The following is a 72,089-nucleotide window of genomic DNA, read 5'->3' on the forward strand; positions in this document are numbered from 1 at the left end:
GAGACGCGATGGACTTCTTATAAAGTCGGAGGAGTGAGAAGGGCGCGTGTGGCGCCATCTATCGCAGAAAAAAGTTCATTTTTGAGTTGAGGCTTATGTGATATGTCCTCTTAACGAAAAATATATACATAAAGATTTTGATTCGAATAATCTGTGTGTTGTGAATGCCTCAACTAGATATTATGTATACAGGGAGAGATATGTGAAAATGCATATCTGGAATCGGGGGAACCGGTTCTAGCATGTATGCATTTCTGAGGTGTGTGTGTGACGATTGTTTGGTTCCTCTATACAAAACAAAGTGAACTATTACATCAATTTGCATTTCCGAACACTAGTTTAGATATGAATACTTGTGTCACGTTGTTCCTTCGTAGTCGATATATCTCAGGCCGCTGCATGTAGAAATTTCTGTTGCAAAGATATCATGTTTATCGCTAAACAAATTTGGTTATCTGTTATTTTATTAAATAAAATTTCTAATGTTGACTATTGGTTGTTCTAACTATTTCTCGTTTTGATAGATTGGTTGAGTATCATTTCTCTGTGAATCTAACCCCCTACTATTTCTTTCACGTTAGCATAATATTTCTATTGTTGAATAATGACAATTGTTGATTCTACTACTCCGTGCTTTCTCCAACTAACTATATATTCTTCTGTTCTGCTCTTCAACTGATAGAGGCGAATAACGCGATCAGAGAATAATTATTTCCTTACACCTATTTGTGGTAATTTTTCAATTAGGATAATAATAAGTGTCACTTCCATGTACCGTATTTTCACGCGTATTAGCCGCGGCTTATGCGCGATTTATTTTTTTCGCGGACGCTCTGCGGCTTATCCGTGGGTGCGGCTTATCTGGTGACTATTTTTCCCTGGTACTTTCCCCATACCCCGGGTTAAACGAAAGGGCCGACAGTGCCTCATGTTTTTCGGAACAGGACCGCCCTGCCAGTGCACGAACAATACCGAACAGGGGCGGGTCCACTCCACATTCGAGTGGACTAACCCGTCAATCCACGAAAAACACGCAACAAGGGCACAATTCGATCTTAGTAGAACACTAGAACTGACCTCCTTTGTTATACATCATGCCGACACCGGAATGTGGACAGGGTTTATGGCCTTCCCTACGGTCTCCTTTGTCGGCAGACCCACGGGAAGGGTTCAATACACCTGACATCGGGATAAAACGTGGTCAGCTAAGCGCCAGTTCTCATTTGACGAGAGCAGCAGCATTCGTGGACACGGGCACGGCAGTTAGAGGTGAGGCATGGCTCCAACGCTGAGGCACAGCCACGACAGCGGCTTCAAACTAAAAGTCGTCGACTTCGCGGACAAGTACGGGAACAGGGCAGCTGGCAGGGAGTACGGCGCTGACGAGCGTTGAGCGTCTCTGTTGATTTTGTATGTGCATCACTGGTTTAACGCACAAAGCAGTCGCGTCGTATTACCCGCGGCTTATCTGCGAGTGCGGCTTATCTGCAAAAACATTTTCAAAATGCATCTAAAAACGAGTCCTGCGGCTTATCTGCGGTGCGGCTAATACGCGTGAAAATACGGTAACAGCAAGGTTGACAATGTTACTTCGTTCCTTCATTCAGGCATTGGCATTCCGCCTTGTCAAAAGCGTCGGTTTGGGTGTAGAGAGAGAGAGAGAGAGTCCCCTCCCCCCCCCGTTTCGAGGAAAGAAGGAAAAGGAAAGAGCGGGAAATGAGGTTTGTTCGGAGCTTGCCGTGGTGGGTTTGCCATTCTAACGTGTATAATATATGTGTGTTACTGTGGATTTCTGTGCCTTCCCCTCCAACGGATAAAACAACGAAAGCTTTGTAGCCTCTATTCGTGATAATCAAAATTATTCTACTATTGTATTTCATAGTGTTCGCCTAGTTTGGGCTGCGAGGATGCTATGTCTCTTTTAATCGATGTTATGATGTGCGTTGCCCCCCTATTCTTCCGACAGGTGTCAACACTTATATCACTCATATGCTTCAGTTGATAGATTCGAGTACTATGATTATTTCCTTACATGTATCTGTTGTTTGCGTGTTGGTTGAAATATGATAATATAGAGTGTCTAATGGAGAAAGCGCCAGCTTGGGTCCCGCTTTGAACTTTGTGAGAGATGGAGAAACTGGTTCCACTCTTGCTCGCTCTGATATCGTTGGCTGTTCTTAGTTTTGCTATGATTCTATCCATCGAATGGTTCTTTGATACTGCTCTCTATTAGTGCTGGCTATTGATCGTTTTGATAGAATGCTTGTTGTGGTTTGTCCACATGTTCTTCTGTTCTGTTCTTCACAATCGAATAATGCAAGCAGAGAATAATTTTGTCCTTACGTCTGCGACACGACGATGTGCTGTTCACATACAGGAAGCTAAGAGATTGCCACTTCATATTAAACTTTTTTTTTTTAAATTGAAAGTTGTGTTCTCGAGGATCTCAACAGAGTATGTGTAGAATAATAATAATTGGTGGTTTAGACAGTCCTCCTCAGGTACCCGCGGATGCGGCTGCAGAGTATGTACCACTGCTCCCATGCACCATGTTGCAAGCCCATTGGTCGAGACTGCGCGCGCGCTCCGATTGGTCGACAACGTTTTGAAATCGCATTTTGTACGCTCGCATGTGCGTGCAGCGTCTCGGCCGTTTCAGCATAGTTTCGAAATAGCACGGCCGGCGCACGGCGTCCTCCTGTGTTCCGTGGTGTCAATCGACACAACAGTTTGCAGAAATATGTTCGCTGGTTTATTCGTGCGTCATTGTGAGCCTACGCATGTTGTGCTGTTTTTGGACACAACAATTATCCCACGAACAGTCTATCAACTGCGGAACCGGAATGCTTCATGAGTTGAAACGTGAAGAACAAGTTCGGGCGCCGTTGGATTTCGAGGACTGACAACAAGGACAGGGTTACGTGCCACTCAAGCGCTTTCCGCTACGCTGTAATGTATGATGCAAGGTATATCTAAACAGGTAGCGAAACTCCCATAGGCCCCTGTGTCTTCAGAATGACGCCATGATAGAGGCGGTCAGCGTCAGCGACGGTCATCCATCCGTTGCGCTGACTACTACGATTGTAAATAAATGACGTCAGAGATGACGTCAGCAGTATGAATAATAAGTAGTGCATAATTAGCCATGGCACGTTTACGTCCGCGCACTGTCTTTGTGTTGTATTCCCTTTCCTTCACCAAGCCAACAACACCAGACGAGAACACAGAAAAATAAAGCATATAGTTATCACAGATTCTGACAACTCCAAACTAAAGAGCATCGTGATGACTGCACAGAAATTAGGAAGGTTCACTTAAAGGGTCTCTGACCAGAAGCTGGAGAGACTTTTCCGCAGTGGCTACCGATAGAATACACAAAAACAACTATACATACGAAAATGCATGCCTTAACACCTCGTAGTTTTCGTAAACTCGAATTTTCAACATCGCGGTTCACGCTGACGCTGGCGCACCTAGTGTCAAACCAAGAAAACGTACGCATATATAGAAAACTCATCTGGTCATCACACTGGGATGACGTCAATCGCCCATGCAATCAGCGCGCAGAATCCCGTCACGTGATCAAGCACTACAACAACTTTCTGCAAGAACCAACATTTTTACGCCAATGTATACTGTCGTCACAATGTCTGGAAATAAAAAGTATGTACATACTTCGACATCTGCGTCCTGTTTTATAACTGCGATAATCCAATTAGCGACTTCCGTGGATAGAGGAACTAGCTACGAGCTACGACGACTTTCGGGCATGACCTACTACTATACTAGAAACCTGGACATCCGCAGTGCTCCCAGCACCGGGGTAGTAGTTCTGACAATCGCCACTTGGCTATGGGATTTGGCGCTAGCTCGCACTATTCGTTACCACGTGACTTGTCGAAACCGCGGCGATGTATGGTAGGCTGTGTCGACAACGACGAAGCAGGAGAGATAATAGCGCGTGCTTAGCAACAGCCTGTGTCACTGATCTCTATGTATAATGCGTGGTTCACACTACAACTTCTCTCCGTTGCGGTTACGGTGCGGATCCAGTGCGGAGGCGGCTGTCGTACGACACGCTGTTCAGACATATGCGTTCTTGATACGTCAAACGCTTGTGGTTGACCAATCACGTCTCCACTCCACCACGTCTCCATTCCACAGGCAGCCATGAACGGGCAACGTGATGTGGTCGGCGAAACTTTGAATCTCTGAATGAATCTCTGTACTCGGCTCGGCGTGGGTCGTAGAGCCACGGGTATTTCTCGATCTCTGAAATTAGAGCTTCTTCTTTTGCTAACGTGCTTTCACCGGAGGCAGCCATGTTGGAAAAGCACGCGACAGCACAGCAGTGATGCGCTTGCGCGTAGCGCGTTCGCTCATTGGTCAGCTGCATCTCCGCAGGTAGCCCGTACCGCATGGACTTCGGTCGAGCTCAACTCTTGCGGTGCGTGTGCTTTTCGGAGTGTCGTGCTTCGTTGTCATGACAACCGTGTCGCGCCGCATCCGTAACGCATGAAAATGCAACAGTGTGAACCAAGCATAAAGGCTGGATCGCGCATGGGAGAGGGGCTCGTGGGGGAGAGGCGTGCCTTCGGGCCGCCATGTTGGTGGGCCCTAAAGTGCTGTGTGTGCCCATAGAAAACAATGGGAGGCAACAGAGGTGGTGAGTATTTATTGCGCTGCAAGCATTGGTCGTTGTTTGTCATCACACAATTTTGTAAGGTGCCAGTATACTGATGTATCCTAACAGTGTTTCACAGGTGTCCTGCCGTTCGATTCTTAATTACGTTATGTTTTTCATTCCGAAACTAGACCGTCACTGCAGTGCAGCGCTGGGGATTGTACTACAGCACGTTTCCCAGCCAATATTTCAATAAGAAACGACTTGAGGTTAACAACAACCATGTATATAATATCCCGTACTGCGTTCTGGACAAAAATTGTTCCATAAAGAATGGTCCGGGAAAAGATATACTCGCATGGCAGAAAGAGATCGTTCTGTAGAATCACAGCCGCAATGTTTTAGCCGTGTATGCGTTTAGTATGATTTATATCAAGCATCGCCTTAGAAAGAGTCTCTTAGTAAACGACAGCGGTGCTTTGCCTCGCAAATATGGACACACCGAAGCAGCCCAAATAATTACTTAACGCAATTAGATCACACTCGTTAGGACAGTTAATCAGGTAGTGATGTAAGCTTAATCAATTAAGTTACTTAGAAAGTGGTAACACCTGCTTGAGACACAGGACTCATCTCTTTTTGAAGTACAGCCCTTTATGTTTGTTTGCTTCTTCCTTTATTTGTTCTGATTATTTGCAGGCGCGATTGTGCCAAACTGAATGTCCTTCTCCAGCACTCACGTGCTTTTGTTGAATACAACTGCAGCGTGAGAAAAGCTGCTTATGGGGACGGGGTCCTGCTATCCAGTGCCGACTTTGTCATGCTTGTTATGTGGAGCATGTTCCAAAAAATGCAGCTCCACGTATGGTCTTCAAATTGCAACAGGACTATTTGGAGCTTGAAACAGTTGTGATTTTGTGATTTTGGCCCTCGTGTACTCAGTCTGTGAAACGCAAACAAAAAAGTCTAACACGATATGCTTTTGTAATGAAGATCACTGATGATGAGTAAAGAGAATATACGAGTTCAAGTTTATTCAATATTTTATATCATTCATTATATTATTCAACATTTTATGTCAAGTTTATACAACATCAAGTTTATTCAAGTTGAAGATTTATTTCTTGCACTTATGCGTTTCAGGATACAATGAACGTGCAGGGAGGTCGCAAAAGGCTACATTTATTGTTTTGTGACCTTGCTACAATGGCAATATATATCTCAGGAATGACAATGTACACGTACATTATGCAAATTTGTTGCACCCAATTTTCATACATGCTGAATTTTAAATTTTTGTTTTGCTGCCTATGTGTTCAGTGTATTACAAATTGCTTAATGCAAACAACACTTTGTTAATTTCAAGCTTTTTGCTCCCATCTAAGATATTCCTATCCTGGAGGAACTGCCACTTCGACACCATAAAATATTCAGCAGGTTTCACTCTGGCAGGCCCTGCCACTGCAAATTTCCTGAATTGAAACCCTTCAAACTGTGTCATAATCTTAAATACGTCAATATTTCTGCAAGTAGTTGACATGCTGGATGACACTCCCCCTGCAGCTAAGGCAACTACAAAGAGTTCCAAGAGGCCGAAGGTAAACCTACAGCTGCATGAGTGTGATCAACAGTAGGGCATTCTCAATAAATAATTTTCTTCTTATAGTGTACATGTGCATGCCTATTAACTGGAATAATTATCACTGTTCCCTGACAAGTTTTAATTTCTGAGAGTGTACTGTAGAGGCTGCATAGATCTACAACAGTTCATACAAGGTATTATATACTGTGCATGCCTTTAAAAATTCCATGTGACACATATGCCTTTACTTTCTGGAGGTGCTGTGGAGTTTGTGGGCATTACGCAGGTTCTGCACCCATTTCTTGAGTATGTCGAGGCAGCTGTGAAGTAACCTGCATTGATGATGATTATTCCAATTTTTATGGTGCATCGACAACAAAGGAAATAATACATCAGAACATTGGTTTGGGTGCAACCAGTTAAAAATGAATATGTTGTTTAATAAATGCATTGGACAAATGTGAAAACATCAGTTTAAAACATGGTTTACAATCCCAGTATCTTCTAAAAATTAAAAAGATTAAAAACTATTCTACAAAGAACATGGGACACTCTTCTAAAAAGAATTATAATCTTTAATTATTATATTGCTGGGTTAAGGAGCCTAAAGTGTAAGGTGTGTTTCTGATGTGAACATGTAAGAAAATACGCAAAACTGAGAGAGGCTAACCACAGTGCGTGCACTGTGGTTGTTCCTTCCTGTAAAGTAGAAACCAGTGGATGAGGAACGTGATACTTACCTGTACACCCAGCCGTATCACACTGCACAGATTATTCACTAGGTAGCCCCCATGACGAAACCTGTATTGAGAGACCACTTTTGCCTTAAAAACTGCTACAAATAGCACGACACGCTACAAATTATTACTATCGTAACAAGCTGACGATACAGCTCAGACACAAAGGCGTTATTCAAGTCGCGCCACACCACCGTGTAGGATTCTTTGTCACAAATCAAACCAAGGCACAAAACAATACCAATAGATGAAAAATTGTGACAATCGTGGTCTCATTATGACGTAATACCGAACTTGTGCGCGAAGGTAATTCAAAGAAATGAATGTGGCACTTGCCTCCGCAAAGAACACCGTGTACCATGCTAGCAATGCATGCAAAAAAGCGCTCGAGTGCTCGCACATATATTGATGACAACACTACCTGTGTAGTGTAACATGTTCTTTCAAGCATATTATGCACTGAAACTGTATTTGCCGCCGGGTAAAATGCAAGTGTGCTCGATTGAACGTCGGAAGAGCGATCAAGCAACCTGCATCCAGTGTTCGTTTTGGGCAAAAAAACACTTCATAATGGTCAAGTAAATATACAGAATGGACGCCTATTTATTCCTTGATGAAGAGTGACTCACCTGTATAAATTTAGGCCCTGTAACCCTGCCAGTACGGTTGGTACGACTGTAATTGCAAGAAGTTGCCATGATCGCTGCGGCGACTGTTGTGGGTACAGTAAGATGGCGGCCGGTTTCTTCACGCTCGCGCTCCCTATCCGCCATCCAGCCTTTTACAATCGAGATCAGTGGCCTGTGTATCCCTGCGTAGCAGACTAAAGGCGGTGGCAAGGGTGATTCCCTCTCCCCAATAATGCTATGTGGCGCTTGCAGCGGTCACTAACGTAACTAACCCGTGACCCGTCTCTCCCATAGGAGATCGCCAGCTGTCCAGGTCTCTAGTATAGAGTAGGTCGTGCTTTCGGGATCTTGCGCGCTGTTTTACAGCGTTACCATAGGCGCCGACTGCGGGGGGGCGCGGGGGCCCTTGCCCCCCCGGAACATGAACTAGGGGGGGGGCAAGGGCAAGGGCAACTTCCCGGGGGCTCCTCCCCCGGGAAGTCCCGCTAAGAGACTGACACCAACCTTTGGGGCTCGGCGCGCCAGGGTCAAAAGAGCGAAGAGGCACCAACCCCAAAAATGCATCTTGCAATTTGTAAAATATGTATCCGCCCACCATACTCATTATCACAGTAGAAGGTGAGGCGAAGAAACACAGAGGATGACACAACACATAGACTGAATTTCGCCCAAAGCAATCAGGTCAATGAAACGAAGCAGTCGAAAAGGTACCAGCAGCTGCGAGGTGTAACGGTAGGATCTTCGGAACGCATATCCGTTGGGAGCGGGTTCAACTCTCGCTGTTCCATTTCGTTGACCATATTCATCATATTGCGCGCATTTCGGGTTAGACACCGAGGACTCAGTGCATTTTGTTCCTTTTGCACTCAGTTTTCAAAGGCGTAATGCCTTCAGTTGTGCACATATTCACTGTTTACGTTCTCTCTGTTTTTCTTTTTGTTTTTTTTGTTTTTTTTCTGTTCTTCCTTCCTCTTATTTCTATACCAGTTCTGCATACATCATAGGATCCCGCCGGAGTGTGTGATTCTTCAACTTTAGTTTTGTGTTCATCATATTTCTTTTCCTTTTCTTTCCTTCTTTTTGTTTTCTTTTGCTTTCTTCTTTTCTTTGCCTTTTTCTTCCCCCTTTCACTTTTTTGTTGCAATAACAAGCCGACATCCATCTGGCTTTCTTTTGCTTTCTTTTTTTTCTTAATAAACATATCCCCCCCCGCCAGAGTACTTACTTCGCGGTCCGCCCTTGCCCCCCCTGGGAAAATGAAAACTCTCCGCCTCTGAGCGTTACTGTAGTGTGTGTATTTCCAAGTTTTCTTTTTTTATATCTTTAGGAACAACGACCAATTTATCGAGGTACACCGTTAGACTTCATTTGACATGTCTCTCGGTTGTGTCGTCAAAGCGAGATTTCTCGGCGAGCATTCAGTTCCATACGATACTGCGCGTTCAACCGCAGCGGCAGGTATGGTTGGCAGCGGATTTTGCCAATCGTATTTGAAGAATGCAGACTATTAGATGGACCCCTCAGTTTGAGTACAAAGAACCTCCGCCTACAGCAGTCCGCAGTGCTTTCCTTGAATCTATCTTCCAAGACTGTTGCATCTAGACGTGACGAGGTTAGTATCTTCTGTGTCATTTATACAGTGATTACTCTCCTTGTGAGAATTACGTTGTGGCGTGCAGATGTTAGGAGATCATTTACGCAACAAAGAAAAATAGAAATTAAAGAAAATTGAAGTTTACGCACTAAATCAAAAGATATACTGTACAATTCCGTGTGTTGTTCAGAATGCAGCCATGCCAATGCAGTAAGCAACATCCATAGTACGTAAAATGAAGCTGTGTATTCCGCATCTAGGTGTAACATTTTAATTGTCACAGCAGTGTGCACCAATGTAGTTCATGACTTCCTTGGACAAGATCTGGAACCAAATGTTGGAAATACAAGGCAGGGGTTAGGTACAAGTTTTATTCTATTTGTTTTCCTTGTAATATGCAGCATACTGCTCATAGTAAAGAAGGGCTCTGGATTTTAAACCAGCCCAGTTGAAATCCTTAGTTTACACTAAGCTGTACTATATTGTTGTCTAATCTGGGGAAACACCACAGAGGGCAACTACGATAAAACTGCAGTGCACAAAAATGAAAAAGAAAGCCTGATGTACGTTGTGGTGAATCCGGCCACCACACATAGATGGCACCAGGCAAAACCTGTGTCTAGGTCAGATGTTAGCCTCACGCACTGTGGGAGGGGCCTTGGCTTGGACAGATCAAAAACCGTGAGCGCGTGTGAGCGAGATCAGAGCCTGGAGCGGCTGGCCTCGGATACGGTGCTTGGAACGACTGGCTTAGGAGAACATTCTCGGTGTAAAGATTATGTGAGTTATTAAATATCACGTTTCTTCCTGTATTTTGACTTTGTCTCTGTGCCTCGCTTTCCACGGGAGTCGAATGGACGGGCTTTGCCCCCGAGAGTGGGAATAGGCTCCCACAAATGGCGCCCAGACGTGGGGCCCGAGCTCGTTCGTTCGATGACGTGGAGGACGTGGCACGTTCTATTTTTTTCGTTCCATTTTAGTGTGTCAAGTTTTGTTTCAGTGTGATACCGCCGGATTGTGGTACTTCAATTACTTCGTGTTCTTTCATTTTTTTCTTTGTATCTCGCTTTGTTGGGGCAGCATTTTTGCTGCTCGTTTTGTCTGAGTATTCTAGTTGTGTCCGGTGCCTGACCCGTACAGCGGATGGACAGTACGCCTCCACGCGGGTACAACCTCCGGAGCGGAGTAGCTCCGGTACCCCAACGGTCCCACTCGGAGGAGCGGCCGGTACACGTCGCCCCGGCGCCTACGGAGCCGAGAGGACCGGCCGACGATGTGAAGGCACCTGCCGTGCCTCCATCCCAAGGTACGTCGACTACGGTATCTGCAGTGCCGCAGTCAGACACCACAGCAACGGCAGAGCTTCTGTCACGTATGGCAGAGCTGTGCTCGTTGATGACGCGACGCCTTGATGCCGGGTTGGTTTCGCCGCCGCAGGCACAAGCGCCCGTCCGACTGACAATCCCTGTTCCTACGTTCTCAGGGTATACCGATAGAAAGTCAGTCGCAGACTTCTTAGATGACCTTACGGCCTATCAGACCGGAATGGGAGTCTCAGAGGAAGTCCTGATCCTACGCATCCTGCAGGTTGCTTTGGTAGGAGACGCCGCCCGCTGGCTTCGACTGCAGTCGAGGTTCACGTCCTTGCAGGACTTCAAGCAGCGGTTTAAAAACGAATTCCTTCCCCCGTATTACGAATATCGTATCCTGGAGGAGCTGCACAAACGTACTCAGCATCCAGATGAGACGTTGGCAGAATTCGTACGGGCCCTGCAAGAGCTGTACAGCAGAGCAGAACCAACTGCAACAGAGCAGCAGCGAGTAGCACGGGCTATCCGTCAGTGCCACCCCCGCTTCCGGCCCTACCTTCGAGCCCATCGCTTTGATAGTCTTGAAGCGTTGGCGCAGGAGGCTCGTACCATACAGGGCGACCTCCTAGCCGAACTCGAATATCGGCCCCCCGCCGCCGCCTGAATGGGCGTTAGAACCACGCTGTGCGTGGTCAGCGGGAGCAGCCTCGGTCGAACGCCTACCTGCAGTGGGACAGGATGAGCACCACCGCAATCCTTATGCGGAGCCATCCCGCCGAGCAATTGATCCCTTCCGTCATGGACAGAGGGCGATCCCCGCAGGAACGAGCCATGACAGACCCGTCCTGCCTAATTATCGTGGTCAACCCGGCAACACAGCTGGCGAAACTACGGACAGGCAGCGGGAACGGCAGCGTCTACCGCGCCCGCAGCCGCAAAGGTCCGCCGGTTGTTGGAATTGCGGCAGCCCCGAACATTTCCGTCGGGACTGTCCGCACCGAGGGCCGAATACCCGTAATGTGCCAACGGGAAACGGCCGCAGCCGACGTCCATGAACGCTCGCTTAACGACGTCGGCTATCTGCCGAAAGAGCGAACGAGCGGTCGCTAGCAGCGGCCTCGATCATGCAAAAGCTGGCTCTGCAAGCAGCAAGACAACCAAAGGAGACGCATTAGCTCCGTTTGCTCTCTCTGTTCGGAATGGCATTCAGGACAGAGAACCAAATATCGCAGTTCGCATTTTGGGCAGAAACTACATCGCCCTTATAGACACGGGAGCTACACTCTCTCTCATCGGCGACTGTGTTTACGAGCACTGCCTGCAAAGACAAGTAGTTCTGCAGACTACTGAGGTCACCCTTCGTCTTGCTTCCAATGACGTCATTCCAGCACAATCTGCAGTTGTGCTGTGGCTCCGTTTCGATGGGAGACGGCGAAAGCAGCGCTTCGTTCACCTTCCTGGCCTGGCAGTGCCCGTTATCCTGGGCAGGGATTTCATCATCCGGCACAAGTTGGCGCTGGACCTGCCCAATGGAGGATACGTATACCATGGCTCGGCAGGGTTCTTCCCCTTCGCCACGGCAGCGGACGATTGCACAGCACAGCAAGCTGCAGCAGTCTCCACCGAACCGTCTGCACTCCCGACTGTCTTGGGGTCATTCCATGGTCCTGAGGAGGAGCGCCGTCAGCTTCAACAAGTATTGCGGCAGTACGACAGTATCTTTACGGAAAACCCCGGTAAGACGTCTCTGTTACAGCATAGCATAGACACGGGTAACGCTAGGCCCTGGCGTTGTAATCCAAGACCTTTGAGCGTACATAAGCGTGCTTTGTTAGACGCTGCTCTAGAAGAAATGCTCCAAACCGGTGCAGTTCAGAGATCCCAGAGCCCTTGGGCGTTTCCTGTCGTCCTGGCTCCGAAACGTGATGGTACGGCAAGGTTATGCGTCGACTATCGTCGACTTAACGCAGTAACTGTAAGGGACTCTTATCCCTTCCCGTCCATCGAATCAATCATGTATTCCCTGGGCAACGCTGCGGTGTTTTCAACGCTTGATTGTAGCAGAGGGTTCTTGCAGATCCAAGTTGCCCCGGAGGATGTCCCGAAGACAGCCTTTACCTGTCATAGGGGTTTGTTCGAGTTCGTACGGATGCCTTTCGGTCTGTCTAACTCACCAGCCAGTTTCCAGCGGTTGATGGACACCGTATTAGGAGACGCGAAGTACAATTTCGCGATGGCGTACATGGATGATGTCGTAGTGTTTTCCAGAAATTTTCAGGAACACTTGGAACACCTGTCAATCGTCCTTGCAAGGATGAAGCAGGCGGGGCTAACCATTAACCCCCGCAAGGTACAGCTGGCATCGCCTAGGGTCAGCCTTCTCGGCTTCGTGGTGGACGGAGGCACCATCAGTCCTAGCGATGACAAGCTAAAGGCGATCATGGAGTTTCCGGTTCCCGGTAACGTAAAAGCCTTGCAGCGTTTTCTAGGTATGGTTGGCTTTTACCGGCAATTCATTCCTAATTGTGCTCAGTTAGCGCAGCCGCTTAACCAGTTGTTGCGCAAAGACACACGCTGGCATTGGGGAGAACAGCAGGAACAATCCTTCCGAGCTCTATCTCATGCAATCGCTAATACGGCCAGGCTATATTTGCCCGACCTAAATAAACCGTTTCTTGTGCAAACAGATGCTAGCGATTATGGTGTTGGCGCAGTTCTCTTGCAGGAGCATGACGCTATTCTCTGTCCAGTGGCTTTTGCAAGTCGCACGCTGAATCCGGCAGAACGGAACTATTCCGTCACGGAAAAGGAGTGCCTGGCGATCATCTTCGCTCTCAGGAAGTTTGATCTCTACCTGGATGGCAGCGCTTTCACCGTCCAGACTGACCACCAGGCACTCTCGTGGCTGCAGCGGCTCCACAACCCAGCTGGACGTCTCGCCAGGTGGGCCCTGAAGCTACAAGGCTATCCTTCAACGTGGAGTACAGGCGGGGCTCCACGAACGTGGTACCGGACGCACTATCCCGTGCGCCTCTACCGGAGGGGGAAGAGGTAGGCACCGAGGCGCCTTCTCAACTCCTGGCAGCAGCACAAGTGGCACGGGAAGGATCCTCGTCCTGGGGCACGGTCGTGAGCAGAGAGCAGCTCCTACACGCTCAGAGAGCGGACGGCCTTTGTCAGCGGGTGTCTCAATGGTTAGCTGAGCAGGTCTCGGCAGACACCGGAACGTCTGACAGACGGCACGACTCCTATCTGCTGGGCGAGGATGGCATCCTGTTCAGGTACATACCCCAGGCGGATGACGATGACGGTACATCCCCATTCAGAGTCGTAGTGCCACGGAAGCTGCGTAAGTCTTTCATACGTTACTTTCATGACTCGGCCTTGGCAGGTCACAGCAGTGGCAGGAAAACTTATGAAAAGTTATGTCGTGTTGCGACATGGCCAGGAATGAGGCAGGACGTAACTAAGTATGTTCGTACTTGTCCGATATGCCAGAGAGCAAAACCTCGTGGTGGTTTACCCCCCGGGCGCTTACAGCCGGTTCAGAGCAATAGGCCCTGGCAGATAGTTGCTTGTGATGTGATGGGACCTTTTCCTCGTAGTCCTAGAGGTAACCAGTACCTGTTTGTGGTTACTGATCATTTCACAAAGTGGGTTGAGCTGTTTCCTCTCAGGACGCTGACTTCCCAAAGAGTATGGGAACGACTACTCGACACCTTTTGCCGGTTCGGGTTTCCCGCTCAGCTGATCACTGACAACGCAACCTACTTTACAAGTAAGGTGTTCTCAGATTCTTGCGCTGTCTTAGGCATTCAGCACAAGAAGACTTCCCCGTATCACCCTCAGGCTAATATTACCGAACGTGTTAATCGGAACCTGAAGATGATGTTGGTTGCTTTTACTAGTCAGCACCACCGTGATTGGGATCTTCGCCTGACTGAGCTGGCGTTCGCTACACGGACGACGGTCAACAGATCTACAGGCTTCACCCCGGCGTTCCTGAACTTGGGACGAGAGGCTCCTTTTCCAGTAGAGAATGCTCTGGGCCTCCGGGATGGCAGTACCCAGCCTCCTTATTCAAGGTACGCTGAGGACCTCCAGAGCCGACTGGACGTCGCAGCTCGGACGGCTCGGGAGAACTTGGACGTCGCAAGGTTGGGCCAGGCTCGCCAGTACAACCGTGGACGACGGAATCTCACCTACAGCGTCGGTGACCTTGTCCTTCGACGGACTCACCCGCTTAGTGATGCGTCACGCGGCTTTGCAGCTTCGCTCGCAGATAGGTGGGACGGCCCCTTCGAGGTAAGTGCGTGCTCCTCCGGCCTCACTTACAGGCTTCGTCGCTGTGACACGGGCGAAGAAACTGGGCCAGTACACATCTCGGATCTGAAAGCTTACCACCTTCGAGACCCCGACGGAGAGGAGACCGATCATCAGCCGTCTCCTCCCCAGGACCTGGACCAGGATTCCGCTTCCGGACCAGCTCCCAGTCGCTACAGTTTGCGTCCCCGCAGGCGGCGCACGTAGCTGCCACTATCCTAGTCGCTAAATCCTAGTGCTCTTGTATAGTTGGTCTTTCTTAGTGTGATTTCTGTTTCGCAGTCTTCAGCTATAATCTGCTGGGGGAGAGCCTTTTCAGGTTCTCACGGTTTGAAATTGCTTTCTCACCGGATTCCCCTTTTCTTCCCTGGCAGACTACGATGCCTCCCCGTGGGAAGTACTACAGCAGGAGGGCTCCCCCTCCGACACGATCCTCGCCCGAAGGAGGTGGACCCCCACGCCGGTCCCGTTCCCCGCTCGGAGCCACTTCGGGGACGTCCACGAGGCTGTCGGTAGCCACTTGGACTGTGGTCTCGCAAGGAAGACCGGTTGGCTGGGTGTCACGATCGAAATGGAGCTCCCAGCCCCGCCCTGTCTGTGGAGAAAGCCCGTCAAGGGTACAGCCCCCCTTCCGTGGACTGACCTTGGAGGAGAGACACCCCTGCGATCCCCCAATTCCGCTGTCCGAAGATGAAGCTCGACAACTCTGTCCCCTGTGCGGTGTACCAGAGCTACATGGGCGTGCACACCGCCAAGGCCAGCTCCATCAGTCTAAACTTGAAGCCTCCCGATCAACCGCCCGTGCAACCACTGACGTCTCAGCTGCCCTCGCCACTCTACGACGTCACCGTCCTGACCTTCTGAGGGAAACGGGAACCTCTCCCCTCATGCGCCCGCAGGTGCCTATCACTTTCCCAACACCCGGCTCCTCCGTACCTCGAGGCCCGGCTGACGATCACATAGACGATACGGCTCTCGACATGCCTGATGAAACTGTAAGGGTGTGAGCTGCTGGGGATGTGTGACATTTTTCCTCGTTTTAAAATATCAGAGTTGCATTTGCATGCAATTACTTGTTAACGTATTGACTTTGTATTTTCTTCATGTATTTTTTCAACATATTGTGACTTCTATTAGAGGGGGGGTAGTTGTGGTGAATCCGGCCACCACACATAGATGGCACCAGGCAAAACCTGTGTCTAGGTCAGATGTTAGCCTCACGCGCTGTGGGAGGGGCCTTGGCTTGGACAGATCAAAAACCGTGAGCGCGTGTGAGCGAGATCAGAGCCTGGAGCGGCTGGTCTCGGATACGGTGCTTGGAACGACTGGCTTAGGAGAACATTCTCGGTGTAAAGATTATGTGAGTTATTAAATATCACGTTTCTTCCTGTATTTTGACTTTGTCTCTGTGCCTCGCTTTCCACGGGAGTCGAATGGACGGGCTTTGCCCCCGAGAGTGGGAATAGGCTCCCACAACGTCAACCATGTCTACAGGTGCAATGTGCTGGACCCTCGTTGCACAGAGGCCCACCAGGGGTGCCACTACAATCAATCCATCTAGAGTACTAGAAAAACAAGTTTCAGAGTACCGCCAGCCTTTTCCCTTTGCCGCCGCGATGGCTATTGGGCGAATCCACACACGTGACCGTGATCCACCATATCCCTTCCATTTATTTATTCATTTGGTTAGCTCTTGTACATGTAATGGTCCCATAGATCACTGGCCCTGTTGATTAAAATACTACATGTCTATGCCTACATGCCTATGTTTTTAAATCAAATTATTGTATAAGTGATATTATATTTTCCCTACCTAGGAGGTCCTTTTTCGCTTTGAAATTGGCTATGCCCGTATATCTGTACGGACAGTATAGTTTATGTATCGTCTGGGATCGTCTAGCACAGGTAATCTCACGCGAGATTACATAAAATTGCATTTGTCGCAGAGCGTCAACACAGCTGGCCCAATTTGCGTGGAAGGGAAATGGCGACGTTGCCTGGTTACGTGAGGCGAAGCCAAGTCAAGCCAAGCGGTTGGCGGTACTCTGAAACTTGTTTTTCTAGTGCTCTAAATCCATCCATCCATCCATCCAGCCCCTCAGCTCCTTCAAGACATGCAAAATACAGTAGACAAAGTGTTCACATGAAAATCAGACATTTACACAAAATTGCCTTGCAAATTCAAGATCTTTTAGTGCCGTCTTAAACAATTGCCATTACGGTATGAAATCCATCACTGTGCCACCTTACAAGGTTCCACTGCTACGGGGCGACTACGGAAATCAGCAGACACCGTTCCTTTTTTGAACAAATTTGGTCAGATGATTGGAAATGGCCTTCCTGTGTCCAGTTTCAAAACAGAGTTACACAAACTTGTTGAAGTCTTATTAGAGACAGGCCACTCTGTTATGTATTTTTTTGTGTGCTTGTGTGTGTGTGAATATGTGCACAGCTCGGTGCAATTGTGTATTTTATTTATGTGGTTGTGATTTGCTGTATGCTCGTAGTGGTAATATCTCAGTTATCACACAGTGTATTGGTGCTAGGCACCTCATCATGCTGATGCCTTTCGTGCCTGGTAGCCTCATTTAATTTTATATGAAATTAGATCATCATAAATTTATGTGGCTTTTTTTTAACAATGTTAGGGTGATGACTTCATGGAAGTGAGAGGAACAGGAGAGGAAGACATCTGCAATGGTCATGACAGTTGTCTGTCAGGTACGGACAGGCCCTGCCCTACTGTGCGGCCTGGGGGACCCCTCCTAGCCATGGAAGTCGTCCGAAGCGGCGACAGCGCCTCGTCTACCGAAGGGGCCGGGACCGGTGACACCGACTCCTCTTGTAGCAGCAGAGCGATTATCCTGCGAAAGAGGCAGATTGACAGAGACATCCCCAGGTAGCACAGTTATGTCGGGTAAGCATCGGTCCAAAGTCGGGAAATATCGCATGAAATATTGGGTGAATATCCGTTGCCGATATCGGACCAGCACAGTTTTTGCAACATCGGCACAATCTTGGCAACCAATATTGCTCTAATATCGGCATGGCGTCTGCAGGGTATCGCACCAATATCGTTTTTCGATACTGGCCCAGCTACGGCCCGATCACTTTTTTCGTCCCACATGACGATTACCTTTCACCTTTCACGTCAAAATTTTTGTGGACACAGTTAAAATGCAGGTGTAGCATAACATTTCTTTTATTTCTCAAGGTACAGGAATGCTTCAATTATCTGACCAGGTTATGACAAACTTTGCCACACATTAAAATATGTAATGTATTGCACATGTATTATAAATATGCAGTGGAAATTCAACAAATATGTATTTCTTGACAACGTTTCCTCCTCACGGTGTCAGGGGAAGGTCGTCTGGAAAGTTCCCTTGCCCTTCAAGAGGTTTTTGTCGTTTGGCTCGTCCTCCATCACGATCACTTGCACCAGCAAGGTGTTTTCCCAACTTGCTGTTAAATGTTGGCTTCAGTTTCATGTTTAAATCTGTCTTTGATGCCTTCTGGAAATTGTCAATATGAATAATGCAAATGCAACAATTCACTTGATTGCTGGACACTTCTTCCTTCCCTTAATATACTTTATGTTTATGTTATTATATTACAGATGTTATATATGTATGTATAGGTATATTCATTTACTATATTATTTGTCTTATAATAATTGTTGTCGTTTCATTCTCAAATATATTTTTACTTATTTATCTACATTACTGTTATACTGAGTCATTCATATATCTAAAATTGTCCAACAGATTTATCACTACTATCCTACTTTGTGCTGAAAATTTATACTCATCTGGAAAATGCAAACTTTAACAGGACACATTTTTCGTTTAGCGCTCTATACCCACACTAAACTCTTACGGCATCTTGTTTCAGGCAGCAACAGCACAGAGGTATACAAAGGAAAACACAGCGACTGTAGATTAACAAACCATTGAATCACCTATTATACAGCCGCAGATGTGAAGCTCGTCAAATGCTTTTCCTTTTAAGCTGGTCATGATGTGGTTTGCTAGAAGACGTCGCAACGTTAGCTTTACAGTATCCCTGACAGTCTCCCCACCTACACTCTTAGCCCAGTTACTTCTAGTAAAGGTAAAAAAATTGAAATATTGTTACCTGTACACTGGACGGGTACAGCGTTACCTCTGCCGAGGTTACCTCTCTAATAGTAACCAGATGCATCGTGTATTTAGAAGTAACACCGTTCCCGGGGCTCCGGGGCTGCACCCGCCCGTTCCTCGCGTCCGCGCATGCATGCAGCAACTTGCATGCAGGCACACACGAAACACGACACGGGTGAAGTAGAAATGGTATGATGATGACTTTATGAAGTTCGCCAGCCGGAGTCCCCGACGATGATAAACCTGGAGGAGTCGTTGACGATCTCTTCCCAATCGTCGTTCCCGGGTCCGGTTGATACTGGACCTGTTACCTGTCTTCACTGCACTGGAGCCGAGACTGAAGTTCCCGTGATGTACGAGGGATTTATTTACAACTTGTATTTACAAGAGTCAAATATAACACATGACGGAGGAATGTCGAGTCCCCTGACTTTCCGACTCCGTTGTCCAGCTCAGATCCCCCTTCTCACCCTCTGACTCCCCTTAAAAGGGTGACAACTTGGGCCACAACCTTAACTGGGATGGCCAATCGGGCAGCCCTGGTTCAAACTACATCAGCCCTTGGTTGGACTGGTTTAAATTTTGACAGCAGCAGTTCCTCGGAATTCTCCGCCCCTCATTCTCAATTTACGAGTAACGGTCTCGGCTGTCAAGTCGTGCACATCGTAGTTTTGAGCAGTGCAAGACGCGGGAGCCTCTTCCCTGATTTAGTGTCGGGGAAAACAATTGTCCCCTGTCGCCCCCGCTGCAGCTGCGTAGCCTCCGTGGTAGCCAGCGAGTGGCGTCCACCCTGAGCTTTCTAACGACCTCTACACCTCCTTCCCAAAGTCCATTGTTCGACTCTGTGGTCGACAATGGTCACACGAAGAATTTGGTCGTTAGTGAAGAGTTCTTCATCACAACATTTGACAGGCCCATCGCGGCCACAAAAATGGTCCCTCAACGTTTGAACACGTAGCCGTCAACCGACGATGCAACGTCCAATGGTGATCACTGCTTCACTGACTGTGACACACACGTTCCGTGCAAAAGTTTCCATGCGGTCCCCACGGTTAAAACAATTCAAAAGAGCACTTTTAGAGTCACACATAGTCAGGCGATACCTTCCCCCGTTCGCCTCAAGGACACCGCCACATGTTCTGTACCGCGCTTAACTGGGTCCTTCGCTATGACTCCCCTGCTCCCAACCCGCGTTTTCCAGACGCGACAATGCGTCCGCGTTGCCGTGGGCCCTGCCCTTGCGGTATTTGACCGTTAAGCGGTATCTCTGCAGCGCCAACGCCCACCTCATAAGCTTCGCGCTATGAGGCGTGCTTTCCGTGAGGTACGAGAGTGGATTGTGGTCCGATACCACGAATACCTCCGCCCCGTACAACCAGTTGTCATACCGCCCGAGGCCCCATATGATCGCAAATGCTTCCTTTTCTATTGTCGCCCAGCGTTGTTGGGTTGGCGAGAGCTTGTGACTGGCAAACGAGATCGGGACCTCCCTGCCCTCCGAGATTTGTGATAAGCATGCCCCGACGGCATAATCGGAGGCATCCGTGTACAGCCAGTACGGCTTAGACGGGTCTGGTGTTGCGAGAGCTGCGGCCGATGACAATGCGTCTTTTAGATTTTCGAACGCCTTTTCGGCCTCGTTTGCCCACGGAACCACATTTGAGACCCTTTTTCCGGTCAGCGCTGTCAGCGGTAAGGCCAATTCCGCGTAATTGGGTATGTATTCTCGGTAATACCCGAACAGCCCCAAGGCGCTACGCACGTCCCTTTTGGTCTTAGGCCTCTTTAGACCGCTGATGGCTGCCAGCTTCTCCGGATCTGGCGCATGGCGTCCGGATCCAATTATATGTCCAAGGTAGGGAATCGATCCCCGTGCTACGTGGCACTTCTCGGCGGCTATCGTTAGTCCCGCCTTCCGCAGTGCACCGAACACTGCTCGTAGATGTTTGAGGTGGTCGCCCCACGTTTGCGAGAATATCGCTATATCGTCGAGATAGGCGGCGGCATATCCTCCGTGGTCGCGCAGTAGTGCGTTTACAATGCGTTGGAAAGTCGCGGCGGCATTCTTTAAACCGAATGGCATAACCCGCCACGTGAACTGTCCCTCATGCGTCACGAAGGCAGACAATGATTGCGATTCCTTGGCCAGTGGTACTTGCCAATACCCACGGCGCAAGTCTACGGTGGTAATGTAGCTCGCCCGTCCCACACGCATGATTAGTTCTTGCGGCAGAGCCATCGGGAACGCGTCCTCCCGCGTGACTGCGTTTAATGCTCGGTAGCCAACGCACATTCGAACGCTACCGTCCTTCTTGGACACGCATACAACCGGGTGAGCGTGATCGCTCTCCACGGGGTAGACTAGACCCTGCGCGACCAGCTCTTGTACCTGGCGGCTTACCTCACTTTTCAAGGTTTCGGGAATGCGGTACCTGTGTGGTTTCCTGGGTGTTACACCTTCCCTCAAGCTTATGCGGTGTTCTCCCACCTTAGCGATTCCCATATAGTTTTGGAATAGGTCGCTGAACTCCGAGAACATGGCTCCAATAGCTGCTTGTTGTTCTCCCGCCAAGTGATCAACCTTTATGGTCCCTAGGGTATCGCCTGCGGTATTCGAACGCGTTGATACGCGAGGTGCGTAACTGATCTCTCCGAACTCGTCGTCCGCCTCGAACACCACCCCGACCTGATTCACTCTAGCGTTGTATCCCCTTAACCGATTCGCATGCACCGTCCTGCGTTTCCCTTCCGCGTCTTCTATGACGTATGTGTGCTGTCTTTCCTTTGCCACCACCGTGTGCGGACCACTCCACCTTGGGTGTAACTTACTGGGTGGGTCAGAATCGTGCAGCAAGACCTGCGTCCCGACCGCGAACTCCTTCGCTTTCGCCTGTCTGTTGTAATAGCCTGCGTAAATGTCCTGTTGATTTTCACCCGTCACGCGCGCAATTTCAGCGGCTCGGTGAAGCTCTTCCCTGAGCTTCCGCAAGTATTCACTTGGGGATTCGCGCAAAGTGTCAGGCAGATCGACCTCCCCGGTCCAGGTATTCTTCAGGATAGCCAAGGGACCCGTCGGTGTGCGACCGTATAGCATCTCGAAGGGCGATATGCCAATAGTGTCATGCGGGACTTCCCTGTATGCCCACAGTAAATAGGGTATGAATCTGTCCCAACCCCTCTGCTCCCTCTGGATGATGTGATGCAGCATATTTTTGAACACCCGGTTCCATCTCTCAACAGAACCGTTGCTTTCCGGGTGATCAGGGGTCGAAAACCTCGGTGTGCACCCAACTCGTTTAAGGAGTTCCTGTGTGAGAGCGGCTGTAAAGTTAGTCCCCTGGTCGCTGCATATTTCTTCCGGGACCCCTGTTCGACTGAACACTTCCAGAAGCGCCTCACACGTTGCTTTCGCAGTGAGCGATCTTAAACAAATTACTTCTGGCCACCTAGTGTGTAGGTCTACTACACAAATCGCGTAGCGGTGCCCACGAGATGACGGCGGCTCGATCGGACCGATGACGTCAACGTTCACACGCTGAAACGGCCGCTCGGGTCGCGTCAATGGAGTTATAGGTACGCGATCGTTTCTCCGCCTGACGGATCTCAGCTGGCAACCGTGGCACGACGTACAATGTCTTTTGACATCTGCCTCTATGCCGGGCCAGTGAAAGCTATACTTGATGCGTGCCATTGTTTTCTTGACCCCAAGGTGCCCACCCCAGGGCGATTCATGCGCAAGCAACAACACTTCAGTCCTTCGCGACTGTGGGAGAACCAGTTGGGTGACCACCCTTCCCCTGATCCTGTCTCGGTGGTATAAAATACCATCTTGTGTGTACATACCACCTTTGCCGTTTCCCGCGTCCCTAAATGCCTTGGCGAGTGTCGCGTCAACGCCCTGCGCGCTCCTCAGCTGTTCTGCCCTTTCCGACCTACTTAGCGTAGCTGCAGCAGAGTCGCCTGAGTCCACACCTGTGACGACCGCGCAAACCTGAGCCACCGCATCCGCTTCCCTCTCTATGCTTTCCTCCCCATCGGTACTCGGCGGTTCTTCCCAAGCCCGAGGCGACGGATGCTCTCCCGTTTTGCTGCGGTCTCTCGCCTCGCATTTATGTGACCCTTCCTCATTATCCTGCGCGGCTTCTGTTACGTCCTCGCGACGCACACTGTTACCCGCTACGTGGTAATCCATTGAACACACGCCCTGCGACCTGCTAGACTGTTCGTTAACCCCATGCTGCGTCCCCCCTTGGCCATTATCTGGGCCTCGGCACTCGTGAAGCGTCTGCCAGTCCTCCAACGACAGTAAACAATCTACTCCCGGGGATAGCTCGTCCGTCAACGCGCACAGGACGGAAGTATGGTGGTCTATCTCGCGTGAGACGTGACTCTGCTCGCGCGACAACGACAAGGGTAACGTTACCAACTTTACCGGGGTCTTGTGGTTAAACGCCGAAACTAGCTGAATCGACCCACTGGGCTCTTGTAACTCCTGCGGAACCAACGACTCCCATAGCACTGTGACCTCGGCTCCCGAATCGAGAATTGCGTTTACGGGGCGACCAGCGCACGCAAGATCCACGCGCTGCAGTGTCGACAAACGTATCGCACTCGTTTCTCCGATATCCGCACGTGCCAGGAGCACTCCTGCTGTTGGGGTCGACGATGCGTTTTGAGACGCGGTCCCGACGCCACCTGCACCAGAGTTCCCGCGCAAAAGAGGGCAGTCTGCTTTCCTGTGCCCTGTGTCGCCGCACCTGAAGCATCGATTCCCCGAGTTACCTGGACGGCTTCGTCCCTGCACCCTTTTTGCCTGACCGACGTTCGCGACTGGCGCTGTTTGATTACGTCCTGAACCTTGGCCCAACGACGCCGACGGAATGTCGCCCGGACGCTTCGTCTCCGTCGAGACATTAGCGCCAGCGCGACGCTTCCCGTCTGCCTCATCGTACACGGCGAGTAACTCCGCGATTTCGAATGCATCAAACCAATCGTCTCCCTCTCTCAGTGTCACGTACTTGAGAGCGTCGGGCCCTATGGTCGCCTTTAGTTGATCCGCGACGAACAGATTTTTGAGCGACTCCAAGTCCTTGATTTCTCTCGCCTCAATGTAATACGCGAGGTAACTACTCAGTCGTCGCACGAACTGTTTCCAGCTCTCGCCTTTTGTTTTCGTCAACGATAGGAAACGCCTCCTATATTCGCTTGGACACAGCCGTAGTTCTTTCAGCACTGCCGATTTAATGGTCTCAAACGCGAATTCGTCGTCTTTGCTCATCTGAGAACATAAGTAACCCATCCGGCTGGCCACCGCCGGATAAATCAAATGCGCGCGGATGTCCTCTGGCACATCGTACCTCTCAAACACACACTCGACCGTATCAAACCACACGGGTGCCTCCGCGTCTGCCGGGAATTTTGGAATTGCGCCCTGCAACATCTTTGAAAAATGTTTTAATGGGTCGGAATTCTGACTTTGACCTCCCGACAGTGATATTCGGTCACCGTCCCGTGTGCCAGCCGCTTGCCCAAGCTCCGCGAGTCGAACCTGTAGCAACAGTTGTTGCGTCCTTTCTTTTTCGATCGCCAATTTAGTTTGCAAGTCCGTTTCGGCGATATCCGTGACATCCGAACCGTTGTCCACCCTCGCACCATCACCTTCGTCTCCCCGCTCCCCGTTCTTGCTACTCCTTGTTGAGGGACCCATCACTAATCGTACACTGATGTGGCGATGCCCCCAAAACAAACAAGAAACGGTGCTCACCGACTTCTCAAAGGCCCTTGGCTACACGGTCCGCCGCAATCTTCCTTTATAGCTTCTCCCGGGCCGCTTTGTTCCCGAAGCTCCCCAGCGATGAACTGTCGCTGTCCTTGAAGATGCGCCTGCGGTCGTCTCGTAGACAAGCACACTTCCTAGCACTCCCTCGTCGCTGTCTTCATCACCAGACAGGCGAATTTTCCCTCGGGGTGCAAACTTGAAGAACGGAGTTTGAGCACATCCACCAGTGAAGACCTCCTGACAGGATCCCGTCGACTGCGCCAGTAGAAATGGTATGATGATGACTTTATGAAGTTCGCCAGCCGGAGTCCCCGACGATGATAAACCTGGAGGAGTCGTTGACGTTCTCTTCCCAATCGTCGTTCCCGGGTCCGGTTGATACTGGACCTGTTACCTGTCTTCACTGCACTGGAGCCGAGACTGAAGTTCCCGTGATGTACGAGGGATTTATTTACAACTTGTATTTACAAGAGTCAAATATAACACATGACGGAGGAAAGTCGAGTCCCCTGACTTTCCGACTCCGTTGTCCAGCTCAGATCCCCCTTCTCACCCTCTGACTCCCCTTAAAAGGGTGACAACTTCGGCCACAACCTTAACTGGGATGGCCAATCGGGCAGCCCTGGTTCAAACTTCATCAGCCCCTGGTTGGACTGGTTTAAATTTTGACAGCAGCAGTTCCTCGGAATTCTCCGCCCCTCATTCTCAATTTACGAGTAACGGTCTCGGCTGTCAAGTCGTGCACATCGTAGTTTTGAGCAGTGCAAGACGCGGGAGCCTCTTCCCTGATTTAGTGTCGGGGAAAACAATTGTCCCCTGTCGCCCCCGCTGCAGCTGCGTAGCCTCCGTGGTAGCCAGCGAGTGGCGTCCACCCTGAGCTTTCTAACGACCTCTACAGGTGACATACCAAAATACAATGACCATGGGCTTTCCTGGGCATGTAATTTTATTGTGAATATAAGAAAAACACAACCCAGCATTGGCAACGTAAGATAACGAAGATATCGTTTCTTCGTGTGGTGGCATATGTGAGACTATGTATAATGAACACAGCTCTAAAGGGGCTTTGATGTGTTCACAGAATCGCGTGAAATATTGTGTTGTAAAATTCCAGGGGCGGCATGCATGCATATGGACCTTGTCCTCATTCTTGCTTGTCGCTGTGGGGACGGTGCCGCTTTCCCCACCATAAATATCTAAAATGGAATGGGCACTCATTATTTATCATTCTCACGTTGTTTGGGTACATCATTAATAGCAAAAGCAGACCTTAATTACACTTGTGCAAGCACGAGTAATGAATGCAAAAAATGTAGATGCCTGATATGTAGGAACACTCGGTGTTTGGTATCGTAGCGTCGTTTGCCGAAAACGGGGGATTTTCCAATTCACGAGCTTCCATATTTGTACATGTAGCGGCAGTGATGAAACCAGCCACAGTATAGAGTTCACATTGAACTTCCTCAAGGCAAGGTGTAATGCAGCATAATTGTGAGGCCAGCAATACATGCACATAAAAAGAAGAGAGTACTGAAATGTTAACTTCCAACAAACACAGATGGGAAAATATTTTATGGATGGCAGGTCGTTATGTAAGAAAATAAATACCATGGAACACGTTACAGCTATGTCCTGTTTCCTCCTGTGGCTGCAAGTTCACGTCCTGAACATGTTCTTCACCACCTGAGGGAAATCAGTCGACATAAGTTTGCGGGCCCTTGACCTATTAATTACCACCAGCCCACCCGCTCCTCCACTGCCTAACTCATCGGGATGGCGATTTCGGTTGCCTGGTACATAAATTCATCTGAATGTAATTCAGTAGCAGATGTGATCGATTTCTTATCTTTTAACAGTTTACTGACTAGTCGGTGTTATTGATTGATTGATTGTCTTGACTTTCTTCATTGGTATAATTCGCGAGATGCTATCTGGTGGTCAGTTGTACTAGCAAACCACTGATAACAACCAAACAAGGCATCAATGTGGGCAACCATTCCAGTCAATTAACCATATCGACCAATCACAGTGGCTCAAGTCATACAGTGCAATCAGTCGACCTATTCACCACGAAGTCAGTGAAATTTACGAAGGCAATCAGACTGAAAATGACTGAGTCAATTCATCAACCAGCCAGTAAAACGACGAAATAACCTGTCATTGACAACACGACCCTGAACAAGTCAAAATCAAGCCGTATCAAGAAGAAAAGAAAATAGCCATCGCCCAAACACACACACCTGGGCATAAAGAAACGCAATCATAAAATTACTGTAGTGGTAAATCAGTTGCCCATTCATGAGGAACTCCATATCGCGCATCGTTTCATTAGTGAGTCGACTAGGCTTTAGTTTTTTAGCAATTAGCCCATACACCAAAATCGATTAAGTCCGCCAGAAAAAAACGAAAAGAAAAGTATAACCCCACGATAAGAGAACTAAATACTTCTCAGAACAATGTACTACGAAAGATCCAGTTTTTTTTTCGTTGTCACTGCTACGACACACAGACTATAGCGCTTCTCACTCTTCTTCAACGCTGAATGGAAACAATTTGCTCGTAGTTAAATTTCATTACACAAAACCCAATGTCAACCCAATGTCAAAATGGCTCTATAGGTATCGTATACCTTTCAGCGTATGAAAGATGCTGGGACAAGAAGGCGACACGGAGAGACACAAAGTAAAGTTGATGTAGAGAGCAAAGCTGGCGAGTGAAAGCAGAATGCGCTAAGTCCGAGCGTTGACACTGCGACCAACAGCTTACACGTGCGCAGACAGCACGATCCTGGTGAAATACACACTGCCGGACTCCGCCATGTATTCCCTGCAGTCCTCGCACACTCTTTGCATCTGCCTCTCGGCGCTCCCCAGAAGCCCTTAGTTTGTAAACGCCATTTGGAAGCAGTTCACAACACATCTACAACCACGAGCGTGATTTAACTTGTCAGCCACAGAAGCGTCACATTTCAAAAGATGCAACCGACAAAACACGAGGACGCGATGTAGCGCCCCCTCTCGTGTGATACTGTAAACTGTTGCCAGGTGAGCGATCAAAAGCGGCTGTGATTGTTTGCGAACGCATTACCACATAGAAGTAACGGACTCCCACTCCAAGTACCACGTACAAGTAACCAGGAGAAGACAGGGGTTTTCCCCACAGGTTTCCTCTACCCGAGCTCTTCGAGCCCCAATTTACTTCTAAAATTGGCAATTTCCTGTGTTACCTCTGCCTTTGAGCTGATGTTACTTCCACATACACGTAACAACGGTCTAAAAGTAACAATAGAAGTAACTCAGGTAAGAATATATTCTTGCGATGAAGGAGACCTTCGAGTTAACAGCATGTTTATGCATTGCTCAGTGTAAGGAGGAGAGACATGCTTACAAACTGTTGTCGGTAGTGTGAGTCCAGCAGACAAGCTTGTGCAGAGAAGTTGTGAGCAGAGAGCAGAGAAGAGTGAGAGAGCAGAGAAGTTGTGCTAAATCATCCTGAGACTGAAGCGGCAGAGATGGAAGGACAAAGGACTGGCTCTCAATAGCTGATGTTGCTTTCACTGATGCCTCAATGTTTAGTATGATGTCCCTGAGATTTCTGAAGTCTTCTTTGAGCTCCACAAGAGCTTTGTATACTTTCCGTATGTGTCCTGAAGGCGGAAGCACAAATGGTAATTAAAAAATGCAAGAGGTCACAGGTAACAACGTGTTCTAATTAGGAACCACTTAGCTCTGGTTATATGTATTTCTATAATATTTATATTTAATTCCTTAAGGCATCAAGAAATCGCAATTGCATTATGAACTTGGTTCCCAATGAGAACAAAGAGAAAAAAATATGGATGTACCATGTCTGTCGTCACGTGCACGCTCAGCTGTCTTCTGGACAGCTCTTGGCGATGTTGTTGGGGGCAACGGTAATGAAAGCAGGGGCCCAGAGGTGCGAGTATGATCGCGTTGGCTTTGGAAGCCAAGTGCTGAAAGACATTGACTTTCCACAGCTGGCTGAGACCTAGAAGCATATAGTAAACTGTACAAGTAACCTACCAAAACATGAAATGCACTTACAATGACACAGTCGCCTGACCTCTACTAGTAGAAGGTGGTGAGCCTTGGGCGGGGGTTGCTGAATTTGAGTCTGACAGCTCAGATTCTAAGGCAGATGTTTCGAGCGATTTGTCTACTTTGTTTTGTGCTTCAGTGTAGGAATCTATAAATTGTTTAAACGAAAGATTATGATTGAATACAATGCCGTGAAGATTTGAATTGCCTGCGTAGCCTAGCACTCTGACCGCAAAAAGCCTCCATGGCCCTGGTGGAACGTTTCTTTGTACCATCTCCTCTCGCCTCTTGTCGGTAACTTTGATTGGCCACCTGCACCGTCTGTGACCTTCTTCAAGTCACGAGCATGGAACTGCGCTCGTAGTCTTTTCACCTAACAATTCAACGACAGCTAGCCAGGGTGTCCTGGCAGGGGTAACATTTCCTGCAGAATGAGGACAGGCATGTTACTGGCTGTTAGATATTAAGACTTCCATTTTGAACTACTAGTTGAGTACGTAGATGGGTAGAAATCCAGCGAGCCGGTAGAATGTAGGAAGGGAGTTGCCTCAGGACAGAAGCCGCCGATATTTCGAACAGAGACTGTTCTTCTCTGTCTCTGTTCTTCTCAGTCTCTGTTCGAAATATCGGCGGCTTCTGTCCTGAGGCAACTCCCTTCCTACTAGTTGAGTACGTACCCTATGAAATGCCCTGGGTTCTTATATTCTGCTTTTCAGAATGCAGGAGAGGGAAAATTACACAACTTCTGCTGTAGTGTAATGCCACACATTTTTTTCTGGACGGCGTGCTTGGGCCATTTATCGCATGTGCTTTTTGAGCCATCTGTCTTGAATATGTGTGTCAAGTTGTGAAGATGGAAGTGGATAGCAGTAGAAATTGCGTTTGTGCATGTGGTTCCATCCGACTACTTCATTGTCCGTTAAGAAGTCCACCTGTACAATGCTGCCGTCTGCCATCATGTAACACACGCCTTGTCGTGTACTTCTGGTTACTATAACCTTATTTGGACTTCCCTCTGTGCCTTCGTCAATTTCACTCAGCAAAGCGTCCGTCTGCCTCCGAACTTCCCTATATCTTTTCCAAATTGACATACTGTCGGCAAAAATCAATTTACGCGAAATTAAGCCTCTAACACTGCCCTGAACCCAATTGACAGTTCATTAAACATGCTGAATCAGCCAAACTCCCAGTACGCAGAAATAATCGGAAAAATTTTCACTTGGTCAAAATGGAATTAGACAGTACGCGAGCCATAAGAAAGAGGGTAAATACCTGGTAGTAAGTGATTCACCGTGTTTCAGTTTTTCAATGTACGATCCTACAATAATCAAGGCGAAATCTCCATCAGGTAAAAACATTTCAACAAACAACCCTCGCCTTCAATGACGGACACCATGTACAATTCCGCTTTGCGTCACCGTACATCATTTCGGAAAAAGGATGTATTCTATCCTTCACTGAATATACACTTGACGAGCACTTTCAAATGTAAATGAACGGCAATAAATGGTAAAACGAGTCGTGGGCTGCATTAGACGCTACGCTACTTCGCCGTTATGCACAACCATACGGACGACCGTCTTATCCCGCTCAACTGCGTGATATGAGGCACTTACTAAAGATGAACGGTGAAAAGAAAATAGGAACTTCGTGACCCACCTGGTAATTTCGCTGCGTAAAACACAATCGTCACACTTAGCGTTTTCCCGCTCTTCCTTTTGAAATGTCAACGACGCAGCCATCCGCCGGAAGCACTGATCTCTATGTATAAAGGCTGGATCGCGCATGGGAGAGGGGCTCGTGGGGGAGAGGCGTGCCTTCGGGCCGCCATGTTGGTGGGCCCTCAAGTGCTGTGTGTGCCCATAGAAAACAATGGGAGGCAACAGAGATTGTGAGTATTTATTGCGCTGCAAGCATTGATCGTTGTTTGTCATCACACAATTTTGTAAGGTGCCAGTATACTGATGTATCCTAACAGTGTTTCACAGGTGTCCTGCCGTTCGATTCTCAATTACGTTATGTTTTGCATTCCGAAACTAGACCGTCACTGCAGTGCAGCGCTGGGGATTGTACTACAGCACGTTTCCCAGCCAATATTTCAATAAGAAACGACTTGAGGCTAACAACAACCATGTATATAATATCCCGTACTGCGTTCTGGACAAAAATTGTTCCATAAAGAGCGGTCCGGGAAAAGATATACTCGCATGGCAGAAAGAGATCGTTCTGTAGAATCACAGCCGTTGTTTTAGCCGTGTATGCGTTTAGTACGATTTATATCAAGCATCGCCTTAGAAAGAGTCTTTTAGTAAACGACAGCAGTGCTTTGCCTCGCAAATATGGACACACCGAAGCAGCCCAAATAATTACTTCACGCAATTAGATCACACTCGTTAGGACAGTTAACCAGGTAGTGATGTTAATCAATTAAGTTACTTAGAAAGTGGTAACACCTCCTTGAGACACAGCACTTATCCCTTTTTGAAGTACAGCCCTTCTATGTTTGTTTGCTTCTTCCTTTGTTCTGATTATTTGCAGGCGCGGTTGTGCCAAACTCAATGTCCTTCTCTAGCACTCACATGCTAGCTTTTGTTGAATACAACTGCAGTGTGAGAAAAGCTGCTTGGGGACGGGGTCCTGGTATCCAGTGCTGACTTTGTCATGCTTGTTATGTGGAGCATGTTCCAAAAAATGCAGCTCCACGTATGGTCTTCAAATTGCAACAGGACTATTTGGAGCTTGAAACAGTTGTGATTTTGTCATTTTGGCTCTCGTGTACCCTGTCTGTGAAACGCAAACAAAAAAGTCTAACACGATATGCTTTTGTAATGAAGATCACTGATGATGAGTAAAGAGAATATACGACAATGAAAAAATGGCTAGGAAGCAAGCGAGCTGGTGAAGATGATGCATAATGTAAAAACCCCGAGACTAGGGAACACGAAGTGACAGACACAGCACGAAGTCTCAAACACAGCTGAAAATTTTACGTCACAAAACAAGAAATATATACAAACAGAAGGGAAGGGAACACTATTTGAGAACAAAATAGGAGGTCATTTCGGGGGAACGAGCAGTTTGTTCGAGGTCGGACCGGGATTACTGAAGGTTTGCTGACACAGTTTCCACAAGAAGTTATGAAAAGGGTCTCTCTCAAAAGTCTTCTGTGAGGGTCCACTTCGGATGCCTTTACAATTGTTTCATCCCATAGAGGGAAGCAATCTGAGCATTCTTCAAAATGTTTTGCAATTTCAGAGTTTGAGAGTCCCCTCTGTGGAAAGTCAGCTTCTCCGTTTGAATGATGCTAGTTACCCCCATCACATGTTACTTGGTGCTTTAGATGTTTTGTTAAACACCTTGCTTCCTGGTTCACCTGAAACTAAGCCCTCTGTCTCCAAACGGGTGGTTTTACCCTTCTTTCACAAAGTGTCTCACAACTTGTTAGCCGTTGCGAAGAAGTTTTAAATCAACATCGTTTTCAGGAACAACTTCCGTCTTGACCGCCTCACGCCTTTCGCCAAACCTGAAGTTTTTTGCAGGAATCACTGGAATAAATTTGTCCCCTGTTCTTCAAACGTTGTTTACCAGATCCCCTTAGCTTGTGGTTTCTGTTATATTGGCCAGACAAAACGTTGCTTAAATGATCGTTTGAGAGAGCATTCTTTAAAAGCAAAAAAATAAAGCTTCAAACTCTGAAATTGCAAAACATTTGGAAGAATGCTCAGATTGCTTCCCTCTATGGGATGAAACAATTGTAAAGGCATCCGAAGTGGACCCCCACAGAAGACTTTTGAGAGAGACCCTTTTCATAACTTCTTGTGGAAACTGTGTCAGCAAACCTTCCGTAATCCTCGGTCCGGCCTTGAACAAACTGCTGGTTCCCCCGAAATGACCTCCTATTTTGTTCTCAAATAGTGTTCCCTTCCCTTCTGTTTGTATATATTTCTTGTTTTGTGAAGTAAAATTTTCAGCTGTGTTTGAGACTTCGTGCTGTGTCTGTCCCTTCGTGTTCCCTACTCTTGGGGTTTTTACATTATGCAGAATATATGAGTTCAAGTTTATTCAATATTTTATATCATTCATTATATTATTCAACATTTTATGTCAAGTTTGTACAACATCAAGTTTATTCAAGTTCAAGATTTATTTCTTGCACTTATGCGTTTCAGAATACAATGAACGTGCAGGGAGGTCGCAAAAGACTACATTTATTGTTTTGTGACCTTGCTACAATGGCAATGTATATTTTAGGAATGACAATGGTCAGGTACGCTCTCTCAATTTTAGGTTGGAATGAGCAATGAATAGCAACTTCCCTCCTGATATTTTCTCATATATGCTAAATTTTAAATTTAATGTGATCGAATATGTGATAATATAATAATAATATATAAGAATATAATATGTGATAAATGAATGTGATCAACAGTAGATGTAAACAACATGAGTAGCCAGAGAAGTGCATTCTCAATAAATAATTTTCTTCTTATAGCGTATATGTGCATGCTTATTAACTGAAACAATTATCACAGTTCTCTGACAAGTTTTAATTTCTGAGAGTGTACCGTAGAGGCTGCTTAGATCTACAACAGTTCATACAAGGTATTATATACTGTGAATGCCTTTATAAATCCCATGTGACACATATCCCTTTACTTTCTGGAGGTGCTGTGGTAGTCAAAGTTTGTGGGCATTACGTAGGTTCTGCATCCATTTCTTGAGTATGTCGAGGCAGCTGTGAAGTAACCTGCATTGATGATTATTATTCCAATTTTTATGGTGCATCGACAACAAAGGAAATAATACATCAGAACATTGGTTCGGGTGCAACCAGTTAAAAATGAATATATGGTGTTTAACAAATGCATTGGACAAATGTTAAAACATCAGTTTAAAACATGGTTTACAATCCCTGTATCTTCTAAAAATTAAAAAGATTAAAAACTATTCTAAAAAGAATATGGGGAATTCTTCTAAAAAGAATTATAATCTCTCATTATTATATTGCTGGGTGAAGGAGCCTAAAGTCTAAGGTGTGTTTCTGATGTGAACATGTAAGAAAATATGCAAAAGTGAGAGAGGCTAACCACAGTGCGTGCACTGAGGTTGTTCCTTCCTGTAAAGTAGAAACCAGTGGATGAGGAACGTGATACTTACCTGTACACCCAGCCGTATCACACTGCACAGATTATTCACTGGGTAGCCCTCATGACGAAACCTGTATTGAGAGACCACTTTTGCCTTAAAAACTGCTACAAATAGCACGACACGCTACAAATTATTACTATCGTAACAAGCTGACGATAGAGCTCAGACACAAAGGCGTTATTCAAGTCGTGCCACACCACCGTTACGTAGGATTCTTTGTCACAAATCAAACCAAGGCACAAAACAATACCAATACATGAAAAAAGGTTACAATCGTGGTCTCATTACGACGTAATACCGAACTTGTGCGCGAAGGTAATTCAAAGAAATGAATGTGGCACTTGCTTCCGCAGAGAACACCGTGTACCATGCTAGCAAACTGTATTTGCCGCCGGGTAAAATGCAAATGTGCTCGATTGAACGTCGGAAGAGCGATCAAGCAACCTGCATCCAGTGCTCGTTTTGGGCAAAAAAACACTTCATAATGGTCAACTAAATATACAGAATGGACGCCTATTTATTCCTCGATGAAGAGTGACTCACCTGTATAAATTTAGGCGCTGTAACCTTCCCAGTACGGCTGGTACGACCGTAATTGCAAGAAGTTGCCATGATCGCTGCGGCGGCTGTTGACAAGACGCTAGATCCTGAGGGGTATCATTGCCGCGTCACTCACTCTTCCAGGTGCTTCCGCGCAAAAATGTAGCTCCTACTTCTCATTGACTGCTGCGTGGGACGCCTTGCATTCTAGTTGCCTCCGCGGGAAAAATGAAACCATTATTTCAATTTCATCTATTTTTGTTGTACTGTTTATTAATAGGCCTGTTCTTTCACACGAATGTTGCACGGACGATCTTTTTCGCGTTGTTGAAATGCTGGGAACTTTTTGCCTGCTTTGTAATGTGTTGGGTTTGTGTGTTGAAGGTTGAAGCCGTCATGGCTTAGAAGCCCGCTCATATTCGAAACGTTGAAAGTGTATCTGAAGCATGCGAAGCACTTTGTAATTTGTCAGTTTGCACTGCGTATCACCGCTATGTTTATCATGGGTCATCATGAGGCACCTCACGCCAGTGATATGGATTTGATGGAACAAATCGGATTCAAGTCAAGTCTTTATTTTCGAGAAGCAAATGAAGTCATTATGTATCCAGAATTATAGCTTTTTTTTTTCTGTATTTATTTATTTCTGCTACGCAACAACGTCTTACGACATTACTGTGGCGGGGATACATACAAATAAAAGTAAGTAATAAGTACAGCATACAAAAAGAAAAATTAAAAAGCACACATTTATAAGACAACAGGTACTCAGGTCCCGAAAACATAAGCTGTATACATCCATGATAGGCAAGCCTGAGCGATGGGCAAGACACGTAAACAAACACAAACACGAAACGTGTTTACGTGTCTTGCACATCGCTCAGGCTTGCCTATCATGGAATTTATCCACCAGCTAGCCTGCATTTATGCTATTCTGTCAATAAGCTGTATACATCCGTTAGGCTTAATTTTCCTTTAATGATCAATCTCGATATGTACGATGGAGGTTCCTTTGTCATATACTAATTTTATCATGAATAATATTATCTGAAAATTGCAAACGTAACTGTTGTCTCCTTGTCGGCAAACTATCTCAACCTAATCTTGACTTATCTCGCTTATATTAACATCCATGCAACTCATCTGGCCGTAATATTCTGAACCCTCTCCTGAATTAAAAGCATTTCGTGCGGATCCCATACTGATAATGTACAGGCACGCAACGCTTCGGAACCGGTTCTGCAGTAAAAAGTTAAAGGTATCAAAAATATATATGAGGAATACTTCAGTTCGAAGAATACAAGTTGACACGGGTGTGGAAACAGTCCGGGTGCAATATGTCACGAAGAGCTTTTACAATTTCGCTGCAATACCACACTACTATATATTAAAAAGAATGATTATGTATGAACAAATTAATATAGTGCAAGAGAACTAATGCACTCTATAACATTTTTTTAGTTCGTATTTGAGTCTTGTATCGTCCTCGTCGTCTTCTGTGTTCTTCAAACTCAAGGAAATGTTACATCTTTCAATAGCCTTGTGTCCAGCTAGACACAATTGCCGAAAATCTGCCGGAGATCGGTATTTGGTTGGCACAAGTCGCTGCAACTTCGGCTGACGTCGTCATAATGTCACCTGCGAAGGCAGTTCGAAAACTGCGTTGGGCTCAAAGCAGTGGCCTAGCCCAAAAATATTTATGGAGGAGTTCTATGGGGACTTTACATGGGTGAGGATGATTTCATTATCATCGCCCTCTTCCAAATGCACTAACCAAACTTACAATTGGGGGGGGGGGGGGGAGTTAAACCCCCAAACCCCGGCATATAAATGCGGGCCAATATTGGCCCAGCGTTGAGAGGAGACTCCAAAACAGCAGCTGCTGGTCGAAACAATAAAGCAACGATGCTAGTCTATGTAGTTCAATTCGATGTATACAAGTCCATTTCTACATTTTTTTCTTCAGCTTGCAAAATTATTTTCAGACAAGGTGAAAACCAGCTTCATACATTGACCCACAGTGACACGGACAGCATTACTTAAACGAGTAGGAATTTCCATTTCATACTCGTTTGTAATGTGTATAACCTTTGACAATAACAGCTGTCGAGCAGGTTGGTACGTATACATATCTGTTCCAATATCGGCAAAACGATGGTAAGACAGGCCACACACGACCAGCAGCAGCACTTTCAACCTTTGGATTTTATTTTTGCAATATATACACACCTGCCAGATACAGTTGTAGGGCACACTGGTGTTATAGAATAGAATATCGCGTAGAGGGGTACAGAAGATGCATGGGATACCTCATAACCATGGTTGGTTGAGAATCTTATTAGATTTGGACCATACTTGGCCCATCATTGCTGGTGCCACATGGGACGCTATCTAGCCATTTAATGCCCGACTAGAAACCAAGCTTGGTTCTACAATGGCCCCAACGGCAATGCATGCTGGTCCCCGTGTTTGTTGGGACGGTCTGTCACATACTGGCCCAAAGTTGGCGGTATTCAGTTGGCCCGAGTAAGGCCGATGTCAATCAAAGCTTGGGCCGAACCTTCTTTTTCGCAAGCTCAGCCCAACTAGGCCGAACAACGTTTAGGTATAGGAATGTCGTTTTTCTCCATGGGAAGCACATTGCTCTGCTTACTGTTAACAGATTCTTCGTCCCGCTCTGGTTCAGAAATTTGGTGCCCCGTGTGTTTCTTTTCTTTCATTTTTGTTTTCTTTTACATACAGACAGGCAAGCTGTGCTGATGGCATGTATATAGTTTCCCTTCAGTTGACAATTGAACCCCTGTATGCAAGAAGGGGATAAGTCGAAAAATCCCAAACCGAGAAAACTTCAAGTGAGTATTTGGTAAAGTAATTGCAGCCGGGTTACCTCGACTAATGCAATGGAAAATGTGTAACATATATGTTTGTGTTTTTTGGGTCTGTGACTTACCAGAAATTGTCCGTGAGCATGATATATCATTTTTCAATGTAACATCGCATGCACGAGAACAGGAAAACGCCGTTCGGTTGTTGCAACTTGATCGGAGCTTAAAACCTGAGGGGTATCATTCGTAACTGCTGCTTCACTGCAGGGTTTTGAGCGCTAAATTCTAAGTGTATTACACGTTAAATCACTCACTGAGGCTATTTATAAGCTATCGAAGACTATATGAGAACAGATATACGTTTTTTTATTGTCCAAATTCGATCGGAGTATCATTCGGCACTGTTGCCTGTAAATCTTCCGAAATTGAACTTATTTAACGGATTTCACCACAGCTGAAACAGGGCGCGAATGTTTCACTAAAAATTCGGGAGTACAAACATCAAGGAACCAAAATTACTTACCTCCATGTGGTAATTAGCATGAAACAAGAAGCACAACACACACACGTCCACCTACGACAGCGCGAAACCGACGACTGAGAACAATTGATGTCTTCATGCGCTGACCAGGGCACTACATTCATAGCCACCGCCGCCGAGGCGTACGAACACAACGAATGATACCCCTCAGGATCTAGCGCCTCCCCGGCTGTTGTGGGTACAGTAAGATGGCGGCCGGTTTCTTCACGCTCGCGCTCCCTATCCGCGATCCAGCCTTTTACAATCGAGATCAGTGGCCGGAAGCTGCCGTTTCCGCAATGGTCCAGGGAAAACGGCGGGCGCCCAAACCACGTGATCCCCAGGAGCCACTCACAGCGTCTCCGCTGGCCAGCGCGGGAAAAAAGTTGGGGCCCAGTGCGCATGCGCAGACCGACCTCCTTTCCCAACCTCCTTCGCCTTCTCTCCTCCGGTTTTTTGTCTCTCCTCTCGTCCCCCTACCCCCCAACCTCGTCCGTTTGTCTTCGGCGCTTGCTGTCTTGCTGTAGAGCAACGATCATGGTGTCCCAAAGCAGACAATCAAAAAGCGATGGTGTATGACAAATCAACTTTATTTGTCCTCGGGAACTGCCTCGAAAAAGCTACAGTACATATCTTTTTACGTCTTGTAACAGGCTTCACTGGAGCTTTAGGTGCTTCGACATCGAAGGGCAGTTCTGAGCCAATGCTGAGCTATGTGCGTCGTTGTTGCCGATGGCTGCGGGAGAACTAAAAAAAACATATTGATGATCCGTAACTCTGCACGAAAATCACTGCTATGATAGGCAATCGATCTTGATTTCGTATTTGAACACCAAGGCATTTGTCACGAATGTTCGTAGATCACAGTGAATGAACGGCTGCGACGCGCATGAGGGTGCAACTAGCATAACCACACATAATTTGATTAACGGCATATCAGAAACGTACAAGTTACGGCAATGCACTGCACAATGAAACGCCGCTAACGTACCGAGTGATTCGTAAATGTTGTACGTAATACACTTAACGTGATAAACCTGCATTACTTCCTTCAGTCACAAAAAGGTAATCAAACTTGTCTTACCGTTCACCTGCAGTACGTCGGAAAGAGTGCAGACTTCCTCTCTGGCGATTTCTGCGTCCTTTGGAGGTGCAGGGATTCCATGTCATGTTCGTCTTCCCGCTGTTGTTATGATGAGGTGGATATGCCATTCCGTTCTCACATTAGCAGTTCGCCACAATCTAAATCTAAAGCATTCAAAACCCTCAAACTATCCCCTAGCGTCTGCGTGGACAACGGTTTGCTTCCGTTGAGCGGTTCGCGCGTTCGGATGCTCGCTCCTCATTCAAATGACTCTCGCACAATCAACGCGAAGGAAACTGACATCAGTTTTTTAGACCAATGAGCATCCAAATATTTATACATATTTTGCGCTGCCAATCAGAGATCTTCCGAGTAGGCGCGCCGGTGGCGACAATATTTTGGAGGCGGTGCGTTTCGCTTTAGAGCCGGCGGCTGACGCAGCGCAGGCGCGACAGTTCTGCTCATGCGCAGCAGAAGGCGATCATGCGCAGTAGGCTAGCCGCGCGCAGATGGACTGAATGCATGATGAAGGAGGAGGGCGCAGTCTTTCTCTGTTCATCGGTCGTCTTCTCTTCCGAACGGCGCATGATCGCCTAATATCGGGCAATACACCCCGTTCTTTGCCGCCCGCTCCCAATATTTCCCTGACATTGTGTGCTCCCTGGGTCGCTTTCACATCATCTGATGACGACGACCGACCCTTCGAAGAGGTCCCTAAAAGAGCGCGAAAGACCGCTCGCCCAAGACACTTGGCAACACCCTGCGCCCACGGTGATATTCGCTTCCCGCGACGCAGCAACGAACCTCGCCAGGCTGAATCACCTGGAGACATCAGACTTCCTCACTTCCGAGTTCTCCCCAACAGCAAAGGTCTCCCTTTTAGGACACGACTGCATCTGCTCAATCCCTGTTCGAGCATATAAACCACGCCCCGCTGGCTCTTGCTACGGCGTCATCACTGGTGTGGACGCCTCACTATCGGACGACCAAATACGGCTGGCCATCAGGTCCAGTCCAGCGGTCATCGCTGCAAGGCGGATAAAGAAGGACGGTGGTGCTGTGCGGCTCACCTTCGCCGGGGCCGCGAAGCCGCGTGAGGTCTGCCTCCATCTCCTGACCATGCGTGTAAAACCCTACCTACCGCCGAGGCCGCAATGTTACAACTGCCAGAGGCATGGACACGTGGCAGCGTGCTGCACTCGGAAAAGGATCTGTGCCAACTAGGGAACGTCCCACTACTCCCCCGACTGCCCCCAGAGTGTCCTCAAGTGCGTCAACTGCCAAGGCAGCCACCAAGCAACGTCGATCGATTGCCCTAAACGTAAGCAGCAGAGGCTCATTGCCAGGGAATGCTCGCGCTCCAACAGCAGCTACCGGGAGGCCAAGGCAAAGATCCACAACGAAGAACGCCGCAGGCACCGTAGACGACGGAAGGGGCGGCACGGGCCAGGCTCTAGGTCCGCTGACCAGGTAGCTGGAAGGCCACCTATATGGAACATGGGTGACTTTCCCCCTCTGCCACCTATGGCCTCTCAAGACGCCCCTCACACAGCACCGATCCCCATCACCACGCCCACCCCAATAACGACGTCTGAAGCCGTCAGCAGTCAGGCAACTTATATACCGAAAGTCCGCCGAGAGCCAACTGCCCACGGCTCTGTTGATATGCAGATGGTGGTGGTTAAAGGGACTCTGACCAGAAACTGTGGGAGCTCTTTCGTACTTGTAGTCGATAAAGCACCCAACAAGGACTCTCCATGCGAAAATTCATGCATTAAAACCCCGCGGTTTCTCTAAACTCGAATTTTTAACATTCGACTTCATCCGAGTGCAGCACGCCTAGCGTCAAACCAAGAAAACATACGTTTATATAGAATATCCGCCCCGGCCCACCATCAAGATGACGTCAACACGGGGGCCACTCGCAACACCCACAATTGGCTCAAACGCGTCACGTGGTCACGCAATGCCTGTCAATTTTCTTCATGAAATGGCATTTCTATGTTAATATGTTTTTATTACAGAACCTCAAAAAGAAAAATATGCCCTGCATTTATTACCTGCAACAGTTTCTACGATTTTCTTTTCAATCGGTACACGCGTTCCATATATGCTTCCGTATCCGGTCAGCTGTAATGGATGCCGTATGCCGAGCTTGCGAACTGCGAACTTGTGTGACTCCCGGTTCATCCTCTTTGTTCGGGTCATTGGGTTGGTGTTGGAGTTGGTCGCCATATTCTGAACGTTTCACCTATCGTTGCGGTGTACTGCTCTTGATCTGCTGCGAAGCGACTAACCGCAACGGCAGTCACTCGCCTCAGCGAAATTCTGTCTGCTGCATCTCAAAGGAGCATGGGGACCTGATGATACCTTCAACTAAAGAAACCAAGTGTGCTCACGTGTGGTCCTGACGGAAAAGTAGTTTCAACAAGGTTAGCAGATTTATTTTTGAGTTCCAAGTCTACGCACTGAAGACCATGCAAGTGCAGTCGATCTTTCTCGTAGCTGTTGTGTAACGCGTATGCTTTCTTACGTATCCCACAGAACCCTCCACTTTCAACCAAGTTATCTTTATGAGATCCTTCTGATGGCTTCTTACTAGGCTATGCCGCTCCGAGGCATTGAGATGGGGAAGCGTCGTGGTAGCTGCACCTCCGCTTTCGAAAGATGAAACAGTCTTTCCACACTGTGCTTACTGGCTTTGTATAGAGTCTGGCAAATTCGACAGACTTGGACTGCCTTTTTCAAGAAAGTTTGACATGTAAGTATGTGTATATTGGTTTCACATATCCACCACATATTGACCGTGTGTATGATTGTACTTTATATGCTACAGCATATCAGCGTACATTATTATTCAACACGTAGTGTCGCAAACTCGACATCAGTGACACAAAGCCAACAATTGCCTTTTCTTCAATTGCTTATTTTTATCGTATCATGTTTTTGTCTATATTTCAATTTACCAACCAACAAAGTATATTATTTTAGTATAATCGTCTGATATTTAACAAGTCACAGGTTTACCATGGTTTTGGCGCACTATAGCCCGAGTTGCTTATGTGCCATTAAATTGAATCATCATCATCTTCAACTGCCATTATTCAAGTGAAGTGCCAGGTGAATATAATGATATGGCGAGATATATTTTTTGCTGTCATCCTGGAATTGCTCATTTCAGAAGAATAGTCACCGTGAAGTTTGTTTTCGTTTTCGGAAACATTAAGAGGACTAAAACCAAACACTTTTCTTTCAGAGCATCCCTTATGCACCTGCATTTCAATTCCAATCTGTATTACAAGAATGACAGACCACTCAACAGAGATGAACATCTGAAAGTGAAAGAGCTGGAATGAAGATACGTTAATCTGTGTGAAAGGTGCTTAGTATGTGTGCGAGTCGAGGACATAGGTCTCAAGCTGATTCCTGTCTTCAGAAGAGGTGACAACTATGCTCCTTCTATCTATTAACCAGCTCCACTTTTTAGGGTTCCCTGTAAACTAATGGAGCACATCATGTACTACCACGTTGTCAACCAAGTTGAGTCTGTTGATTTCTTTTTTTAAATTCTAGCATGGCTTTAGAAAAGGGTATTCAGGCAAAACTAACGTAGTGGAATTCGTTCACAGCATTTTGAACTGTCTTGATTTCTGGGTCCACGTAGATGTAGTATTTTTTTATTTTGTAAGAGCTTTTGACACTGTGCTGTATGCTTGCGTGTTGGCCAAAGTAGCCTAATTAAAATTTGATCCTGCTAACTGGATATGCAGTTTCTCAACTAACCGTAACCCTTGCGACACCTCGTGAGGAGAACCTATCATATCGTCACCATGCAGCATTTGTTATGTTACAATCGCTTCACATTTTAATCTAGTCAAAAGCAAGGCCTTTTGGTGATCGGTCTTGTATGATTACATGCCCCTCCGTTATGTAACCCCACACTGGGTTCTTCAACCTATGAGAGATAAATAAATATATTTCCAAGTACATTGTTTACAAGGCTCGTTATTCCATTTCGCCACACTACCCCAAGCAATTGTTAGAGTAGTGGCCCAGGGTATGAAGCTCGCCACTAATCATCATTCAAACAAAGTTCATGATGTAAAATCCTTTACTGAGAACACCGGCTTAACACAACAATTAAGAATAGAGTAAACGTTTCATTGCCTATTCAGTTGGCATCATCCCTACAACAGAGAACAATCAAAAACAACATCAAAGGAATCAAATCGGTGGTGCGCATTCCTTTCATCCAACGTATTCATACGCTATTTGGAGGGCACTGTGCCCATCAGGCATTTTGACTGTGCATATCAAGTTGAGTGCATAGAATGTGATGCAACCTACATTGGCGAGATAGACAAAGGACGAGGGACAAGACTAAAAGAGCACACAAGGGATGTTGCCAGGGCTACTAGTGCTTAGCTTAACTAACCAAGACCGAATGAATCTACCATTGCTGTCCTAAGGGACATATATTTTGATGGTGCAGTAACCTTTGCACATGACTAGCGATGGGGCCCTAGAAAGTTCTTAGAATCCTGCTTTATCAGGCGTGATGCTTCAGCCTGTAATACAAACCGTGGCCCCTATCGGATGTGTATGATGCCCTCTTAGATAGGCTGATGTGCTCGTCTTTGGCCTTTGTTGTACTGATGATGTCACCCGGATAGGCGACAAAACGTTTACGCTCTGTTTTTAATCGTCGTGTTGAGCAGTGTTTGCAGTAAAGGACGCTACATTATGAGGTCGTCACCCAGCTTTTGGAATATATTTTCAAATAAAGTTGTTGTTTTACAAAGCTCAATACATTGCAGAAATCATTCTCATTGCCTATCATTTTGGGGGTGCCATTCTTGCAGTCACATGAAGCACTGACGGGCCAATGCAAAAAGTAAAGGCAGTCTGATTTATGTTCTTGCCGACATGGCACAGCGTATGTACGAGGTAGCTCCATTTCAGAAGCCTGAGAACACTCAACGCAATTAGTGTGCTAGCATCAGATATGGTGTACAGCATTACATATTTGCTTTTGCTAGGGCAACTAAGAAGGGTGGATAGAAAGGCAGTTACAACCTGTTTCCACAAAAGACACTCAAGATTCATTAGCAATTTCTTCCAAGAGAGCCAAAGCTTTTTCTAGATTACTAGAACATGGGTACCTGGTTATAAATAACAAGAATTCATCTACCAGAGGTCAGTGTTTCACACACCCTGCTCTCCATCAACACTATTAAAAGGTGTGACCCCCAAACCTGCACAAAATTCCTGGAGAGTCTTTACTGGACACTGTTGCTGTCCCTCTCACCAGGTGCTCTCTATGAACCTGGTTCACAGTTCTGGATGCACTGCCTGAGCTAACTTCAGCATGCTTTCCCAACATGAATGGTAACTGCTATGAGGAGTGTTGTACTTACTGAAAGCAACATGAAATGCTGTACCTTGACAGGTAATGTTGATATCCTTCATAAGACCATAGAGAGATGTTCCTTGATCCCTTTATTCCAAATTGTACTATCAGACGCAAGCCCACTTGCCACCAAGCCAATGAGTTGTGCCTCACAGTCAGTGCAATCAAAGGAATCTATCACTGAGGCTCAGAAAAGCTGTTTTCCATCGGGATCTGATCCAGGACTGAGCCGTGAGTAGCCACGTGAAAGCACCAGGGTTTCTTCGAATTTTAGATGTGCCAGCTTTTGTTTTCCTCCCCCTCCTTCTTTTTATGTAGTAGCTGATTACTTTAGCCTTGTACTGCTTTGGGGATTGAAGATGTGGAGATGATGTAAGAGGTGGAACTAGGCTTTAGGCAAAATGAGGCAAATGTGACTATGTACAAATCTTCTGAGAATGATAACGAAAGAAAAGTTAGGTAGCAAGTGAGCTGGTGGTGACGATCCACGACTTGAAACGAGGTAGGGACGATAATAGACAAACACAAACACGGTCTCTGAGACCGTGGGATCTGAGACAGTGTTTGTGTTTGTCTGTTATCGTCCCTACCTCGTCTCGGGTTTTCAAGTCATGGATCTTCTGAGAATGTTTATGTATCATTCACACAAAGAGATGATAGGTGTTACACCTTTTTCCGGTTTTGATATTTATTTATTTATGAATATATCTGGAAGGCCCTCACAGGCATTACATGAGGGGGGACATTAACATGGGTCACTTAACAAATACGGAAGTTACAAGGAACATACATATTTGGAAGACAGACTCTGTTTTTCGTTCGTTCATCAGTCTTGCTCAAGAAATTGTTCACTGTAGCAATGGTACACAATGTCACAAAAGCAGTGCTCATCTATCGTTCCGCAAGACTCATTAAAAAGGGCTAGTGTTGTGTTTCAACACAACATATTGAACTCATGAACCATGCATCATCCTGAGAGCTATAAATCATCCCAAATACAGACGCTGAATTATTTTAAATGCGATAGACGAGTTGTGCGAAGAGGTACCTGCAGTTAGGATCTTGGGTACTTGAAGCCTGTGGCATTTTCTGTGGGAAAGGCTTGCAGACCCTCTTCACTGCACAGGCTGGGATGACCATGATCTTGTTTTTCCCAAGCTTGTGCCATACTCACCTTGCAAACTTGCGATACCCAGTGTATCTGCATCGTCTACACAGATGTACATAAAATATAGTTTAGGCAAATAGGTAACCGGTTACAGTACAGTGTGTGTGCAGGGTCATTTCTACATATACCTGAGAGCAACTGCAGTTTACCTGACCACACCCTGTACATTACTACACATGCTGTGTTCTTTTAGGAACCAACATTGTTTTACTTTTCACTGAATCGACAATCAAGAACACTCAATATCGCTAAAAACCTACGCTAAAACCTTATGCACAGGGCAATACATAAAAACATGACTCAGGACACAGCGCACTGACAATTACAAATTTGCCTCTATTGGTTTTCTCCAGTTCAGAGTTGTGTACTGTACAGTCTTTTTACGTGCTGCGCCCTGTACTGGAGTTTTTAACGACTTTAATGCAGGACCAAACCAGTTTTGGGCGCCCAAATTTTAACATCGTTCGACCAGGACACATGTGACTTACTTGTGAATAGTCGCTCATAGGTTCGCGCTGCCCACGGAGTTCAATATGCGACCTTCAGGACAGTCATATTGAAGCATAGAAGTTGGAAATCTTCGTGGGTTGTAATGCACTCATACTGCAGTCATTCGGCAGTGTTTTCGAGCTCCTGGCAGCACAAGCATTCGATCTCCTTCGGCATTATGACACACCAGCCACACCGGCACCATGAACAGCAAGTGCGCATTAAATATCAGAACACGAAATTTCAGAGAACGTTTACGTGTTCGATCACAGTGTGCGTTAAAAAGCTCATCGCTTACCTGAAGACAGGCGACTCATGCTGTTTGCTCCATCTGTGACCGATGTTCGTAGAGCTCTAACTTCGTCTCGCATTCGCGGCATCGGCGACGTTTCGAAAGCCTACCGAGCTGTTCAGCACGCAGAATTTTCTTCTGGATCGCAGGAAGGTCAGAAAGAAGTTCCGGGCTCGAAGTCTCCGCATTTCTTCCTTCGACGTCCATATTGAAGATCGCTTTCCGGACGGATGCCGGCGCTCTCACAAACTCACTAACAACAGAACTTCCGGTCCGGGCGCCCAATGAAACGTGGACCTCGTCCTTTCGTCACGCACACGGAAATTGGAGGATGTCCACTACAAAGAGGCTAGATTTCGGCCCCGATTGCGCGAGTTGAGGAGGAAAAGCGAAGCCAGTTTTCAGCTCGCCGTTTGGCAAACTTTGCCGCCGCGCACAGCCAAAAAATTTCGCGTGTGGCTTGGCGGCATATTATACCTTCGTAATAGATGCAAACGAAAGATTTGTCGAACTCCTGGTCAGAGTCCCTTTAAGTTGCTCTTTGCAGCTCTGAGGGCCATCATCACTGCATGCCCCGAGTGCAAAGCGCTCCCGGAAGTGCGATCGAACTTGCGCTTAGAGAAACTAATTGCCCCCACTCGTGAGCCCCCGACACGTGGCCGGTAGGCCCGGCCGGATCCAGCTACCGCTCTTTCTCATGCCGCATGGCAGTACAATATCACGACCACGATTTTCCAATGGAACGCAAGAAGCCTTCAGACGAAGCTCTCAGAGTTCCGCCAGTTCGCGTGGAGGCATAAATTCCCAGTAATGTGTATTTCAGAATGTGGAATTCGGGACGACTTTCGCCTATCCAACTACATCACCTTCGTGTCGCAGCCCAACAACGCTAGCCGAGCGGCCATTTTCGTCCGATCAGACATACCGGCTGTGAAGAGGTCCCTTGTAGAAACAAGTAGAGGGGAGTATGTCTGCTGCTCAGTGGGGATGGGCGCGCTTGACTTCACTGTGATTTCCCTATACTTGCCCCCAGCGACCCCATATGACGTGAATAACCTCAGGAGCATCTTCTCCCGTTTGCGAGGAAATCCAGTTATGGCCGCCGGCTACTATGAGCGTTTCGTCCGAGGTAGTCCCGAGAACTATTGAACGATGGAAACAACAACCGGCGAACTCACCTCAACAACATTTTCGGCGTGAAATTGTGATTATGTGCTCGAGAACTTCGCAGTCCAACCGTTCAGCTGCAATACACGTCGACCCGTGTGCTGCTTTTACTACAAGTGCAGGAATGGGAGCGATTGAGCAACAACGTGGGACTTGCTGGTCGTTTGAGCATATACTTGCAGAGGACTGGTCTTCAAAGAAAGAAGACCGTATTCTGCCCATGCACATCGTGCGATTGCCAGGCTTGTTACACGAGATACATATATTGTGCAGCATCATATAGCGTGACCGCAATGAACGACGTAGGAATGTATCGTGACCACTCGAACTGCATTAGTTGAACCATTCGTCGGTTATATGAAAGTGTTCATTAGAGTTGCCCCGCACAAAAAGTGTTGGATGTAGTTTTGTAGTGTGTTGTTTATCTCGTAGAGCGCATCGCGGCATGTATAGATCAAGAGCCCTTATACGTATTTTTTGCATGTTTACTTGAGTGTGCGCATTGTTCTATACCACACAGGCCATATTTCATTCATAATAGTTTCGCAAATAAACACGTACGGGTCGATCTCATACTGCTTTTGAGTTAGGCATAGTGTCTTCAGATTAGGGTAAGTGTATCCTGTTGGCTGGGCCCAACAGATGTTATTATGGGTAGTGCAACATTTCCCACTTCTTGAACCATGCTAACATTGCCAGAATAAGGAACATTACACTGGGCTGTTGTAGGCAATTCTCCTCCGCTCGTTACTGGCGCCCCTGTTCCGCGTGGGTGAGAGCAAAGCAAGTGCAGGACTGTGTGTGTGTGTGTGTGAACTTTTTTGGCGCGTTCGCGGATGAGTGCGGCCTGTGTGGCGATGTTTGTAACCATTTTGGAACATTAAACCACAACTCCTTTCTACAGCGTGAGTGGAGAGTATTTAATGCCAAGTTTTACAGTTAAAGGGTCTCTGACCAGAACCTGGTCAATGTCTTTGTTTGTATGGATAACGAACCTACATGGTGCCTCCAAGTTACAACTGAAACATTTCGTCTCTGCGGAGCCGCGAACTATTCCAAACAAGGAGCCGAAAAGCGGTTTCGATTTCTGCCCTCAACTCGTGCGATCAGCGCAAAACTCTAGCTATTATGCAGTGGTTTTCCCATGTGTATGACGTCAAACGCCCGCGAAGTTTATTGGTGGAAAGTCCACACCGGAAGTTCGGGTGGTTTCCGCAACTTCCGTATTGCTGGTCGCTTTTTCAATATAGACGTGGAAACACAGCGGAGTCGACAAGTGAGCTTTTCAGCAACCTTTCAGCAGCTGAGAGGGACCTGCTACGTGCAGCAGAGTTTGGAGGCCTTGCTTTTGAAATGTTGAGCCGCGAATCGACTTCAGCATGAAGAGGAAGTTCCAACGACAGACTGTTAGATGAGCTTTCAGCATCCATCATGATGAAGGCCATGAACAGTTTGTGTAAATTTCGTGTTTGACGGCGCCGTGTAAAGGGGCCGGAGTGGTTCATGCATAATAATGCCGAAAGAAGTCGAGTGGTTATGTTGCAAGGAGCTGCTCTTAGAGTAGCATATTTAGAACTTCAAGGCAGCACGAACCTAGCGCTCATATTCACAAGTAAGAAGCGTGTCTCATGCACAATCATGCTGGTTGGTTTCAATACAAAATAGTTATTCTGAACTTTTCGTTATTGTTCGTCACTAGCTTTAGCTTTGTTCAAAGCTTGCGTGTCTCATACAGGAAATAGATACACTACATACCAATAGTTCGTGAGATGGGTGTTGCACAAACTTGGAAAAAACAGGAGAATCGTTATACCAGTCTGCGCGGTGAACAGGATACGCAAAGCCTTTCCCATACTAACTACTACATGCTTTAAATACCCAAGATACTAGGTGGAAGTACCCCCTACAGGGGGTGCCCTTGCAATTTCAGCTGTAGACACATGTCGGTAATGATGTAACTATAATAATGACCCCCCTCCCCCCCCAACTTTTTTCAACACCCCTCCATGCTTGGGATTCTGGATAAACCATTGTGCTGATCCCTGGCACAAAGCACCATCTCATCAGCCTGCTCCGCCTGGTAAGAATGGGCTCTCAATTCGACCAGACACAAATCCAATCCTGTTCTGACGCATCCTTTTGTCCACCCATTGAGTCAGTATGTCGTAAGTGTTGTTCGATCTCTTACTGTCTGATAGCACCCAAATAGTATTGTCTAAGCACCTCAAGTATTTTAATGATCGTTATGTGGAAGTAAATCAGACTGTTATGCAGGTTGCCCTGTGTGTGACATCCAGTTCCTGCCCTGAGTCCTCCAGAAGTGCTCACTACACAAGTTAATCTTCATAATATGTCTGCAGAGATTGTTCCAAAATAGCATATGTAATGCAGCGTCATACATTATTGGGCTTCTGGGAAAAATCATGATTCACCTGATACAGACGGCAGCCTTTGTAACGGTGTCTGACATATTTTTTGCAGCCACTGTTTTAAAATATGCATTAAAAATGCTCCAACTATGAAAGTATCACGAAGTTCTTCATTTCATTTGTTTACTTTAAAGACCCCTGTGAAGGGATTTACATAAAGGGGGGAGGTTTGTATCCAAAAAAAGACAAATACCAAAATGATGTACACAAAAATACACAAAATTCGTTCACTTGGAAATAAATGACGATATATTTTGTTCTGATGCTACGTGGACATTCCAGTTTGACACCATCAGCTGGTGCGGAGAGTAGAGGAAGTTTTTTGTTTGTGCAGGTGGAGCAAGTACTTTGTGTGGGTCATCAAGCCTTGGAAGTAACTTGTGAGGGGATTGACAGTAAGTGGGGTGGGGAGGAGGGTGACCGTAATATAACTTATGAAAGAATGCCAGGCCTGATACCTGATCTGGTAATCAAAGGAGTAAGAAAGGGTTGGGCTCTAATGGCTAAGACGCTGGAAAAAGGATGATAATCACGAGCAACAAACCGTGCGGTTTTGTACAAATTCTACTTTGTCGATTAAGAGATGTTGGGATGGGTTCCAGATTGCAGAGGCATATCCCAGTTCTTTTGAACATGGCAGTTGATGTTCTGAGACTGGAACACATAGAAAGGACAAATCATCAAGTGCGTAAGAAATGAATGATGAAAGAAGGCAGTCACTGGAAAGGTTAGCCAGTAGTAGGACTTGAACCCACATCTTCTGTATTACCGATCCAGGGCTCTTACCAATTGTAGCTAAGCTAACACGCCTCTCCAGTGACTTCCAAGGGTGCGAATGTACCCTAGGAATTGGTTTATGGGCAGAAGAACATTAGTCACTCTTATTATACAGGCATAGCTCTCTGTCCAGTATGATCACCGCAGAGCACATTTGCAGGAACTCACAGGCACAAAACATTCATAATAAATATGTAATAGCCTCAAACAGCTCATATATAGAATAACTAGGATTCGAACTCCAATAGCAGATGGTCTGGCAGTACAACACAGGTAATCTTGCCATCACTATATATTTCCCAAAATGCTGAAAATAAATCGATAGAATTACTGCAATGAACTGCTCAAATTTTCACCTCAGATATATTTTTAGCACTCTGTCTTTCATGTTTCAAAATATACATGCATCGACCCTAAGTTGTATCTAAGTTGTATTGAGATATGTCAAGTCCTTACGCGTGCTCACCACCTGTAGATTCCTTTAAAGGAAAAAAAAAACCTTTTTGTTAGTAACAACTTCACGCTATATACCACGTTTATAAAAGAAATTGGTCCCGTACCTGACGGACAACTGTCATGACCATTGCAGATGCCTTCCTCTCCTGTTCATTCCACTTCCATGAAGTCATCACCCTAACATTGTTAAAAAAAGCCATATAAATTTATGAGGATCTCATTTCATAGAAAATTAAATGAGGCTACCAGGCACGAAAGGCATCAGCCTCATGGGGTGCCTAGCACCAATACAGTGTGCGATAACTGATTATTACCACTACGAGCATACAGCAGATCACAACCACATAAATAAAATACACAATTGCACCGAGCTGTGCACATTTTCACACACACACACACACACACACACACAAATACATAACAGAGTGGCCTGTCCCTAATAAGACTTCAACAAGTTTGTGTAACTCTGTTTTGAAACTGGACACAGGACTGGACACAGGAAGGCCATTTCCAATCAGCTGAAAAAAATTGTTCGGAAAAGGAACGGTTTCTGCTAATTTCCGTAGTTGGTCCGTAGCAGTGGAACCTGGTAAGGTGGTACAGTGATGGATTTCGTACCGTAATGGAGAGTGTTTGAGATGGCGCTAAAAGATCCTGAATTTGCAAGGCAATTTTGTATAAATGTCTGATTTGCAAGTGAACACTTTGTCTACTGTATTTTGCATGTCTTGAAGGAGCTGAGGGGCTGGATGGATGGATGGATTGTAGTGGCACCCCTGGTGGGCCTCGAGGGTCCAGCACATTGCACCTGTAGACATGGTTGTCGTACACCAGGCTTTCTTTCTTTTTTTTTTTTTTTGTGCACTGCAATTTTATCATAGTTGCCCTCTGTGGTGTTTCCCCAGATTAGACAACAATAGTACAGCTTGGGGTAAACTAAGGATTTCAACTGCGTTGGTTTAGAATCCAGAGCCCTTCTTTACTATGTGCAGTATGCTGCATATTATAAGGAAAACAAATAGAAGAAAACTTGTACCTGATCCCTGCCTTGTATTTCCAACATTTGGTTCCACATCTTGTCCAAGGAAGTCATGAACTACATTGGTGCACACTGCTGTGACAATTAAAATGTTACACCTAGATGCGGAATACACAGCTTCATTTTACGTACTGTAGATGTTGCTTACTGCAATGGCATGGCTGCATTCTGAACAACACTCGGAATTGTACAGTATATCTTTTGATTTAGTGCGTAAACTTCAATTTTCTTTAATCCTCATTTTTCTTTGTTGCGTAACTGGTCTCCTAACATCTGCACGCCACAACGTAATTCTCACAAGGAGAGTAATCACTGTATAAATTACACAGAAGATACTAACCTCGTCACGTCCAGATGCAACAGTCTTGGAAGATAGATTCAAGGAAAGCACTGCGGACTGCTGTAGGCGGAGGTTCTTTGTACTCAAACTGAGGGGTCCGTCTTATAGTCTGCATTCTTCAAATACGATTGGCAAAATCCGCTGCCAACCATACCTGCCGCTGCGGGTGAACGCGCAGTATCGTACGGAACTGAATGCCCGCCGAGAAATCTCGCTTTGACGACACAACCGAGGCATGTCAAATGAAGTCTGTGTACCTCGATATATTGGTCGTTGTTCCAAAAGATATACATAAAAAAAACTTGGAAATACACACACTACACTAACGCTGTGAAACAGCGCGCTGGATCCCGAAAGTCGTCGTAGCTCGTAGCCTCGTAGTTATATAGTTCTTCTTTCCACGGAAGTCGCTAATTGGATTATCGCAGTTATAAAACAGGTCGGCAGATTTCGAAGTATATACATACTTTTTATTTCCAGACATTGTGACAACAGTATATCGGTGTAAAAATGTTGGTTCTTGCTGAAAGTTGCTGTTGTAGTGCTCGATCATGTGACGGCATTCTGCGCGCTGATTGCAAGGGCGATTGACGTCATCCCAGTGGGATGACCAGATGCGTTTTCTATATATGCGTACGTTTTCTTGGTCTGACGCTAGGTGTGCCAGCGTCGGCGTGAACCGTGATGTTCAAAATTCGAGTTCACAAAAACTGCGAGGTGTTGAGGCATGCATTTTCGTATGTGAAGTAGCTTTTGTGTATTCTATCGGTGGCCACTACGGAAAAGTCTCTCCAGCTTCTGGTCAGAGACCCTTTAACATGTCTGAAGTGGGATAGACCCAGTAACGCAGTGACAACTCCCGGTAAGCAACGAAATTCGAAGCGCGATGGCGGCAAGTGACGCTAACCCTAATCACAAAGATGGACAAAGCAAGTCGTCGAGCGCGGTTAGTGCGACAGGTTCCGGCGAAAACGTCGATCAGAGCGACGTCGTCACCGTGCGTGAACTTTTGGGTGTGATTATGGAAAAGGACCGGCTAGTGTCAGACCTGCTGCGACGATTATCAACATCGCAAACATCGCAAGATGTGACAACATTTCAAGTCATGCCCGACCTAAGCAAGAACTTTGTGAATTTCGAAGCCACCGAAGACGCGGCATCGGTCAAGGAGTGGTTGGAGAATTTGCGGAGAACGTCAACGCTCCATAAGTGGCCCTCGAGTTTTCTTCTTGAGACCGCGAAGTGTCATCTCACGGGAGCAGCGAAGGATTGGCTGCGGGCACATAACGCTGAAATTACGTCATGGAAAGACTTTGAAGACCGTTTTCGACGCACTTTCGTTAGCCAAACACGAGCAGCGGAACGAAGGGGGCGTATGCAGGAACGCGTCCAGCAGAGAAGTGAAAGCACTGCGACCTATACGCTTGTGCAACAAGGCGAATCTTGATTTCTGCGACACACGTGAACAGGTGATCACAGGCCTGCGTTCAAGACAACTTAGCAGTATGCTATTAGGGAAAACGCACGACGATGAAGACGACCTCCTGCATGATATTCAGGAATTCGAAAGAATCGGCTATTGCTCTGAGGTGGAAGAAGAAGAAGAAGAAGAATCGACCGAGAAAGACAAGAGCGTGCTGGGGCTCAATCACTGATCTCTATGTATAAAGGCTGGATCGCGCATGGGAGAGGGGCTCGTGGGGGAGAGGCGTGCCTTCGCGCCGCCATGTTGGTGGGCCCTAAAGTGCTGTGTGCGCCCATAGAAAACAATGGGAGGCAACAGAGATTGTGAGTATTTATTGCGCTACAGGCGTCGATCATTGTTTGTCGTCACGCGATTTTGTAAGGTGCCAGTATACTGATGTATCCTAACAGTGTTTCACAGGTGTCCTGCCATTCGATTCTTAATTACGTTATGTTTTGCATTCCGAAACTAGACCGTCACTGCAGTGCAGCGCTGGGGATTGTACTACAGCACGTTTCACAGCCCATATTTCAGTAAGGTGCGATGTCAGTTCCACAACAATCATGCATAATCTCTCATACTGGGATCTGGGCAAAAATTGTTTCCGAAATAGTGGTAACGAAAAACATTTTTCTACTGTCATGGGACAAAGGAAATGTTCCCATAGAATCGCAGGCTATATAGTACCTTTGTTTTAGAGACGTGTTGACGTTTGGAATAAGTTATCAACCATTGCAACAGAGAGTCGTTTTTGCAGCAGCGCAACCCAAATAATTAGTTAGGATACGTCAGTTGGGTTAGGTTGGGCTACTTAGAAAGAGGTAACATTTTCTTGAATGTGATGAACACATAAGTCGATAACGACAACACAAGACCGTTTGAAGCTCAAGCAAATGTTACCTCTTTCTCTGGAGACAGCAGCTTGCTTACACCATGCGAGCTTGTTCATGATACGGATGTTACTTTGGTTACGTCAGGAGGTTTGGCTATTTATGTTAGTTTAGTTGGGTTAGGTCAGGTTAGGCGACACCAATTAGCAGTGTACCAGGGCATGGGCTGCACTGGGAGACCCCAGCATCAGACCATGCAAGAAACTAATAGCCTGGAATATATATCGATGTGTCACTTCTTACACACGTCTGATTTCCTGCAACGAGATGTCCTACTCCTGAAAAATTCAGTTGTCCGTAAAACGTAGCGCATGACTTTTGGAACTCATAAAAACCCCAGTGCATAGACACCGGCAAGTGCAACCAACTTGTCATTGTGTCTGCCTTCTCATTGTCCTCTCACCGTTTTCTTTTTTTTCTTCTTGTTTTATTTTAGCATGCGTCACCACACGCTTAATCCTAAACCACTTAAGGCACCAGAATTGTCCCCTAAGGCATGGGACAATTTTTTCTACCAGTGCAAGCTGGGACAATTATTTCTGGCCCCATTTTTCGCTACATCCCCACAGAATAAGTTGCTCACACGTTGCTCACGACAATGCACTTGATTGCAGTGGGCACCAGCCCAGTGGCACAACGATGTGGGCAACCACACTTGGTAGGCACGTGACAAATAACAATCCTTTGATATGACACAGCAAGACAGTCCCGCAAATGTGATCTTGGCTTTCCTTGTGCCACAAAATTTCAAATGCAGTGCTAGAAACCACGCACATGAAACATGAGGTAAACATTATTCTTAGAGCCCAAGGTTTTCAGGAAATATTTGGGGGGGGGGGGTAAAAATTGGGGAAATGAATGTGTGCTTGAAATTAATATGAATTCAGATGAAAAAAACAGCTAAATTGGGGAGGGGGGGAATTGGGCTCTATTACTGTAACGAACTGCGCACTGTTTGGTACAAACTGTGATGTAATTGCGTTTACTGCCGAACAAGCTGGTGTGCATTGCTATAGACATTTCAGTAAGGGCAATTTGCTCGGTAAAAGTCAGACTTCACCCTCAAGAGGCAACTTTCAATTAAGGGGAACATTAGAATGAATCCCTAAACTTTGGGCTCTGATTTATTTTGCAGAAAGAGGTAGTATAGTGCTGAAGAGGGTTAACACTAGTTTATTAACAGTTGTCCCTCTTGAAAGTAATTACTACAGGAAAGTAACATGGTACAAGTAACGAAGATTGACACAAATGTGCCATATGTATACTAGGTGCTTCATAAAGGTCCTCCGGCTGAATAGTTCATAAACAAGGTGGTGCTATCAAAAAGCTTTCATTTCACTGATCATTCCTGAGGTGTTGGCCAAGAACTCAGCAGTGGGAGAGTCATTTGCATGCTCTCATTGATTGAATAAAGCTCGTTTTAAACTTTTAAGCTTGTTAACTTTTTACTGTGGATGCCTTCAGTATTTCTGTTTTATTGATTTGAACCTTCAGCAAAAACTGTTCCAGACAAAGAAACACAGCATTTATATTTTAATGATTTCTAGTTAATTGGTTTCGGCGTACATATTTCTTGGACGGAGCAGTGTATCGATGCGCTCTTACACTTAGCTATGAGGCCGCCAAAGAAAGCTTTCTGATAGCATCACCTGTTTATGAATTATTCTGCTGGGGGACCATAGTGAAACAGCAGCTACACCTGGGCTCTGACTTTCTGTGCCAGTACAAAATTTCAGAAAATCACCTTAAGAAAATGCAGAACAAGGCATATGCCAGCTAAAATTGTGTATACGTAAAACTAAAAAGTAAGATAATCTCTTGTACTTATTAAATATGAAAATTGGAATCACTTAGGAAGTGAACGTGAGTAGTCACTGATTGTTAAAAACTATAATTCTTGACAACCTCTTACGCAGACGTGGCCTTGCGGTCACCTTCTCCGTGTACTGTTTGGCAATGTGATAAAGTCTTATCTTCCCATAACAGTCTGCAACGTGTTTTGCAAGGCGAATGACATGGTTTTCATCTGGACTGCACTCAAACATGTGCTGGCTCAAAGTAGGAAAAATGTCCAGTCTTGCAGACGTGCACAGAATGTCCTGCAAGACGGCCCTTGTGAGAAGCTGCCCAAGCTGAGCATTGGATGTCAAGATTCCTTCTGAGATATGAAGCATTTGACGAACACGTTTTTCTGTTGTTTTACAAATGGCGATGACACTCTGAGACGCACTAATCAGACCACCTCGAGACTTCCGACGAAGAAGAGCACTGTGTAGAGTTCTGTCTGTGAGAGCGTCGATGCAGTCAGCACAGGAGATCTTCCTTGTCACCATCTTGACAACGTACCCCGCGATGTACCCCACAACATCTTCAACAAAGGCTGACAGTTGCTCTGTATCAGGTACATCTGCGTAGTCGTGATCTTCAACACATTCACTCTGTGCAGTACCAAAATAGCGGGATGCATGAATGTCAAGTTCGTCAAGGGAAGTAGCTCCTGCTGCTGCTGCTGCTGTCACAGTCAGTATGCGTGTGGAGTCTTGGGCGATACAATTACCTCGTGCTGTAGGCTCGATTTCATGGTGAACAAGGAGCCTCTTGTATGCAGCCATGAAGTGTCCTGCCGTCGGGTTGTTGCACCACCCACCTTTACCCCTCAACGCACAAAAGAAAAGTTCGAGGTGGTCTTGAGAGAGTTTGTATGTGAGCAGGTACCTTAAGAGTGCATTATCTCCTGAAAGAAGATGGCTGCATAGGCTTTGAATGCTTGCCATGTTGATGAGGAATCCAAGGAAGCCTGTTTTTCGTGGGGATTCTAATATTGGCTTTCCAGATGCATCTTTCAGGTTGCCAATATACGCAGTCATCTCGTTGAAGAATGGAATCCAAAGGTGGCGGGTTGGATAACGGATGGGTGCTTCGAAGTTCTTTGCCAGGGGATTGCGGGAGTTCATGATGTCGAACAGACGATCGAACTTCCTGAGGAATTCCACTGTTGCCTCACATCCATGAAACATTGGATTGTTTATGTCCCTGTCACAGAACTCCAGAGCATCCGCCACACTTGAGCTGAGTGTCTGAGCTGCCAAATTCACCTTCATCTTCTGACTTCCCCAGTCAATGTGGGCAGCCTTGAGCTTGTTTCCAGCATGAAGCCCTTCCGATTGCTGCAGATTTTGGAGGGATACGAGGTAGGCCCACTTTATTGTGCTTCCACTGCTGTCTTTCAGGGTCCCCATTGTTGCCAGGGCATTACGAATCAGCTTCAGCATGTGGCAAGCATCGAGGATTACATGAACTCTCCAGGAAGAATCAGAAGGGTGCTGAAACCATGGCCTGATGTCGGGGCTTTTCATGTTTGCACCAAGGTCTTGAAACATGGTGAGGTTAGAGCCCAGGCCGTCACTCACAATTGCAGCTATCAGAATTCCAATGTCATGTAGCTTTTGAAGGCAGAGGCTCACAAGGTTTGCCTTTTCCTCCCCACTTAGGCTGTTGATCAGAAAGTATGCACATGGCACTTTCCAGTTACTGTCCAAAGCAACCACAAGGAATACAAGAGCTTGTGTAGCTGGTTCCTGACTGTCGTCATCAATGCCAGTACCTAGGTTTATGAAGCCATTAAAGGACTGTCCTGTGAACTGAATCTGCTTCTTTATGCTCATTTCATCGAGCATGAGTGAACACACGACACGTTTAGATAACTTCCGCTGCTCTTCTACTCTTACTTTCAAGGCATCAAAGGCTTCGTGTGTAAATCCTGGCTCACCATGGATTGCACTGTACCATGACCTGATTGTTGCCTGGTGCGGAAGTGCCAAATTGAATGTCTTTCTCACATACTCGTACGCCTTCGTGGAGTAGAACTGCAGTGTGAGAGCAAAACTACGTAGGGATGGGGGGTACTGCTCCCTGCTGATCTTCCCATGCTTGTTGTGTATAGTACGTAGCACCAAATCCAACTGCACGCCTGAAAGGGAGCCACGGAGAATGTCGCTGCACTGCTTTGAAACCAGTGACTTTTTCTGGAGGTCTTCAATCACACTTTCTGCAGTTACCACCTTTTTCTTTAGTCTCAAATTCTTCTGGTGGGTATGCTTCACTTTTTTGCTTGCACCTTCTAGTGCCTCAACTGCGACGTTCACCTTCAGTTTTAATGTACGAGGACTTTCCTGCACTACGTATGTATGGTCAGCTGCAAGACTACATGAGGCTTGTGACACTTCTGATGACGGCCCTGGTGTGCCCCAAGATGGTCCTGGCTGTGACGTGCTACCGATGGTATCCTGCTCTACTTTATGTCTAGTGGCAGGGGGCTTTCTTGGTTGTGCATTCTGTGTAACAAAGATGTAACGAAATATGCATTCGTCAATAAGTTCCAAGATGTTATGTTTGAAGAACAGAGACAATAAACGGTTTTAAGTTCAGCAGTTATTTATTGTCATTATGCATTTTGAAGGTACAGGGAATGTGCAAGGAGACGATACTTTTATTTCAAAAATGATGACGTATGGGGGCGCTATGCAAAACTACTGAATCCAATTTGACATTGGAATGAGTAATGACGTGCAAACACCACCCTTTTATTTATCCATGTATGCTGATCTCTGTATAGTGGGCTCTCATTAATGTAAGCTCTGATAATTCACACTTGTGGGCAGTTTATTTTGTCTGGTTACTTAAGTGTCCTACAAAAGGGGATCAAACTACTGTAGCTCAAACAAGTTCAAAATTTTGGGTTGGCAGGCTATGTGTCCAGTGTATTAAAAATTCGAACGGCACTTGTGCTAATTTCACGCTTTTCATTCCTTTATAAGATATGACTACTTTGAAGGAATGGCTACCACAAATCTGCTTCCGTAAAACAAACCTTTCAGTAGGTCGCACTCTGACAGCCTCTGCTGTTGCAAATTTCCAGAATGTGAAATCTTCAAAACTGTGTCATTTTTTAAGATGTTTACAGTTTTGCAAGCAGTTGAGATGCTGAGAGGACACTCCCATTGCAGCTAAAATTATTACAGAGCGTTTCAGGGGTCCAAAAGGAAACTTGTGGCAGCATAAAGGTAACCAACAGTAGATGTAAGCAACGTGGGTCACTAATTTGTACCTTGCGGCCCATGTTTAGATGTGTATGTGTAGTAATCAACACAATAATCACCAGTCCCCTGCTGGTTTGAATTACTGAGAGTCTACTGTACATATGTGGTTCACATCTATGACAGTTAATGCAGAGCAATCACACACTATCCAGAATAGCTTAAAAAATTTTGATGTGATGCATAAGCTTTTACTTTTTGGAGGTGCTGTGGAAAATCAAACTTTGTTGGTACTGCGTCGGTCTTAAGGCGCACTGTCTGCCCAGTCCGGTCAAAGCAGTCTTCCTCAAAATGCCTGCTGCAGATCACCGAGGTCTTTGATGGTGTCCAGTCTTTTCTGCGCAGGTTCTGCACCCATTTTTTGAGTATGACAGGGCGGCTATGAGGAAACCTGTATCAAGAGATCACGTCTTATATACTGTCACAAATAACATTGCATGCAACCAATTATTAATGGAGTTGTTGCAAGAAGCTGACAACAAAGGTCAGACACAAAAGAGCTAGATGACGCACCCCAGTGACATTATCGCAACGGAGACATTCTTTGTCAGTTCATAATCACAGATGTAATAGCGATAGAGGGACAAAGGACGAGACAAATACAGCACATGCTTTACAAATAAAAGTCTTTGGTTGGCAATACACTGCTGTGTTCGTCTCGTCCTTTGTCCCTTTCGTCGTCTCCTCGCATTGGGGTTTTCTATCGATTTAAAATGGATCACCAACCCGTCCGGGTTTCAACTTTGTTTCAGGATCACAGTTGTCTCACGACGTAAAGCCCCACATCCCTTGTTACGACTTAACACTAAAACAGTAAAGAACGCAAACACATAAAGGATGAGACTTTCCTCGCGAAGCTGATTCAAAAAGATGACTGCCTACTTCCTTAGGTAGAGAACACCGTGTACCGGGCTAGCAATGCACGCAGTTTAGCGCTCGAGTGCCGCACATATACGGATGACAACACTACCACTGTAGAGTAACATGTTCCTTGTAACATATTATGACCTCAAACTATCATTGACGCCGGGTAAAATACCAGGGCGTTCGCTTGAGCCTCAGAAGAGCCATCTAACAACTTGCACCAAGTGCTGGTTTCGTGCAAAAAAACTGTTCGAAATCGTCAAAGAAATGTACAGAATGAACGTCAATTTATTCCTTAATAACGAATGACTCACCTGTGAAAAGTTGTGCCCTCTCCTTTTCCCGTACGGCTGGTGCAGCCGTAACTACAACAAGCCGGCATGATCGCCCGCGGGAACTGTTGTGGGTACAGTAAGATGGCGGCCGGTTTCTTCACGCTCGCGCTCCCTATCCGCGATCCAGCCTTTTACAATCGAGATCAGTGGGCTCAATCTTGATGTGCACATAGCGATCGTTATAGCTATTTTTCAAAATTTGCGCGTTCATCCGTCAGGCGCATTGGCCGTCAACCGGGGAGCACGAGCGTTTAGCGAGCGTTACGGGATAGCGAAAAGTTCAAAATCTAGCCCCTGGCCTCGAATCGGCACCTGCGTGCCCGCACTGCGGTCAAGCCGAGACTGTCCATCACTTCTTTCTCGATTGCCCCTCCTACGTCACCACTCGTCGTCGCCTTCTCGTCCCCCCTCTTCTCTCCATCGGTGCTCAGCTCTCCCTGACATCTCTGCTATCCCTTGGAGCCTCCCATAATGGCGTTAGGGACCGCGCTGTTCTCCATAGTGTCATGTCATTCATCTCCAGCTCTAACCGATTCTAACTCTTTTTTAACATCCTGTTGACCGCACCTCAGTAGTCCTGGCCAATCTCCCTAGCGGATAAGCGCCATCCCGCTTGAGGAGCAACAACAACAACAACAACAAGAGCGTTTTGGTGCAGCGCGTGACAAAAAGACTGTGGTAAATGCATTGCGTGCTACAGACGCGGCTACGACAACTATAAGGAAAGCCGTCGATGAACGTGACAACAAGGACAGACGACCTCCAGTCTCAAACGAAAAAGGTGAGCGTAAATGTTACAACTGTAACCAGTACGGACATATGGCACGTGACTGCCCCCAACCGAAACGACCAATGAAGTGCCTGCGCTGTAATGGAACTGACCACACCCAACGTCACTGCAAGGAGGGAGTGTTGACCGAGCGCACTGAGGCAAACACTGTGAGTCAACCAACGGATGAGACGAAGCACGCTGGTGTTTTGCTGAAGGAGGTGATACTAAATGGGGAGTTTCCCCTCGTTGGACTTGTTGACACAGGTAGCTCCGGGTGCCTCCTTCGCGCCTCTGCGGCAGCACGATGTGCTACAGAACTCGTTCGGGAGTCAACGCCTCTCTATGGGTTTGGAAACAGCAGCGAGCCTGTGACTAAGAGCATAGGAAGATGCAAGGCTAACATAGAGATAGACGGTGTTATTGCAAGGGATATTCCCATTCTCGTGGTCCCAGATGAGGCCCAGACTGTGGACTTGCTAATCGGACGAACATTTACTGAACTACCCTACCTAACGTATGCAAGGGTAGGAGGCTGCCTTCGGTTTTGGCATATCAGAACGATTGCCCATTTGGAACCGTTTGAAGTTCGGCAGAAGCTACAGATGAGGGCAAAGGAGGAGTCCAACCTATAGAAAGATAGAGTCAACTGGATTACGCTTTCAACAAAGCAACGGCTTACTGGTTCCGTCATCTACAGACCCTGTGGACAGGATGTCCTGATTGACATGACACTTGGTGAAGTAACGTTGCCCATGTGTGCAGCGGGTGATCATGAGGCAATCATCAAGAAAGGACAACCCCTTCGACGCGCTGAACAGGTTGAAGTCTTCAAGGTGGACGCCACGGATCGACAGGAAGTCACTACCGTGCGACAACCTATCCTGATGACTGAGGTCAATGTTGGACCTACAGTCACAGAGCTACAACGTACCGAATTGGTGTAAACATTGAACATGTTCCGGGAATGCTTCGCCATGACGCCAAGCGAGTTGGGCTGTACGTCCGTGATGAAAATGGACATCGTCGAAGTTCCGGGGAGTACTCCTGTTTCTGTGCGACCCTATCGGACAAATGCTTGGACAATTGGACGAGAAACAATACGCAAGATTGTCAATGAGTGGAGGAACCTTGGATTGGTAGCCGAAACGAATTCAGACTATGCAAGCCCCGTGTTGGTAGTGGATAAAAAGAATGGGGAGAAACGACTCGTAGTCGACTATAGAAGATTGAATGCCCAAACAGTGAAGGAAAAGTATCCTTTACCAAACCTAGATGACCAGTTTGAAGGACTCGCAGGGGCAATGCTCTACACGGTTCTGGATCTTGCTCATGGTTACCTGCAAGTTCCATTAACGGAAAGTGCAAAGCGTAAGACTGCGTTCATTACAGCCGATGAAACAGGGCAGTTCGAGAGGAGTATGATGTTCGGCCTCACCAACGCACCAAGCGTCTTCCAACGCCTTATGAATAAAGTCCTAGGCCACCTAAGAGGACAAGTAGTGATGTGTTATCTAAACGATGTTCTCATCCTAGCACAGGATTGGAGCGACATGATTCGATTGTAGACGAGCCAGTGGACACAATGGACTCTCTCCTTGAGGATCGATTTGAGGTCTGTCTCTCCTGTGACCTTGCTGACCAGGTATTAGCCCTACAACGGGGAGATGAGAAGATATGCGAGCTATTGGTAATATTCGAGAAGCCAGGACACTGTCGTACCAGGGACGAGAAATCAAGAGTGAATGCTTACACCCTAAGGGATGGTCGACTGATGAAAGAATTTGAGCAAGACGGAGAGAAAACAAGCAAGTTTGTGTTGCCAAAGGCAATGCGGAAAGAATAGTGATTCAGTGCCATGACCAGCTGGGACATTTTTCTGTAGACAGAACTGTAGCAAAAATTGAGGAAGCATATTGGTTTCCTCGTATGCGTAACTATGTGCGGAAGCATATTTCCCAGTGTTTTGAATGTATTTTTAACAAACTTCCTGGTGGGAAAAAGAGGGACTCCTTCATCCCATTCCACCTGGAAAACGTCCTTTTGAAACTGTGCACCTGGACCATATGGGACCATTTGTGCCAAGCAGGAAACGCAATCAGCACCTTTTGGTCATCGTGGATAATTTGACAAAGTTCGTAAGACTTTTTCCTACGCGAGACACATCATCTAAGCATGTACTGAGCGCTCTGGAGGAATTTATCCTAGAGAGAGGGCTGCCAAAAACTCTTATCTCAGACAGGGGTAGTTGTTTTACCTGAAAAGCGTTTGAGGAATTTTGCAGGACACGAACTATTCGACATGTGCTGAATTCCTGACGGCATCCCCAGGCCAACGGACAGGTGGAGCGAGTGAACCGGACGGTACTACCAGTCATCACCACAGCAATGAAGGACCCTGAACACCGCAATTGGGATAAAAACCCCAAGCAGGCAGACACAATGCGATAAACAAAACTACAGGGTAGACTCCTTTTGAACTTCTCCATGGCTACAAGCCAACCTTTTACGGGATTGCACTAAGAGAGCTTGCGGCAGAAGGTGAGGATACTTGGAGTGAACCGAGCGAGCTGAGGGCAAGAATGCGACAGCATCTGCTGGCAAGCACACATATGATCAAAGACACTACCCAGCAAAAATGCATGAAGTGAGGGAGGTGGTTTTTATGAGGAAGGCAGCACAGAGCACCGGGCAGCCAAACCAACCAAGACTCAGCCCAAGCATAGGGGACCCCTGGTTATTACCCAAGTAGCGGAGCTCAATCCAAGTTCAGGTAGCCGCTTCGCAACTACAGCGCACGTCTCCCAACTAAAGAGCTGGTTGGCAACGACCAAGACAACTCATATTGAAGACGATGCTGACTCGGAAGATTCTGAGGATCCACAAGAAGAGCTTCCTGCTGCTAGGAGGTCGGTTAGGCACCGCGTACACTACCGGCTAGACTGCAAGAGTATGTTGTGTAATAGTATGTACTTTTAACCCTTGTAATGATATTTCAATTTGTTTGTTTGGTCTTTTTGGGCTTAACGAGGACGTTAAGACTAACAGGACGGCCGAATGTAGGCAATTCTCCTCCGCTCGTTACTGGCGCCCCCTGTTCCGCGTGGGAGAGAGCGAAGCAATTGCAGGACTGTGTGTGTGTGTGTGTTAGTGATGGAAAAAATGACTCTTTTTAGTAAATCGATTCATTTGATTCAGTTCGTTTTAGTGATTCGTTCAAAAGATTCGTTCAGTGAATCAGTGACGTCACGACACCACGTGACGCGATGGCGTCATCAAGTCATGTGACCGGTGACCTCACATTTATTATAAAGAAAGAGTCAAGCGAAGAGAGGCACGCTTCCGGCAGTCATTGCGTTGCTGTGGTTATCTCTGTCTGCTTGTTATAACATACTCGCAATCAGCACGGCACTCAAAAGAAACGAAGAAACACGAAATAAAAAAGCGGACCTGCAGAGAACAGTTTAGTTTTGCATTCCCACGTGCACATTGAGCTTTCATCGACTCAGCTACACTTGCTTTCACGCCCTTGTCATATATACCAGTATTGTATCACACAGTAACCAGGAATCTGGACGAGCCACATATGATGCCTAGTAATTCCCAAAATCGACATATGCCTACTAGCGTTCACAGCCTGCACGGCCACCCTGCCTTCCAAACATATGCACTAAAATTCAGTCTGCCCACCGGCACAAACGCGTCCTTGAGAGCCCGGCAGCTCACAGAAGATAGCACACGTCGATGAACATACCCCAACCTCGAACTTCAACCTGGGACTAGCCAGCACGAAGCCCCTCACAACGAGCACGGCAACGGTTGCGTCACTTCTGAACGGACGCGCCAGGGACCCTACCTAATTAAGACCGCTCAATGAGATAGTTAACTCGTTAGGTGCCGAACGGATCCACCCCAGTGAAAGATCAGCCAAGGAACACCAAACATCAGCAAACCAATTCAAGCCCCGTCCCCACTCACACGATCAGGAACGGCCAGACCACTCCGTGGATCACGCCAGAAAGCGCGAACGAACAGTGCCAGAATAGCCCGAAGAGAACGAATCCCGCCATGAATCAGCAACTCAGACAGAGAATTATCCCCCAGCGATTGGCGCGCAGCGAACGGATCGCAAAACTATTCAGTGAGCCCCACCACCCACCACCACCACCATTCAGTGAGCCCCACGAGCACAGCGCACAACCGAATTATGCCATAACCATAACCGAACCGCCATAACCGAATCACCAAACCGACTTCCATCGCAAAATGGATCACTCAATGAATCGGTGAGCCGCACAAGCACAACCATGCAATGATTCACCCTCGAACTCTAACTGTTCGAAGCGAACGAACTGCTACATGAATCAGTGATCTAAGACGCACAGCAAAGGAGTCACTTCGACTTGAGGAGAGCAGCGCAGCAGCCAGCCGTGATCCATACGACTCAAACCACTCAAACTCAACCAAAAGGCGCAGACCGATTCAATTGATTCGTTCGTTTGATTCAATCTGCTTGCGCGCTGCAGTGCCGTGCCCTCACCATAAAGTACCAACCATACCATACGACCACGACGACCACACCAAGGGGATGAAACTCGCGAGTTCCTTTGTGGACTAAAGTGAGGCGCTGCGAGCCTTTCGCGTCATCAAACGTCATGAAACGTCAAAATTTTTACGTCGAAGCGCGAGTTCTCTACCGAGAGCATCCCATTGGCTCCTGCGGCCGCTCCCCTGGTATGCGAGCGCTCATTGGTCGGTTTGAAATTATAACCTTTTCGTGGCGCGGGAAAGCGGGCACCGCCGTGGCCGTGTCTGGGGTGCCGGAGCAGTTTCGCCGTAAAGTTTCGAAATATGGTGCAGCAGGGACGCACGCAAAGCATCTTTGCCGGTACCGCTTTGGATGGCTTTTAGTGCCCGTCGATACCGACTCTGCAAAACTCGAATCCTCTTGGATACTTCTGCAAGTAAATTCAGTGATAGATAAGTGGAAGGCGCAGGTCTGCTTCGCTTGCTAGCTTGGCGCGACAACGATTCAAGGAGGATCAATACTGTGTTTTTCCACTCGATGGCAGGTAAGTCAGTTCCTATTCCATTCTGCCGCTTAGCGTAGCATAGCATAGCACCGCACCTGTGGCATATACTCAGCATTTCGGCCGGTAGAATTTTTAGTTTTCACGTTTTCTGATCCCTGTTCTGGTCTTTCTTGCTCAGGTATGAACTAGGTACTGCTCAACTCATATCTGCTTCAGAAAAGCATCGGCATGGACGCAATAGAATGGATATGCCACTCTGAGTGGTTGGAACATCATCTTTTGGCTTAGCAGCTGCACAGGTTCCTTTGTGACGGGTCAGCCTTGACATGTGACACTATACAAGCAGCAAAGGGATATGGACATGTTTCCTATCATGCTGGATTTGTGAATGTGTGTGCCTGTGCAGTGAATTTACTGATCTACTGTGAAGTCTTCCACTTGAGACATCAGCTAACAGTGAATGTGAAGTTGCTTCGGCATATTACTCGAACTTCATAAACAATGTTCATGTCAAGTTCGTGTTTTGCGCAGATACAGAAGACTGCATATGTGTGATTTGGAAATACCAATCCCGAAAAATAAAGCACCTTGTGCAACAGAAAGAGTCAACGCTTCCGCGCGTTTTATTTATTTCACTGGATGCGAACGAAAATCCAGAACCGCCAAAGCGGGGAGAGAACAGAGGGGAAAGGGAAAGAGAACCCCTCGGCAGCGTCGCTTTACGTCACGCGTCACCCATGGAGACAAAATAAAACAAAGCAAAAAACTACTCTACCGAGGCCCAACGATTGGCCCGACGTCTGAGGTCACGTGAGTTTTTCCCGACAATAGAAATATACTACACGTTCATTCCCCTGACCACACCGTGTGCGCGCATGCGCACGTCACTAGGGATGAGAGCAGTAATTGCAGTTCGCATTCAGAGATGGCGCCGCGCCTACCTGTGTCAAATGTTTTGAAATCGGAATGTTTCCACTTTTTCATTGTAGTCTTTCACGACCCTCATTCCTCATTGAAGGTGAATCAATGAACGAATCTTTTTAGGGCAGGTGAATCGATTCACTCAGTTCAAGCTGCTGATTCGTTCACCAAGAACGAATTATCGATTCTCGGCGCATCACTAGTGTGTGTGTGAACGTTTTTGGCGCGTTCGCGGATGAGTACGGCCTGTGTGGCGATGTTTGTAACCATTTTGGAACATTAAGCCACAACTCCTTTCTACAGCGTGAGTGGAGAGTATTTAGTGCCAAGTTTTACAGTTAACACTGTGTATTCCACACTCAGTTGTCTCGCGACGTAAACCCCCAATTATTATATTGTGTACTCCACATGTTCAACCAGGCAGCACTTCTCATACCCTAATTTTTTTTGAACATGTGCTTAAAATTGCACAACTGCCACTCAAGTAACTTTGCCACCAAATTAGTCAGTGACAAAAGGTATATGCACTTTATCACAAATTTAACAAACCTTGGTGGAAATGATTGATGCTGTCCTCTGCCTTGTACGGTGCACTCCGTAGCAAAATACACAGAGTCCAAATGTTTTCCTTGTCCACAAATGCCCTGTCAAAGCTGAAAGACCCTTATCAAAACGGGGAATCCTGGGCTTGCTTGTCCAGCGAAACAAATATGAAACTGCAGAGGTCAACGCAAATAACTGCATGCTCAGCAACTAAGGCTGGTGATGCCGAAGACCTAATATTTCTAGGTTAAAAGGAACAAAGGAGAAAAGACCACTGCGGCATATTAATGTTGTTTCAAAAGTATAACATCACAAAATTTGTGAGAGTCAGTTGGTGTATTTAGTTATGTTTGTCACCTCCTGCACCAATTTTTAATAAGGGTCAATTGTGTTGCTACCAACCAGGACCTAAGCCTGACCTATGATCTAATAATAATAATGATAGTATCTAACTATGACCTATATAGATCTTCAACACTAGTTTGGTCTAGGTTTCACACGTGGCTTCTAGTGAAATTCGAAGCTGCTCTGTAGAGCTGACAGGAGACTTGCAGAGTAGAGAATTTTTTATTTATATTTTCCAAAGAACATGTAAAAAAACAATGTGCTGTACCAACTGTATTCAAAGAAATACGAATATACTTTGTTTTAGCTATGTGCATGTTAGCAGATTACAGGTGACCGATGACACACAATGGGCGTCAAGGGTGAGAACACAAGAATACTACAACTGCAGGCACTGTCCTGAAATTCTAAGTCACCTTGTCAGAAAGCAATGACCACGCACAGCCTAAGGATCATATTGAGCTCCTTCCATTATTCTTTTTATTGACAGCACGTTGGCTGCCATCCAGTTCATGAAAGTGACCTTTATCGTTGAAAGAACTGTTCAACAGTAAGCGAGCTGGTGATAGTGTCCATGATGGCGAGACCTAAAGAGGAGATACAAGAAGGGACATACACACACTATGTTGAGACATTGTGTATGTCCCTTCCTATCCCTCGTCTCAGGGTTGTTCGCTATGGACCTTCATGGTGTTTCCTTCCAGAAACTTTACATATTTTTATGTAGAATTGGCTGTACGCCAGGCGCTGTTAGCAAATCACACAGTACTTTTCTTGAAACAAGAATCCATAGAAATACACAGTCATCTTCAGCATTTCACACATCTAGGGGACATGTTAATCACTTTGAAATGTCACAGGCATGTCATGGAGGCCAGCACATGATTAGTGGTGTTGAATAGACAACTATTTGTCATATTTTAGGCACAAAAAGCAGTTTTGGCACCTGCATGTTGAGACAGATGTATCTCTACATACTTTGCCATGACACAAATATATGAAGCAACAAATGTACCCTCTGCTTTATTATGGTTATTAGTCAACACTGCCAAGAATGTGGGAACACAGTCTTGTACAACCTACACTCTTCAAAATGACCTTCACACACGACACACTGTAGGTCAACGAGACTCCAGAATGATGTCCTCTCCCTCCACATTGTCTGAAAACATTTTTCTACTACTCTGCATAAGGGAAAGTTAGTACAAGAAAGGCACACATTCTTTTTTGAGCAAATCAGTATTCAGAGCGTTACCATACTGTGGTGGGCCTGCAGTGCATTACGTGGTACAGCACACACTGCAAAAAATTTCACCGTAGAACATGTCCCCCGTTCCAATGACAGTCTTCTCCAGTTTTTCAAACTGCCATTTCCCATAGTGCTTTATGGTATGACACAGTATTTCTAAAACTTTACTGTAGTTTACCGGTTGTAGCAGAAAAAGATACCACTGTTTCCGATCACAGGACGCAAGCCATAAGTGCTATACGGCAACAGTACATGCTGCTGTCTAGCAGTTGTTCGTGTTTGGACATTGTATGGTGCATGCTGGGTAAATTCCATGGCTAAAATATTCAAACGTGAACAACCGTTAGATTATAGATATATAGATTAGATTATAGATATCTTTTCCGGGTTCGAAGAAAAACTCATTACTCTAGGTCTATTCATCGATTTCACCAAGGCTTTCGACTTACTGAATCACGGTGTTCTCTTCTTCAAGCTTGAGCACTACGGTATCCGCGGTGTTCCATTAAATTTAATACGCACATATCTTCAGCATCGCAAACAGTTTGTTGATATTCAGGGGCAGTGTTCGGGAATACACCACATCACAACCGGTGTACCACAAGGGAGCATTCTTGGGCCACTGCTTTTCATTATCTATGTGAATGACATGTTTGCCTTATCTAACCACATTAAGATAGTAGCTTATGCTGATGACACCGCCCTATTCCTGCAAGGAAAGTGTCTCACAGATTTAACAACAAAGATGAACAACTTCTTATCAACCTTCTACACCTGGTCTACTAAAAATTATTTGATAATTAACCCCCTTAAAACCAAGGCTGTTGTTTTTCACCCACCGCATAAGGCTATTTCCTGTTCCGAATCTATTGTTGTCGGCACAAGCACGATATCTTTTGTCAAGGAGGTGAAGTCACTGACCGTCTGGTTCACTGATACGATGTCGTGGGATAAGCACGTCGGTTACATCACTAACAAAATATCGCGCGTGATCGGCATTCTAGGTCGACACAGAAACGTTCTTCCAACTAAGGCAAAAGTTATGACCTATAACGCACTGGTTTACCCTCACCTCACATACTGTCACCTAGTTTGGGGAACCACAACGCAAACAAATCTTGAAAGGTTAGTTTTGTGTCAGAAGAAGGTACTTCGTCACATAGCAAACGTTCCCTTTTTACATCCAACAGGATCCCTCTTCGCGAAATTTAGCATAATCAGAATTATGGATCTCTATAAGTACCGTATGTCCATTACATATGCAAGTTCAGTAAAGCAAAATAATCACATCTTTCTAGCCCTAGCCAATTTAACCATGAGATTAACCTCTTATTCCCTACGGTACAATGAGCCCTACTTCACACCGTGTGCACGAACTAACTATGGCTCACAGTTGGTTTCATATAATCTTCCACGACATATTAATTCCCATATCCAAAACAACATTAACATCAGCCGTCTTTCAATTCGCTCAATAAAGGCCATGTATGTTCAGTAGGATAGTCATATTATTTCGTGTGTTCTCATAGCTTTTTTGTTTTATGCATCTTAATGCATTGTGTTCATTACCATTGTCTAACTCCGTGATTCATCTGGTTTGCTATTTGTCATCGCTGTTCGCTTTGCATTGTCTGGTTTGCTGTATTGTCATTGCTTTATCTGTCGAGTGTACAAAGGGGGGTCAGACCTCGTCAAGCTGCAGTTTTGCAGCTTTTTGTCTATATTCCCCCACCAAGTGTCATTGGTGAAATAAATTATTATTATTATTATTATTACATGATGTAGAATGCTGTATAGTACAGTAAAACCTCCAAAGTCGGACACCTCCCTACCTCGGACAACTCCCCATGATTTCATTGCACGGGCAGGCTCCCATTGAAACTATACATGGGAAAGAAATTCTCTATGTCGGACACCTCCCTATCCCGGAAGTAGGACAGGGTTTTCCCTGCTAAGTCGGACAAAACCGTGGCCAAATTACCCCAATCTCGGCCCATCTTTGCACCAAAAAGACCCAAAATGAGCCAGTGGCCTTGACTTTCGCCCCCTTTTTCCCCTATACTGGTCTCAGCATTTTGTTGTTTTAGTTTTTCGAGTCCAAAAACAAGTGCTGTCAGT

At 46.4% G+C, this 72,089-nt stretch overlaps 3 long non-coding RNA genes across 6 annotated transcripts; 1 reads left to right on the forward strand and 2 right to left on the reverse strand.

The window, feature by feature from the left end:
• Nucleotides 1–6,453: 6,453 nt before the first annotated feature.
• On the reverse strand, nucleotides 6,454–7,602 carry LOC135397966 (uncharacterized). Its single transcript, XR_010423919.1, has 3 exons — nucleotides 7,573–7,602; nucleotides 6,947–7,007; nucleotides 6,454–6,538 (listed from the first exon to the last, which is right to left on the reverse strand). It is a non-coding gene; the product is annotated as an uncharacterized LOC135397966 (long non-coding RNA).
• Nucleotides 7,603–33,307: 25,705 nt separating this feature from the next.
• LOC135397967 (uncharacterized) lies at nucleotides 33,308–34,648 on the reverse strand. Its single transcript, XR_010423920.1, has 3 exons — nucleotides 34,470–34,648; nucleotides 33,936–33,996; nucleotides 33,308–33,525 (listed from the first exon to the last, which is right to left on the reverse strand). It is a non-coding gene; the product is annotated as an uncharacterized LOC135397967 (long non-coding RNA).
• A 19,469-nt stretch (nucleotides 34,649–54,117) lies between these two features.
• Nucleotides 54,118–58,463, forward strand: LOC135396602 (uncharacterized). 4 transcript variants are annotated; one of them, XR_010423463.1, is made up of 3 exons: nucleotides 54,118–54,250; nucleotides 58,048–58,198; nucleotides 58,309–58,463. It is a non-coding gene; the product is annotated as an uncharacterized LOC135396602 (long non-coding RNA). The 4 variants fall into 4 exon arrangements; XR_010423462.1 differs by lacking the exon at nucleotides 54,118–54,250 and adding an exon at nucleotides 54,642–55,603; XR_010423464.1 differs by lacking the exon at nucleotides 54,118–54,250 and adding an exon at nucleotides 55,679–58,008 and having other exon boundaries at nucleotides 58,066–58,198.
• The last annotated feature ends 13,626 nt before the right edge of the window (nucleotides 58,464–72,089 follow it).

Source organism: Ornithodoros turicata, chromosome 6 (assembly GCF_037126465.1).
Source record: "Ornithodoros turicata isolate Travis chromosome 6, ASM3712646v1, whole genome shotgun sequence".
NCBI lineage: Eukaryota > Metazoa > Arthropoda > Arachnida > Ixodida > Argasidae > Ornithodoros > Ornithodoros turicata.